Raw genomic sequence first — 72,089 nt, forward strand, 5'->3', positions numbered from 1 at the left:
TAGAGCTCCAGAAGGTTTAATCCTCAGCTCCTTATTCTCCTCCCTGGAAACTCATCATTGCATGGCCAGATTTTGCTCTAATGCTATCTACAAGTTTGCAGATAGAACCATAGAACCACAGAACACTACAGCACAGAAAACAGGCCATTCAGCCCTTCTAGTCTGTTCCGAAACTTTATTCCACTAGTGCCATTGACCTGTACCCAGTCCATAACTCTCCAGACCTCTCCCAACCATGTATCTATCCAAGTTATTCTTAAAACTTAAGCGTGAGCCCATATTTACCACGTCAGATGGCAGCTCGTTCCACACTCCCACCACTCTGAGTGAAGAAGTTTCCCCTAATGCTCCCCCTAAACCTTTCCCCTTTCACCATAAAGCCATGTCCTCTCGTATTTATCTCTGCTGATCTAAGTGGAAAGAGCCTACTTGCATTTACTCTGTCTATACCCCTCATAATTTTGTAAACCTCTATCAAATCTCCCCTCATTCTTCTACGCCCAAAGGAATAAAGTCCTAACCTGTTCAATCTTTCCCTCTAACTAACTCCTGAAGACCCGCCAACATCCTAGTAAATCTTCTCTGCACTCTTTCAATCTTACTGATATCCTTCCTATAGTTAGGTAACCAGAACTGTACACAATACTTTGGCCTCACCAATGTCTTATACAACCTCACCATAACATCCGAAATCCTATGCTCAATACTTTGATTTAAGAATATCAGGATGCCAAAAGCCTTCTTTACAACCCTGTCTACCTGAGACACCACTTTCAGAGAATTAGGTATCTGAACTCCCAGATTCCTTTGTTTCTCCGCACTCCTCAGTGCCCTACCATTTACTGTGCATGTCCTACTTTGATTTGTCCTTCCAAAATGCAAGATAATATTATTGTTTTGGCTGAATCTCTACTAACGATAAGTCAGTGTACAGTAATGAGATAGTCCAAAAGTTCAAAGGAAATTTATTATCAAAATATATATGTGTCTCAATATACTGCCCTGAGATTATTTTCTTGTGGGCATTCATAGTAAGTAAAAAGAAACAAAATAGAATCAATGTAAAACCACGCATGGGCAGAGATGGATAAATAACCAATGTACAAAAGACAGCAAACTGTGAAAATAGAAAAAAAAGGAAAAAAAAACAATAAATATTGAATAAGCAGGTTGTAGAGTTCTTAAGAGCGAGTCTATAGGTTATGGACTCAGTTCAGTGTTGGGGTGAGCGAAGTTATCCCCTCTAATTCAAGGGTCTGCTGGATGAGGGGTAATAGCTATTCCTGTTCTTAGTTGCGTTGAACTTGAGGCTCCTGTACCTCCTTCCTGATGGCAGCAGTGAGAAGAGAGCATGGACAGGATGGTGGGGGTCCTTGATGATGTTTGCTGCTGTCCTTCAGCAGCACTCCCTGTAACTGTGCTCAATGGTGGGGAGATCTTTATCTGTGATGGACTGGGTTGTATCCACTAGTTTTTCTATTTTTCTTCCATTTTAGGGCACTGATGACCCCACAGTAGGCTATGATGTCAATATACTCTCCACCATGCATCTATAGAACTCCGTCGAAGTTTCAGATAACGTGCTGAATCTTTGCAAACCTCTAAGAACACGGAGGCGCTGCTGTGCTTTGTGGCATGGAGGTTTGTGACAGGGAGCTTAGTGACATGATGTCATGACAATAACTTTCCCTCAATGTCATCAAAACAAAAAAGCTGGTCATTGACATCAAAAAAGGGAAGAATAGTGGACGTGTTTCAGTTTATGTCAGTGGGTTAGGGTTGAGAGGATTGGGAGCTTCAAATTCCTTGTTGTGAACATCACCAATAACCTGTCCTCGTACAGCCACATTAATGTCACAGGCAAGAAAGCTCACTGATGCCTCTATATCCTCAGGAATCTAAAGAAATTTGACACATCCCTGTAGACCTTTACCATCTTTTATCAGTGGACCATAGAAAGCATTCTGTCTGGATGCTTAATGGCTTTGTATGGCAGCTGCTCTGCACATGACTGCAAGAAATTGCAGAGTGTTCTGGACAAAGCTCGGCACATCATGGAAACTTGCTCCCCTTCCAAGGACTCTGTCTATACTTCTCACTGTATCTGTAGAAGAGCCAGCAAAATCAATGACCCCTTCCACTTCGGTGATATTCTCTTCTCTAATGCTCTCCACAGTACTTCTCCAAATGTACCATGGAGAGCATTCTGACTGGCTGCATCGTCATCTGGTATTGGGGGTGGGGGGTGCTGCTACACAAAATCAAAATAAATTGCAGAAAAGAGTAAAATTAGTCAGCACTATTATGGGTACCAGCCTCCGTGGGACCCGACATATTCAATGAACAGTGCCTTAGGAAGGTGTCGTCCATTATTAAGGATCCCCATCACCAGAACTTGCCCTCATCACACTGTTACCGTTGGGAAGGAGGTACAATCGCCTAAAGGCACACATTCAGTGATTCAGGAATAGCTCCTTCACCTCTGCCATTTATTTTCTAAATGGACATTGTACCCAAGATCACTACCTCACTACTTTCCTATTTCTATTATTTTGCACTACTTATTTTAACTTAACTATTCAATAGACAGATATATACTTAGCGCAACTCCGTTTTTCTCTATATTTATTTATAATGCATTTCATTTGTACTGCTGCTGTAAAGTTAACAAAGTTCATGACACATGCCAGTGATATTAAATCTGATTCTGAATCTGATTCTTTCTTCTCCCATTGGGTAAAAGTTAAAAATGCCTGGAAGCACATACCACCAGGCTCAAGGACAGCTTCTATCCCAATGTCTTCAGACCATTGAATGGACCTCTAGCATCATGAAATGGACTCTTGACCTCGCAGTCTACTTCATTATAAACTTGTACCAAATTAATGATTTAGCTAATGGAATAGATGACTTTGTTGTCAGGTTTGTAGATGATACCAAGATTCGTGGAGGGGCAGGTAGTGTTGAGGAATCAGGAAGGACAGATTAAGAGAATGGGCAAGAAAGTGGCAAATGAAATACAATGTTGGAAAATGCATGGTCATGCATTTTGAGAGTGGAAATAAATGTGAAGACTATTTTCAAAATGGGGAGAAAATCCAAAAATCTGAGATGCAAAGGGACTTGGGAACTCTTGTGCAGAATATCCGAATGGTTAGCTTGTAGGTTGAGTAAGTGGTGAGGAAGGCAAATGCAATGTTATCATTCATTTCAAGAGGTCTAGAATACAAGAGCAGGGATGTGATGCTGAGGTTTTATAAGGCACTGGTGAGGCCTCACCTTGAGTATCGTGAACAGTTTTAAGGCTCCTTATCTATGAAAAGATGAGTTGGCATTGAAGAGGATTCCGAGGAGGTTCATAAGGATGATTCCAGGAATGAGAGGGTTATCATACGAGGAACGTTTGATGGCTCTGGGTCTGTACTCACTGGGATTTAAAAGGATGAGGGGGGATCTCATTGAAATCTTTCAAACGTTGAAAGGCCTAGACAGATTAGATATGGAAAGGGCATTTCCCAAGATGGGGCAGTCTAGAGCAAGGGGCATAGCCTTAGGAGAGAGGGGCATCCATATGAAGCAGAGATGCAGAGAAATTTGTGGGATTTATTACCACAGGCAGCTGTAGGGACCAGGTCACTGGGTGTATTTAAGGCAGAGCTTGGTAGGTTCTTGATTGGACATGGCATCAAAGGTCACAGAGAGTGGGGCTGAGGAGGGGAAAAAAGGATCAACCATGATTGAATGGTGGAGCAAACTCAATGGGCCAAATGGGCTAATTCTGCTCCTATGTTTTATGACCTTATGGTCTTTTTTACCTGCACTACACTTTTCTCGGTTGCTTTTACATTTTATTTTGCATTTCTGATGTTTTACCTTATTTGAACTTAATGCACTGTATAATGATTTGATTTGCATGACCAGTGTGCACGGCAGGTTTTTCTCTGTATCTTGGTACATGTGACAATAACTAACCCATACAAATACCAAGTAAATCCCCACTGTTACAAAGAAAGCTAACAGTGAAACATAGAGCTGAAAGTCTTTAAAAGAAGTAGAAGACCTAATATACGTCCTCTTTAGACTTATCAAACACACATTTACAGTACTTTTTAAAAAATGGATAGATATATGGACAGGAAAGGAATGGAGGGTTATGGGCTGAGTGCAGGTCGGTGGGACTAGGTGAGAGTAAGTGTTCAGCATGGACTAGAAGGGCCAAGATGGCCTGTTTCCGTGCTGTAATTGTTATATGGTTATACTGTGCAAAAGTCTTAGGCACGTATAAATAGCTAGAGTGCCTAAGAATTTTGCACAGCCCTGTAGTAATTTTATATGTTGCACTGTAGTGCTACTGCAAAAAAAACTAATTTGATGACAAAGCTGAGTGATGATAAACCTGATTCTGATATAGGTCTCTTTTGTTGACTGAGAGTGGCAAGGCAGCAAAAAAGAGGGGGTATCATGGTTGGGATAGGGGAGGGAGTAGGAAGCACCAGAGAGATGTTTTGTAATGATCAATAAACCAACAGTTTGGAATCATATTACCTTGCCTGGTGTCTCAGGCTGGGTGATCTGCAACTCCACCACTCTGCATTCCCCATCGCCCCGGTACTCTTTCTCTGTCACTTGTCCCACAACCCCTCCCAAAGAGCTGCACCCTCTCCATTCCTAGCATCCTTTCCTCCTGATGGATTTAGAAACTTGCTCTCATTGACAGATACAGTACTGTGCACAAGTTTTAGTCACCCTAGCTATATATACGGGCATCGCCTAACACTTTTACACGGTACTGTACTGTCGTTTTCAAAGTTGGGAAGCTCTCACATTTCATGTTGTCAGTTTTGTTTCCAATTTACTTTGGCTCTTTAAGCAACTGAATACAATGGATTCCAGTTCACTGAGAAACATCAGCAGTATTACATTTTGGCCCAGTTAGCCAAAACTTCGACCGCTCCAATTAGTCGAAGTTTCATGGAAATTGTCAAAAAGCCGTAAAAATAACAAACTACCAGTTCACTAAGAAACAAATTATGTATTTAAATGAAATACAGAACAGATTAGAACACTAGCAATACTCCTACAGTACTATGTAGAAAACGGTGTACTTGTTTCCAATAGTTATCAACGGAGGAATTCATCTGGTATAAGCTGTGCATTGCTTTGATGACTGTAGATGAACCAAATCAGCACCAACACCTAGTGCAGATAATGCACTGCCTTCACACAATACTTTTGATTTATTGCATTCTTCATATCTTCACTTTCATTGAATCGTTCAAGATGATTGTCGATATCTTCAAATTCTTCATAGTTGCTAACTTGTTTCATTTCATTTCACTACTTAGGCTGTGTCCTAAGCATCCTCCTTTACACGCTGTATACCCATGACTGTGTCGCCACCCACAGCTTCAAACTGCTAATTATATTTGCAGATGATACTACATTGATTGGCCTTATCTCAAATAATAACGAGGAAGCCTACAGAGAAGAACTCATCACCCTGACACAGTGGTGTCAAGAAAACAACCTCTCCCTCAATGTCGCAAAAATAAAGGAGCTGGTTATGGAGACAGGCTAACCCCTATTGACATCAATGGATCTGGGGTTGAGAGGGTGAACAACTTTAATTTCCTTGGCATACACATCACCGAGGACGCCACGTGGTCTGGACATACCGGCTGTGTGGTGCAAAAAGCACAGCAGCACCTCTTTCACCTCAGACAATTGAAGAAGTTCGCGTGAGTCCCCAGATCCTAAGGTCTTTCTACAGGGGCACAATTGAGAGCATCCTGACTGTATCACTAGTATGGGAACTGTAATTCCCTCAATCGCAGGACTCTGCAGAGAGTGGTGTGGACAGCCCAGTACATCTGTGGATGTGAACTTCCCACTATTCAGATATTTACAGTGACAGGTGCATAAAAAGGGCCTGAAGGATCACTGGGGACCCAAGTTACCCCAACACCAAACTGTTCCAACTGCTACCCTCTGAGAAACAATATCGCGGCATTAAATCTAGGACCCACAGGCTCTGGGATAGCTATATCCACCAGGCTATCAGGCTAATTAATTCACGTCGACACAATTGTATTTCTAAGTTATAATGACTGTTCTGTTGTATATCCTCCTGTACATACTATTTATTACAAATTACTATAATTTGCACATTGCACATTCAGAGACATAACATAATGATTTTTACTCCTCATGTTCAAAGGTTCAAAGGTCAAATTTAATATCAGAGAAATGTATACAATATACATCCTGAAATGCTTTTTCGTTGCAAACATTCATGAAAACAGAGAAGTGCCCCAAAGAATGAACGACAGTTAAACGTGAGAACCCCAAAGTCCCCCACAGCACCCCCCTCCCGTGTGTAAGTGGCAGTGAACCACGATCCCACCCCCCCAACAACAAAAATAAACCGCATCCACGCCATCACCGAGCCCAAGCGTGAGCTAAGCAATAGCAAAGATACGGACGAGCGTTACCCCAAAAGCTTCGCATTTCATCCAAAGTTCAACAAACCACAGGTTCTCCCTGGCAGGGGAGAGGGAGGTGTCCCCCATTTTCACAGTGAGCGGGAGACATAACAACAACCCAGTGGTTTACGATATTAAAAGTCTGTTTTGTTGCTTTTTTCGATCACTGTGTCTGAAGATTGCAAAGACCTCGGGTCTTCGGGCCCACAGTGAAAGATTTTCTGGTCTCCCCGATGACACATGAGTCTCCCGCCGTGACACCAACCCTTGATCCGCCCGTCTCCAGAGCCTCGAGATCTTAGGCTTCTGAAAATGATCAAGGCTCTCAGGCCAAACTCTTGGCATGTCGAATAACGGCCAGTCGTGAAACCCTGAGAACGGCTCCCATTCCCGCAAAGAACCGAAGCCTGCGTGTAACTCCAGGTCAGGGTCTTCAAAAGAACCCTGAAAGGGAAAAATAAAGATATTAAAGGTAGAAATAAAGCTGTTTCCAAAGATGCAAGCAGAGGAGTCGCCATTAGGCACCATCGTTCCTCCTAAGCACTGCTTAGGATTTAAGAAATAAAGTCAATTCAATTCAATGTTCACTCCCAGCCATTTTTGGCCTCTAAACCACAATTATCTTACTGCTTATTCCTCTCCAACTATCAGTGACAAAAATTGCCGCTTTTCAATGCAAACACACGTAACCAATGCTATTTAAAGCTGTAAGCATGGTGTACTGTCTAATGACCACACCAGTGCACGCGGCTAATGCTTGTTAGCCATTTGGCAACCATCTCCTGTCCATATAAAGTGACAGAGTGTCCCAAGTAAATGAGCAGAAGCCCAGCTACTTTCTTGATTAATTTTAGTCCCAAATAAGCAGCCGTTCTAATTAACCAATGGTCCAGTTAACTGGAACCCACCGTATTTTGCTCTTTCTTTCTTTGTCAATCAGTTATCTAGATAAATGTCCAGGAGCCTCCAAGCTGCACAGAAGCAGAAGCAATAACCTCAAGAAATAGTTTTGAGGATAAAGTGGATTTTGGAAGAAAGAAAGGGCAGTACTTAAGGAAAGGGGATGACTACAACGTCTGTTGTCATGGGTATCAGAAATGAAAGTCATGGTCAGTTTAGTGGGAGAAGGGCTCAAGGGGCAGAAGGTGAAATTTCCAGCAGCTTGAAATTTCCTCATTCTGGCATGGGTTGAAAGATGCAGGCTACCTGCACTTTACAACGATATCATAATTAAAATTAGCATGCTGGAAAGTAGCAAAAGTGGCAGGCGACAAGTGTCCTAAGCATAAATCATAAAATTAGTCACAGGCTATTGTGTGAAATTATATCATGTGTTTCATGCATCGCTAATTATTATTTAAAAAGAACTGGAAAAATGTATTTACCCTGACGGAACAGAGCCTGTAAATATATATGCATGATCTTTCATTATTTCACAATTTAACTGTCGTATCTGATAATCTTGATCCTAAATTATAAATTGTCTTCTTTTGTTGATGGATCTGTTGCATATTTTCATCATTTCATTCTGCCATTCTTTGGAAATACCAAAGAACAATTTTCCACAAAATTGATAAATTATTTATTATTATAATATTGTAATATTGTATTTGTTATAATATTGATATTTATCCAGGCAATAACAAGATATGATACACATCAAAGATACCTCTCAAACTACACACAATTCACTGATTCTAGATTATGCACTGTAACACAGATGCTAATTGCAAATATGAAACTAAACTATTTTCTACGATAAAATATATGCTTTTTATTGTCTGAAAGTATTTTGTGATAAATAAAGTCTCAACTAATTCCTTGTGCCTGTAGTTGCTTGCTCTGCCTTATTTAGGTCTCAGAGGTTACACCTCTGAGCTCCTTCATCCCACGAGAGAACAAAAAAAAATGCCCGTACGTACAAATACATATTAAAAGACACAAAAGCCACTCAGCAAAATGTTGTAAGCTGTGACATCATTATGGGAGCTTAAGCCACAAAAACTCCTGGAAGACAAACTCAGACTCAGAGGAAACAGATTAGGATGTTGCATGTATCTCTTATTAAAACTGGTATCTTTTAAATTATGAGTAACATTGTTCAGATGCAGGCATCGCTTGTGAGTGAGGCCCTATCAGCCACCCTTGTTGATTGGATATATGGTTAAATGAAGAAGCTGTAAATCGCTAAATTATTCCATTATTTATACCACTAGCCTTTTTGAAATAACAGAAGCATACTACATAAAAGCGTAATTCTGTTTTCAGTCTGCTCTTTTATTGTTTAAATATGTCTATTGATTTCAAATGCTGCTGAAGAAAATCCCTCTTTGGTCCATGAAATAAATCATATAATCCTTTCAAAGAGAAGAGCACATTTTTAAAAATAAGAGCTTGCGTAATTGTTACAGCAATGAGGTCACGTACAATAACACCTCACTCCAATCTGTGAAAAGTCAATGTTTCCTTTCTGTTTTAAAAGGTTCAATTACAGTGCCAGTAAAAATGCACAGATTGCCAATGCCTCCTATTGGTCTTCTGCTACCAGGCATACCTAATGCTCTTCAGCCACTGTATAAATCAGATGCTACATCTTCTCTGACTGTCAACTACCTTCTTTACCAATATAACCACTGCCTTTCACCACTTTTTATTCCTCTGGTGAATTATACACAGAAAACAAACGGATTTGATTATGAAATACTTTAAAAAGCTGAAAATTGCCCATAAATAACAAAAGGTTTGTTTTGTTACCATCTGTGTAGAGCCTGCAAGTCAGCACAAAAATTTAGTGAGTATCAATCCTCAATACATCTTGTATTGTCTATTGGTTGATGGCTAAACAGTAAGGAGGTGGCAGGAAAGGTGAGACATGTTGAACTCAGCATTTAAATCATTTCTGCATTCCCATGTCTATGTTACAGATGCAACTTGCTGATATACCTTTGCTGGCAATATTCAAGAAATTATGAGATATATTTAACATCTTCACAAAGGAGGGAAAGATCAATTGGGGATATTAAAATGTAAAATGTTAAAACATTCATTGCTTGGTCTAATTTTGATTACAGTATTTTATATTCTATCTTTTAATAATTTTCTTGAATTCTAAAAGAACTGAAATGAAAGACTTTCTCAGATTAGAACATGCTAGCAAGGAGTTCCTGATTAATTAGTGCCCATTGGAAAACTGACCAAGACACTACCATGTGCAATTCACCTGGGTATGGATGAACTTTCCCTGGCATTGTCGCTCTGCAAGTGATATCATCCTGGGCACACCAGCCATATCCACTCATACCAAGGGTGCAATCTTTTGTCATTACAAGAAACAAGAACTAAATCCCGCAGCTGATCAACAAGGAGATGTGAATTAAAGGTCCTTGGTGTGACATCGATGTTTAACTCAGAGAGTCATTTTTCATTGTTTGGTATATATGCAGAGGCATCAGTGGATTATCCCTCAATAATTGCAGCATTTACATGTGATTCACCTCGGTGCAGGTATCTGTGATATCTGCTAGTCTATTCAGCCTGCACACCCTTGTGGCTTGGGGCCACTGACGGCACGGGGTTCCTTCAGGGCATTGGGTTGCATGTGGGGTGGGGGGGGGGGAATGGCCACACACGCTGAAGATTGTTTTTCCTGCTCCCCCTCCCCCTTGCTTTCCCTCAGCTCCATAGCAGCGTTTTCTGCAGCCTATCTTTGGCTGCCAGGAGAGAGGTTCTTTCAGATCTGACCGTCTTCCCCGCGGTCAGTACAGCACTGATGCAGCAACTGCAAACACTGCCTATGCTCCTGACCGGAACAGCAAGGTCCTGCTTTACCACATTATATAGGTACTTCTCACATAGATTGACCAATTTCACGAGCTTTGATTTGCAGCACGCATTTCGCACAGAAAATAAGGTGTAATCTAATATCCTTATTTTATGAATGGATTGTCAAAATAGTTTCCAATGTTGCTGAAACAAAGAATGTTTCTGGTCTATTTGGGGGGAAAAAACACATTTCAAATGCATCTTGTGCAAAAGCAATTTCTTTCATCTGGAGTATCTTATTCATCTTCTTGCAATAAGTATAATCAATATGGACACATTTCTAATTTCAAAACAGTGAAAGTAATGATCAGGCTACAAATTATAGTCATATTTTATTAACTTTGATCCTGCTTTAATTTTAGTTTTAATCATTGTAAGATATTTTTATTGCATGAATTGAGAACAAAAAGATCATCAATGTTTTTTGAGAAGTTCATTCATTCAGTTCAAGTAGTCCCTCCTTTGGAAAAAGAAAATCAGGCTTCCATATTTTGCAATGTTTTATTTTAAATTTTTGTTAAATTTTGCTTTAATCAAGCTTCGAAATTATAAACCCTGTGGATAAACTTAGGTGTCATTTTTGTTGGATTGTAGTTATAGTTCTTTAAAGAGAAGTGGTGATGATTAATTTTGGATTCACTGTGCATCAGTTGCTTTAACTTATTTCTATTATTTTTGATTACCATGTCAGGATATAAATTTGGAACAGTTTGAAGAGTTTTTCTATGAAGTGGCAGCTTTATAATATGGGACTCAGTGGGCATTCCATTTGCCTACTTTGTCTGGGAGAGTTGAAACTGATCAATTGTCATTATTTATCTAACCGGATACAGATAATCAGCTAAAAACCTCTGACATCAGGAACAATGTGCAATGGTGAAATGTCAAAGGTGGAATGAGGATTCCAATTGCACTTTGTCAGTAGAATGATCAGCCCATCTGATTGCTAATTGAATCACACTTACCAGTCAACTTATACTCTTAAAAAATTAACAGCAGACTCTGAAATACCTTCACGATGTTGACAAAACATAACATGGCATGGGGAATGTGTGAAACCAAAGCAGGTGAATAGAATAATTTCTATTGTCAAGGTTTCCAAAAACAAATTAAAGTGTTTTTGGAATAAAACTGAAGAAGCTGAAGCACCTAAATATGTTTTAACTGCACAGTGCACATACGACACAGTGAGACATCAGTATGTGCTTAGCAGGTTTCTATCTGCTTTGTTCAGATATGTATATATTCTCTGTAGGTCACTTTTACTTAGGTTCAAGCTCTGAAGGAAAGATTCACTCTGATGGTAAAATGTTTTCATTTTTAAAATGATCCCGCATAATTTGGAATAAATGCATGGAGTTGGTGAATTGATATATTATACATACATTTCCCATTAAGGGCTTCACGTGATTGTGTATGCTGCATTGAAATGATGGTAAAAGCAGAAAAAACCCCTGGTAATGAACGTAAGTCTTCATTTCCACCTCTTTTTTTTTGTTTTGCTCAATATTGCTTAATTTAAAGAGAAACATCAAAGATGCAGCTGAAAGCTTTGAAGCATGGGATAGAAAATAGACCTGAATGATCCTTTACAAAAGCCCGACTCGAGAATCCGGCCAAGCTCAAGCAGCAAATGACCCTACTATTGCTTCCTTTACAAAGAAGGGTCAGGCTCCATTTTAGATAAATAATGCATGTGGCTTGCAAATTGTTTCACAAGCAACAGAAAATGTATTCATAATGAGTCCAGTTTCCTTGCTATTTAATTAAGAATAATTTTCTCTTTTGCTCAGATTGTTTTATAAAAGGAAATTAAAGGGATGATAGATATACAAAAATTATTTATATTTCTAATACGCTTGGTAACAATAAATATGTATTTTCTTTTAAAAAGCCATCCTTTTTCATGGATTGCAAAGTTTGAGAAATTTATCTCTCACATTTGGAATAATTACAAGCTGCATTTTATATACGTCAGTATTGTTTTGAAATTTACTGATGCGCGATGTTGGCCTAGTATTACGCTGGCCTTGATCTCCCTCTCTCAGCAATGCAGCCCTAGACCACACAGCAATGGTGTTTTCTACAGCTAACTGTACTTAAACTTTGTGTCTGATCAACTTAAGTGTATTGGATTTGAAAACAGTTAGTCAATTGTTTCTAGTCCCTAGGTGGTGGTTTATGGTAATGTTTGCATCAATACTAACAAAAGCCATACAGCAGTACAAAGTACATCAAGGAAATGAAAGACAAGGCTGCCTGTTGTCAGCGCTGTCTACAATAAAAGCAGGATTTAGAGCTAGGGCAGAGATCGTTAGGAAGCTGCAAAATGAATGAACTGCAGAAATCATAGGGCTGATGGTTCATGCTAGTGGTTTAGCGACTGGCTAATGGTCTGGGTTGTACCCTGGCTACGAGATATATGAACCCAACTCAGTGGCGATACAAAAAGGTCACTTAGGGGCAATGAAGAAGCATAACGAAGCCTCATCGTTAAGAAATAGTACTAAGAAAAACAAGTCCTGAATCACACAAGTCATTAGTTACCATGTTCCTGATTAACTTGGCTGCTAAAAACAGAGGGTCAGAATATTTATTGATTAAATAGGACCTTTTAATGTCTTATCCTAATTAAACTATTTACAATAACAGTAAGTCAACTATACCAAGTCGACAAATGCAAATAATCTTATTATCTTTGCCCAAAACAAAAGGATGCAGTTACGTTATGTGTTTGATTTAGACCACAATGATGAAAAACATTGCTATGTTGAATTCAATGTGCAGTAAATAATGGATTAGAAACTAATACATTTCAATAAAATGATAATTACATCCACCTATTAAAATATATTAATAGACTGATCCATGTACTTATCATTTGAAAGCCATTAGAAAAAATTAGAGAGTCAAATCACAATCTTCAATATTCATAAATAATGTCAAAAGGAGATTTGTCCTACACCACAGATTTTAGTTAATCTAAGGATCTTGCAGAAGGCAAATGACTCATGAATGAATATTTGCAGTGTTTTATGGTAATGTCTGAACAAAAATGTATTTTGACTCATAATATCTGAAAATTAGCAATAATAAACAGCACAAAACTCATGAAGAGTGAATCTATTAAAAGGAAAACATTTATAGCTGTACCCTCCTACCCCCCCACCACCACATACACAACTGATGACAGAACAAAATGAGGATAAATTCACCTGAACTTATGTTAAAATTACTAGTTCAATTATGAAGCAATTTTAAGACTGAACTAAAAGAAATAAATGCCGCTATAAAATGACATTATTCATTCAATGAATCTATTAATATATGAGCATCGTTATCCTTTATTTGAAGTCTAACCTTAGGATGCCTGCTGTGTGGCTGGATGCTAGAACGTCGGGAAAAAAAAGTGAAAGCACATCTCATCATGGGGTAAATTGTCTGTCGAAAATAAATGTACTTAGTTTCTGATTTGAATGCTGCTTTCTGTGAAAATAGGCTGGATTGTTATCATTGTCTGTGAGGGCTAATCTATCCTGAGCGGAAAAAAAAAGACCATGTGCAGCTGAACAAAAGGCACAGTGCAGAATGCAGGTAGGCCGATATCTGTTCTATTGTACTTCTTGTCCCATTTTAATCTATTTCAGGTTTTTAATCTCATTGAACCAACTATGAGATGTGCTTCAATCATTACTAGGAAAAATTACCAGGAAAAAGTATAATTCCTAAATAGATTAGAAAAATATGTTTTTGAATAAACAAATGCATGCAAAATATGTTATAAAATTACCTAGTAAAGCAAACAAACCTTTAAAATACATATGGGACCTAACAGTACATTTGTTTCAGTTTCCTTTGACTATGTGCCATTAATAAACACACATCATGCCGTACAATTTTATGATACAATCAAAGTGTAATATTACGCGTTTATTTAGCTGATAAAGAAACAACAAAGCACATTCAAATTTCCAAGATATGAAACATGAACATTGTGGACTTATATCAAATGGGCACAGACTACAATAATGTACAGTATATGCTCTGTATTCACTAATATGGATGTGAGTCAATTTATCATGTAAAATATTACATTTTGAGAAAATATTTCAATTATCCTCAAAGAACTCTTTATATCTGAATTTAGGAAATTCCACTCATTTGTTTTTGTTAGCAAATGTAAGATTCTCATTGAAAATTTGCTAAAATTGTAGCTTTTATTCAAAATTTCACTATTTAGAATAGGTTCAAATATTAATTTGCTATGTAGGTGTAAAAGTAAACTGATTTCATAATTAAAAGGTCTGTTAATAGATCGTATGTAGCTCCTATTAAGTAATCATCATTGAAAGAAGTAAAAGATATTCTATTTTTAAACCAATCATGAAATGTTTTTTCAACTTTCTCCAATTTCCTCTCTTCCTTTTCCAATCCTTTTAAGTATGACATGAACTGTACTTTCTGTTAGTACTGTGGAAAACATTTGCTATCAATTTTCCATGCGATTCGGACCCTCTTTAAATTCCAGTAATAGGAAACTCCTACTAAAGGTCAGGGAACAGGGTGCTATCCCTAATAATGCAAAGGAGACCCGCAGATATGTGAATAGCCACAGAAGTTGCTCTTCTTTGTCTAGAGTTAAGACACATCAGAGAATTCAAAGGCATCCATAATTTCATTCTTGCTGTATTTTGATGCTTGATTGTTATCCCTCGGACCTCATTAACAGGTCAAATAAGAAATGTAAATGGCCAATAAAAGTAAAATAGTAAACATACAAATGTATTGCTGCACATACAAAGAGTCCTTAAAGCGTGAAGTAGCTCTATGCGAGACCTGGATACAGTAAATATGAATCAAAATATCCACATAATCCATAATTTAAAGGAAGAAATGCAGAACAAAATGAAAACAATTCTCAAATTAGTGCTTTTATGCTTGAAGTTTAGAGGTAACTGTACTGGTATACAAAGGATAAGATTAGAGCCACTATGTGTTTCTAAATACCTATTTGATCTATGGTATGAAAATTTGTTAAACTTTTCAAGTGAAAAGCCAGCAATTGCATTTACTTCACTTACCTTATCTGTGGCATTATAATAAATCCCCCAAATGAGAGCTGTAGTTAATACATATGAAAGATGATTTATTTAACTGGCCACAGGTTTCAAAAGCAAAAGGTTGCTGTAACAAATCACTTAAATACTAATGATGTCAAAGCATTTTTTAAACTTACGCAAGTTACATTAAACCGCCTCATTTGACTAAAGAGACTTTATACTTCAAAGAAAGGAAAGCTTACAATTCATTCAGATTTCTACCTGCATCTTTTCTGTGCATATGTACATTAGACATGATTAAGTCATCTTTAATGCAATTATATTTGGATACTTAACTTTCATTCAATCTCCAGATACTTTATAGTTACCACTTATAATCATGTGGGGAGTTTAATATTTTTGCTTTTATAAAAATAATTGTAATAAAACATATTATATTTCACCATTTGTTAAATTACATTTAAATACATTGTTGAACAGTTACAGTGACTAAGGAATCATTTTGCAAAAATGGTCATCATTTCATATAAATAATAGAATCTTTTCAAGTTGCCAGAATACCTCTGTATAAGAAAAAGATTGAAAATTCAAGGACATTTGAACATTAACTGCCATGATGCTGTGTTTTGTTGTTTATTTTGTTTGATATGCATCTTGTGACCTGTATATAAAATTCATAGTTTCAGAAGTGACATGTGTGAGACCTGGACAACCAGGGGAAAAGGCACATTTCCTGACCTTGTAACCATGGCAACCTTTCACTGATTGGTAGCAGGCATGCTCTGCATCCTTTTGACACTGGAGGCAACTATGTGAGGTTACAGATTTTGATGGAAAATGAGCATTTTTTTCCTCTAACATATTAAGTGCATTCCAGAAGATGTGAAATTGTCCAACAAATGTTGAGGTTAAAATTATCGATGCAAATAGCCAGATTTGTGATAATTATTGACTGATTTAGCTCAAGCCTGGTAGAAGTGAGTCTTACATTTTCAATAACTTGGAAACTTCTAAATATCCACTCTCTATTTCTGCAAAACATTCCACTGAAGTGTAGCATATTTCATTACAGAAGCAGATCTGTCATGTTCTTCTCCCTGCAAAACATACATCATTTGGAGAATTATGTTTAATTAAGAGACTTTATTTATTTATATTAGAGACTTTGGAGCAATAACAAGGCAAAAACTACTCAGAAGGGCTGGAATTACAATTGATGGTGAATAGTTCATCTAAAGCTAAAATGATATTTACATCTTGCACTTTTTTTCTCATCAAAAATTAAAATAATTACTGGAAGCACCCATAACTATAAAAGTAGTTCAATTGTGCATGTATTATTTTATATTTATGTATAAAAAATAGAATCACTTTTTTAATAAAGTTCAAAGAGAAAATGAACTTCTGTATGCCACCAGCTAGAATGTTAAATGTATCAGATTCAAATGGATGCTAACATTCAAATTCATGTCAATCAAAAAGCTGAACAGAATGAAATTCCAACTCTCTGTATGGTCACATTGAAATTATTCTTCGGTTATTCCCAGTAAGCAGTTAGGTATTACTGTTCAATTGACTATTCACCAGATTTATTCCCAGCAATGGTCAATCCAATAACTTGGGAGTGGAAAAGTCACGATTCAATTACTGTAATCAGTCACATCTAGCATAAACCCAGATATTTTCTGTGTATGACTGCTAACTCCACTGCCCTCAGGATCAATAATTTAATTGTATGAAAAGCTAAAAGGAAAATTCTTAGATAATAACTTATTTGGAATTTAACACTGCTGATGGAAAGAATCGTCGTCACTCTTAATTCAAAACAAAACAAGCTAGGATTAATTTCTTTCTAACGAATACTTAAAGTAAAATGTCGATTGATGTGAGTAGAAGACTGGGAATTCCATTTTACAACTATGCTGACATTGTTACTAAATTATTAGGGAAGAATTCTACAATTAATTGCAACATAATACTCCAGCTATGTTATCTGGGCACCATTTCACTTCTAAATGGCCACATGCAGGCAAAAACAGTCATCCTTGAACTACTTGAACCAGAATCGTTTTCCCCAGGTGAGACTGTTGCAAGAACACCAGATTGCATCTACTGTATCATTCCAGTACATTTACAGATATGTGGGCAGAGGCGTGTATTTATTATTTAATTAGATTGATTTAATTTTAAGAACTGCATTCATTTAAGGAATTTGAGTTGAATTAACTTGCCTTTTACAATCACAGAAGCACATAATGGTTATTAGTATGTTCCAATGTTCATTTTAAGACAGAAATCTCCACTAAAGGTTGAATAATCCAACACTATCTTGTTCTTGTGAAATCATGCCACGACTCAGTTAGTTCAACAGTACATGCACAAGGACCTTCTCCAATTTACTGCGATTTCTTCACCTTCTTTCCTTAAAACTGTTTGAAAAAATATGCTCAAATGAACTAATCAGAAAGTGATCAGTTGCTTGACAGAATCATAGATACTATCAATAGTTTCATCAGAGCTGTTTGAGTCACAAAACTGACCAACTGAGACACCAAATAACTTGTAATCCAATTGGCCATTGAAAACCAAAGAACCCTCCCGCTTGTATGGAAGAATGCTAATGTAAGTATTCTTTATTGTGAGTGACTCTGGGCAAAGCAGTATTTTCCTGCAAAGGGGTTTTCCGAAATAACTCGGTCATACTATAATGTTAATATATTAATATAGTCTAGCTTTCAAAACAAAGATATAAAATTCATTTTTTAATTCCAGAAAATATGCTGCGCATGGATTCAAAGACAAATCTTAAAATACTTCCAAAATAGAGAAAAACTATCATATTACCAATGACAAATAATATGTACTTTTAGATTCTGCAGTACCTGACATCCTTGTGAAAAAAAATACACTTCCGGAAAACCCAGAGATTCTATTACCGTACTTTGCATACAAAATTATAAGGGGTAAAAATAGGTTAAATGCAAGCAGGATTTTTCCACTGAGGTTGGATGAGACAAGAACTAGAGCTCATGGTTTAAGGGTAAAAGGTGAAATGATTAAGGGGAACTCCTTCACTCAGAGGATGGTGCCAGCAGTAGTGAATGTGGGTTCGATTGAATAAATACATGGATGGGCTATGGCTGGGTGCCGGTCAATGGGAATAAGCAGAATAATAGTTCAGCATGGACTAGATGGGCTGAAGGGCCTGGTTTGTGTTCAATAATGTTCCATAACTCTATGACTCTATACTGACACTCTTTATCACTGTGTAAACACAAAGAATATCACTTAAGTATTCATGAGGCACTGAAATATAGATTTTTTTGTTAAAAGAGTTGAATACTTCAGAAGTCTCTGCGGGGCCAGTGAATAGAATAGTCTTTCCATTTATGAAATTAAAGTTATATTTCTACTCATGGCCCTATCCTGTACTCTGCTCTCTTTTAAGCTTTTACGCAGTCTATTATTACGTTTCTATCACCAGAAAAGTGAATTTAAGTGGTTACCTTTTTTTAAAAAAACTAACCACTCAATTCAATTTACAAGGCAAGGCCATGAAAATAATGAATCTGACCATAATTTAAATTTAACTAGTTTAAAGTGTAAATTTTAAGCTGAATTTTGGACAGGAATATTTGTGAAGATGTTTGTGTGTTAGGGGTAAAAAAAATGTCGCAGTATTGAAATGTAGGACATAGCTTTAGAAATCACATTCCTAAATTCCAGTCCAGTCTGATCATCAAAGATTTTTTTACCTATGGTGTAATTTGATCAGTGTGTGGCATTCCCTACTTTTAACTGTACTAATTTCTGCCTTTACTTTTTATTCCTATGTCAGAAATTATATCCAATCCATATTTAATGTACAATTATCTAGGCACCAATTTCTGTCACAGTTATCTAGGCACCAATTTTCACAATAAAATAAGCCATCTTCAGGTGAAAGATTTCTGACTGTAGAGGTATATCAATTGATTATACCTAAGAGTACACAGTAAACAGCTATTTGATAAAAAGTATTTTAATGATAGCAGTAGCTTTCACCACAGCATAGTTGTAATTTTTGCTTTTGAAATAACTACTCAAACTATAGGAGTCTCAGTTTGCACTGATAGATGCATTTCCTCAGGTAAACTGAACTTAGAGAGAAAATATCCTGCCATTGCATAACAGTTGCATAAAGAAAGTAGTCATTTTGGTAAGAATTTAATTCACTTAGTTTTTATGGTTTGAAAACAAAATACTGAATTGCTGCTGAAAGTGAAATGGATTTAAATAATTACCCAAAGAAATTGATTCAAATATATGTGGTAGATGTGAGATACTACTGAATGTCATTATTAAAAAGATCAAAACACTACATTCATTCATTACTCTTTAAGCTTCAGAATCTTCGCTCACCCTCTGCTTGTTATGACCAGATTTTAACAATTAATTTTGCATGGGAGGTCTCTTAGGGACCCATTTGGAAGACCTCAGTTTGGATTATCACCTCCAGCATGTTATTCTTTTATATTTAAAGGACTGATCCTTAACGTCAGCATAACTTCTCCAAGAATTTCTAAACAAAGGTAAGACCGAGCATTAAGACAACCAAAGGGAAAATTGTCCAGTGTATTCCTTCACTTCACAGATCATAGTTCTTCATTTTTCAGAAGGTTAACTTTGTTTTCTGGTTTGCTTAATTGCTTCATTATTAAAACATAGCACAAATAGGGTGGAATTGGTGTGGCTAGCTTCCTAGCTTCACATGAGTGTAATGTACGTCAGTTACTGGACCTGACAGTCTATGGCAGCATGGCCACTGCTAGATTGCTTCTTGTTGATTTTACACACCCAGCTGCTGCCTGTAATCGGTATTAGGTCAACTTAATATCCAAAGGAAGGCCTTTCTATGTCAATACCTTTCTGCAAAATTGGTGGAGATCCAGACAGGTTGTGTGCTGCATATACTCTGACTAATTTTTTCCATTTATTGAGCAGACCTTAATAGGATTATTGGAGTTAGTAGGTGCTCAGTGATTTCTTAACCTCTAACAAAGTTCTTTGTAGGGTGTAACAGAATGATGCAAGTAACGCAAGATCAAAAGGCTTGCATGTGGTCTATTCAAGGTCCTTTCCCAGAAAACTTCTGGGACTTTCAGTTTCCATTGTTTTAGTCAAGGAATCAGCCTGTTGCATGACACAGTCCTTAAAGAAATGACAACATTAAAACAACAGCTATCATTCACAACTAATATTATGCACATTGAATTGCTTCCCTTTCAGCAAAAAGCAGATATAGAGAGAATGGCAAGGGTAGAGCGCCGCGGGAGGGGAGTGGGACAGGTGGCAGAGAAGGAGTGCCAGGGGTAAGAGTTGGGCAGACACATGCAGCCCTGAGTCACTAGGCAAGGTCATTTGATTCCAAACAATTGATTTATTAATCATTACAGAATGTCTCTCTGGTGCTTCCTGCTCACTCCCCTCTCCGTACCCTCCTCCCACTCTCAGTCCACAATGGAGACCCATATCAGAATCAGGGTTATCATCACTCACATATGTCATAAAATTTGCTTTTTTTTGCGGTAGCAGTACAGTGCAATACATAAAATCACTACAGTACTGTGCAAAAGTCTTAGGCACCCCAACTATGTCCCTAAAACGTTTGCACAGTATTTGTCTATTTGTCTATATAGTATGTATATTTATTATATTTGTAAGATGTGAGAACTACCTATGATCTTTATTACCTTTGTAGAACTCAGAGATGCTGAATTATTATCCATCACTTAATCTGGTGACTTTGACACACCAGAAATATCACAGGTTGCCTCTGCTTGTACAGTTATGGGGTGCCCTCTAGAAGAATCATCAACTAATTGTCTTCTTCACTCTTTGCCGGAGCACCTTGCACCAGGAGCGACCGATCCACCTACATTGACTTCACTGATTTTCTCAACCTCCTAAAATAAAATTCTAATAAATGTGCTGGGATAAACCTGATGATTCCTCAGCAAGTGTCCTCATTTCAATGAATGGGAGCAAATACTTCCTGTTAGAAGGGTAAGTAGCTAAGTTTTTATCATTTATTCAAATTAGCTTTAATAATTTTAATTTGTCTGGACATGCCGTTCAGGTTTTAAAATCTAAAGAAAAAAGTAGTTTTAATTTTACTAGCAATATGTTTATATTTTTATGTTCCCCAATGTTATTAAACATGAGTATCAAAGCTTGGGGAGTTTCTGAGCCTGAGGGCAGAGCATCGCAGCTATCAAAGCCATTCTGTGAATGCAGTCGGCTGTCTACAGTGAGGCAGCCCTCACATGGTGCTGGGCCACACCACAGCACTGAGAGACAGCCTCCTGACAAAAGGCTGTGCCCTGGGGCCACACTGGAATAAACGATGTGGCCTCTGCCAGGTGATGTTTAATAGATGCTGTTGACCTGTTTCTTCAATGCCCCTTTCGCCTTGTTTTCTGATATTTTTATTCTGATTCCACTCACCTTCCCCCTCACCTAGTTTCGCTCATCACCGACCAGCTGGTACTCCTTCCCCTCCTTCCGCTCTCCCTGGCTTCCTCCCTGGCTTCTGCCCCAGCTCCTTTCCAGAGCCGACGAAGAGTTTCAGCCCGAAAAGTCGGCTGTTTATTCCCCTCCATAGATGCTGCCTGACTTGCTGAGTTCCTCCAGCATTTTGTGTTTGTGTGCGAAATTTGCATTTTCACAGACTGAAGCTGAGTGGTTTGACGTGAAAAGTTGCTTTATTCCGGTGCTCTTCATAAACTGTTTCAGCTGACATGAGCTAAACTGTGAACCCTCTGATCTTCCCAAAAGACCATGCATGGCAAAATTAGGTCTTTAATTCCATAAACATGAAGTCTGTGGTAGTGCATTTGTTTACGTGCTATACTTCTATCCATTAAATACTCCACGTGTCCTTCACAATAACCTGTGCTGAACTGCTGTAGGCCATTTCCACTCCTAGAGAGGTGTGTTGTGTTCTGCAAAACCTGGCCTACTGAACCTCTACTGCTACGTCATCTATATTTTTGTCAATGCCAGCCAATATGTAAATTCTCTAGAAATGTTTTCATATTAGCTACATCTAAGTATTATTGTTTGTTCCAAGTGCATGGAGTCCTTTGAACATGCAGTTGTCTCAAAATCTGGGAAGCAATTGTGTCCACTGCCCTTTTTCACTAGTCAAAGGGAGATCATCAGCTATCTTATAATTTTTCCAACGTTAATAATCTTAATGGTTCCTTAAGGTTGTTATAGCCAAGGGTGGTAATGGGGACAAGCTCCCACTACCTATTAAATGCCTGCAATGGCGTGCACCTCTAATAGCTTCTGGCAACCAAGTCCAGCTCCTGGCCTTCAGGTGTGGCTTCGAGACTAAGCTTGGCAGAACCATTTCTACTGACAGAGAAGGGGCTAAGGTGGGTTATTGCCACCTTAAAACTAGTCACTTCAGGAAGAAGGGGCTTGTCAGCTCATCTAGGAGAAGGAAAACTCTGATCTCAAATCTCCGCTGCCTTGCAGCTGTCCCCGCCTATGGGGAAGGATTTGGGAGTAAACCCAGCAGGAGAAATCTGGAGATGGAGTCCCTAAGGCAGTCCTACACTGAGTTCAATGCAGACTGGCAACTCCTGCGACGCTGCTAGTACTAAACTGTATCAGTCTCTGCCGTACCTTTGGGTTCATCAGATGCACGGAGAGGGGGAACGTGCTGCATGGACAGCAGCTTGCTCTCCATATCGGACTGCCCTGGCTTGCATAGCTAGAGAGCTAGGACACAAGATCCATGGTTGGCCCTGACCTACGGAGGCCTCACAGAATAGTCTTAATGTTAAGTCTGAAATTGTTTGTTTGTGTGCCTTGTTATGACCCCAGCCCCCTCCTTTGTGAGAATCGCAAGAGCCCTAGTCAAGGGGGGGTCAAATGACCCAAGAGGGGGAGAGACGTGCTGAATAGACACAGGAAAATGGGAGAGAGAGGGAGACGTGCGGAAGACCACGTTCCCCCGGGAAGCAGAATAAAGTGACTCTGACTATTGTCTCATGAAGACCACGTGTAAAGCCCTCGGGCAACGTGAGCTGGTTGAGAGAGAGATTGACACCGGCGATCCCGTGAGGAAGATAAAAGGTGGGCTGCCGAGGCGGGGCCTCAGACGCACCAGAAGACACGCTAGAGATCCTGTGACAGCGTTTTGATAGCGACAGCCGGTGGTGGGGTTCGTGTGCGTCTTTTCCTTGCCTGGGATTGGTGACCCCACAACGGAAGAACGGCTTAGCTACAGGGGAGGCCACCGATGAGCGTTCATTCCCCCAACGAGGCTCCGACAAACCGAACTCCTACAGGTTGGAAAACCTGTCGGGTAACTATTTCATTCAATTCTCTCTCTCTCTTCCTAACAAAAGTGCACCAACGCGACACCACAACGACGGCAGCTGGTGGAACTGCAGTGACCGCAAAAGACTTTTAGATATCCAGTAAACAATATATATCTACATTACCCCTAGACAACGATAGAGCTTATTTCTGATTGATTGTTACTATACCTGTGCTTTAGATTGAGTTGTGACGACGTATATGATCTGAATGTTTTGTATTAACCATACGTTTGTGCCCCTTTATAAATAAAAATGTTTGAAAATAGTAGCATCAGGCTTCAGCGGACCTATCTATCTTTGCTGGTAAGTCACCCGGTTACTGGGGAACGTAACAGCCTCAACCATGAATTTAAAAACTCTCTTCGCATTGCTCATCCTCTTCATTGCTGTGTAATCATCCCTTCTGTGAATCCCGCTTGAAATTTTTTCCCTTCTCTTGAAACATCACATTACAGCCACTCCTTTCTTCAGCTGCAGTCTGCTTTTCCCTACATAGAGACTATATGCCCAGGTCTTCATACAATTAAAACATCTTACTGTTTTGAACTTTTGCTGAACTGCTCCAATTGAAAGGTAGCAGACTTTCAAGCCAGACCCAAATATTGTGCTGCTCACACTCTTGTGACCTAGGCTCAGAATCAGAATTCACTCCATTATTCCTGTTCCTACTGCATTTACACCAACTTTCAACAACTGCAAAGTTCCATCAATTTTCCAAAGCTATAGCTATCTTCAAAGTCTTTTCAAGCATTAGATGTGGAGAGATTTATGACTTTTACAGGATGCACTCATTGGTTAGTCAACACACAGACTTAGCACGTAGTACAAGATCTAAGAATGCACAGCAGCCGTAATGCAAGAGTAGTTTCTTTCAGAACAACCATGCATTTGGCAATCAAATGACATGACCTCTGATTTTGGATTCCCTGCACTCCGGAGTCTCTCACAATACTCGGATGCGATAGCTTTCCAGACGTTTTATGCCACGACCCAGGTCTCATCACGTATGAAGCTCCACTTTTAAACTTGTGTCGTAAGTGAACTTTATGCTAAACATTCTGGAATATATTTTTATTATTTGTTAATTTATTTGTGGTAGTATTACTTTATGTGTGTGTGTATAATTCACACACAACACATAAAGTAATATCACAAGAAAAAAATTTAACAAATAATAAAATTATATTCCAGAATGTGTGTGCACCGTGGTCTGTAGGACAGTTGTTTCATTTGGGGGTATCCATGTATATGGTTGAATGACAATAAGCGAACTTGAATGGCACATAAATCAATCAAGGTTTGTCTAAGGCTTAAGTAGCTAAGTACCAACAAGATTGCTTTCTCTCATTAGCACGTGATCTCATTACAAATATTTTTATCACTCACTCTGATGATATCGTTCCTGTGAAACAGTATCTCCACCTTTTCAAGTTGACAGGACTCTTGTACTTCATCTTATATAAAGTACTAAACTACCAGCTTGTGTTATCTTCCACTTCAATAGTTGTTACACTTGACTTTTTTTCCCATTTGAATGGGTATAACAGATAGAGGGGTACAAGAAGATAAGAGGCATAAATTGAGTGGAAAGCTAGATACTTTTTTTTTACCAGGGTGGAAGTAGCTAATACCAGGGGACATAATTTTAAGGTGATTGACAGAGGGATGGATGGGGAGGGATGCCAGAGGTAAGATTTTTACACAGAGTTGTAGGTGCATGGAGCCCACTGCCAGGGGTGGTTTCCAAGGCAGACACATTAGGGTCATACAAGGAACTTCTAGATAGGCACATACATGATATAAAAGTGGAGGGTGATGGAGGAGGGAAAGGTTAGATTGATCTTTGAGTAAGTTAGAAGTTTGGTACAACATCATGGGCTGAATGGCATGTACTGTGCTGTAATGTTCCATGTTTGATGTTCTATAACCTTCTTTAATTCTGAAATTTTGCAGGTTCACACTATCTCATGTTCATGTGTTCAATCAATATCCATTTCGATGGATGTAGATCTTCATCATCCTATCCTCAGTGCCAGTGCAAAGTATGTGTTTTGTGCATTCCTGACCTCTAACTGAGCCATCCCAGAATCTGTAAATTAATGCACGTGTCATGTCAAAACCTTAAACAGATGATGTCTTAGGCAGTCTCTGGGACTTCCCACACATACTGTAGCAGCCCAGACAGCAATTGGTGACAACACAATTCTTAAAGGTGTAACTGTCGTACAGCAACAACTAATACTAAATGTACTGGTGTAGAGAACATTTCCCCTTCTATGGACCCAGAAAAAACATCCTTCACCTCACAGCTCCTCTGCACAGCATTACTACCAATCCCTACCACTATCCCCTCTCTCCCCTCACAGCTCCACTGCACAGCATTACTACCAATCCCTACCACTATCCCCTCTCTCCCCTCACAGCTCCGCTGCACAGCATTACTACCAATCCCTACCACTATCCCTTCTCTCCCCTCACAGCTCCACTGCACAGCATTACTACCAATCCCTACCACTATCTCTTCTCTCCCCTCACAGCTCCGCTGCACAGCATTACTACCAATCCCTAACACTATCCCCTCTCTCCCCTCACAGCTCCACTGCACAGCATTACTACCAATCCCTACCACTATCCCTTCTCTCCCCTCACAGCTCCACTGCACAGCATTACTACCAATCCCTACCACTATCCCCTCTCTCCCCTCACAGCTCCACTGCACAGCATTACTACCAATCCCTACCACTATCCCCTCTCTCCCCTCACAGCTCCACTGCACAGCATTACTACCAATCCCTAACACTATCCCTTCTCTCCCCTCACAGCTCCACTGCACAGCATTACTACCAATCCCTAACACTATCCCTTCTCTCCCCTCACAGCTCCACTGCACAGCATTACTACCAATCCCTAACACTATCCCCTCTCTCCCCTCACTCCCCTCACAGCTCCGCTGCACAGCATTACTACCAATCCCTACCACTATCCCCTCTCTCCCCTCACAGCTCCGCTGCACAGCATTACTACCAATCCCTACCACTATCCCCTCTCTCCCCTCACAGCTCCGCTGCACAGCATTACTACCAATCCCTACCACTATTCCTTCTCTCCCCTCACAGCTCCACTGCACAGCATTACTACCAATCCCTACCACTATCCCCTCTCTCCCCTCACAGCTCCGCTGCACAGCATTACTACCAATCCCTACCACTATCCCTTCTCTCCCCTTACAGCACGACTGTACGCACTACCACCCAACACCACCACTGCCATTTCTCTCCTTTCCTTACAGCCCCACTGTACACACGACCACCAAACCCCACCTCCATCCCTTCTCTCCCCTCACAGCACCACTGTACACACTACTACCCAACCCCACCTCCATCCCTTCTCTCCCCTCACAGCACCACTGTACACACTACTACCCAACCACACCTCCATCCCTTCTCTCCCCTCACAGCACCACTGTACACACTACTACCCAACCCCACCTCCATCCCTTCTCTCCCCTCACAGCACCACTGTACACACTACTACCCAACCCCACCTCCATCCCTTCTCTCCCCTCACAGCACCACTGTACACACTACTACCCAACCCCACCTCCATCCCTTCTCTCCCCTCACAGCCCCACTGTACACACGACCACCCAACCCCACCTCCATCCCTTCTCTCCCCTCACAGCATCACCGTACACACTACTACTCAACCCCTCCTCCATCCCTTCTCTCCCCTCACAGCACCACTGTACACACTACTACCCAACCCCTCCTCCATCCCTTCTCTCCCCTCACAGCACCACTGTACACACTACTACCCAACCCCACCTCCATCCCTTCTCTCCCCTCACAGCCCCACTGTACACACTACTACCCAACCCCACCTCCATCCCTTCTCTCCCCTCACAGCACCACTGTACACACTACTACCCAACCCCACCTCCATCCCTTCTCTCCCCTCACAGCACCACTGTACACACTACTACCCAACCCCACCTCCATCCCTTCTCTCCCCTCACAGCATCACTGTACACACTACTACCCAACCCCACCTCCATCACCACTATACACATTACCACCAAACTTAGTAAGCACTAAGTTAGGCTTACATTTCAGACTGCTGTGTCCTTCCTTGAATTATTTTAATGTTTTGAAGTTGCAAAATATAACACTTTCTTACTGTTCTGAATGTGAGCCTATAACTTCCAGCAAACAAATACGCCAACTAATATACACCCAAAAATAGCCAAAAAATATTAGTTATAACTTTCTAAAAGAATTAAATTTAAACTGCAAACAAATCAATATCAATCAATTTCATAATTATTTACAAGATAAAAGATAAAAATAAACAGCTAATAATAATGACTCAATTCTGCACTCAGTGGCTAAAGTGAGATGCTTAGCAAATCCCTTAAATAGGTTTTACTAAATTTTATTTCAAATTATGAATGTCTGAACAACTGTGCTGTATTTTATTAATATCATAATTCAAACAGAAATTCATTTAACCCCCCTTGGTGCTCCCATCACTACTGAAAGTTGCAAATTCTAGGTGGCAGTGCCTAGACAGCAAGATCAAATTTTAATAACAAATTCTCTCCTCCAGACACCTTTATTTTGAATGCAAGCATAAATTGGAACGGCTGACCACTATTACTTTTGGAAGCAATCTGACTTCTGTGCACCCTCGCCTCAGCATCTCTGCTGTATTCTTCCACAGCATTATTGATAGCAAGGAAGGTCGTATGATAAACGAGCACCAAAAATATCAGAACATATTAGGCCAGGGATTTGTTATCAGTGAATGAGACGATAACAGAATTTTTTTCTCTCTGTATAACGTTGGACTGTATTTTAATGGTTGCACAGGCCAGAAAATGAAGGAAAATTGTTAGGCTTTGATTTCTTCTCTCCTCTTGTGACATGCCAGAAGTAATAATACACACTAATAATAGAAATAACGCAGGCATATGAGTTAAAAAGACACTAATATGCATTCTGACCCCTACTCACGAGGTGTGGTATTGACAAAATATCTTACCTTAATTTGCAGGAGTAAGATTTTGTGCAAAATATAACGGTAGAAATATTATTAATGATACTCTATTCAAGCCAGTGAGATCTGTATTAATCAACTTGAGAGAGAGTGTTAGCAGATTCTGATGAATTCAAGAGTACAAAATATTCTGCTGACTTTTTACAACTTGAGATAGAAGAGAAGGAAATATTGTTATATGTGAAAAGGCCCTTTGGGCAGATGCAAGCAATAATGAAATTAAAAACAGACTATATAAAACTGATGCTAAGAAGGGATAATATAAAAGTAATGATGTCTTTATTTCCACTCTCTCTATTCCCCCATACGTCTCCATTGCAGGTTAAACTAGAAGCATTTTGTACATTCAGGGTTCTGGCTGAGATTGGTGTCAGGATATTCTCTTGTCCTTTAAGATTTCAAAGCTTTAATGTTGAATGTCCATTACTCTGTGTCAGAAAGTCAAGAGAGTCAAGTCTAGGAGGGGTAGGCTAAGTTCAAGAGCCCCTTAAAATGGATCCAAAGTAACGACATCAATGGATCCATACATAGGCAGAGAGGGAGCACATCTGTTTTGTGCTACTTGCTATTTATTTGTCTTGTACTGCACATCCTTCAGCTCATCACCTTCTTATTGGCTGGATGCTTCAGTCGGGATTGAAGTCGGGAGAGGCCAATACCATTTAAAGCTAGCCCGTGGTGCTTAAAGTTAGCCTGGACCTCTTAAAGGGCAAGTATACAGTGGCTAGATCTGTGACTGTAAGGCATTCTGCCTTGGGAAATAGTGCATTTTGGTATGACCAGGAATAAACCAGGCTCCAATATTTTTGACTGCTATGCAGGGGAGGTGGGATAGCCTGACAGAAAACAGGGAGTCTTCCAGAAACATACTCCAAAAACAAAGGGGGCCAATAGTTTTGGAAGCCACTGCTGAGAATGTAGGCCTGCGACCTGACACCCTCATAAATATGAAAATACGATGCTCTCATAAATACAATACCTTTCAACTTAATACCTCCATAAGGCAATATTGGTACCCAGTAGATCATAAGACCTAGGAGCAGAATTAGGCCATTTGGCCCATGAGTCTGCTTGGCAAACTCCCAAAGAGGCCAAAAATCTAGAGTCAACAAACTGATCTTTATTCTGTCGATGTTTGAATTTCAGTGACATTGAATAGAAAACTCAAACTTCATTTGCTCTTGTCAAAAAATATTTTTTCCAATTATTCCATAATTTCACTATGAATTCACTTTTAAAATAAAAACTGTCATAAATGAATAACTACTAAAATTTGCTTTATTTTTTCTTGCTAATTATTAAGAACTTTTTCAGTGATGCCAGAAATATCATGTTTAGTTCTTACACTATATTCTGGCTCTAATTAAACTTATCAGATTACTAAGTTGTAAATAGCCGAAGCTGAAGCCACATGAATCCTAATTAAAAATCATCTTGCCATGTTATTAGCTGCTGAAAAGTGAAAACACTCTGCCTGATATTACCTTGAACAACTAGAAAGTCAAAAACTGAGAACAGATAGAAATATTGCAAACTATTTTGGCCCCACTGTCAACTTTGGAGGTTTATGAAATAGCTTATGCTGTCAACTTGATTTGGTAGTAGGATGAAAAATGTCAAAAGTGCAGATGACAAATCAGTCTTGTGAAGAAAAGTGACTCCAAGACAAGAGATGTCATTTGTCACAATTGCCATTTAGCTGCTGGTTTCTGGATTTTGTTTTTGTATGTGAGACAAATGTTGTCTTGGTGAATTGTAAACTAACATTATCATTTTAACATTTTATTCTACAAACAGAAAGAATGCTTCATCAATTATTGAAGGAAAAATTTAAGCAAATAAAAATGTCTTATAAATTTCTGAAGCAAATTGTCTGTAAAAGTTTTAACCACTGTCAGTCATTCATTCTGCCTTTTTTCTGTATTCATCCTTTAGGAGTGAAGTGCTTAAATCTTTTAAAAGTGCCGGAAGCTGGGATCGTTCCTTGTACGATATAACCAACGGCACAGCAATTGTCACAGTCAGGCACAGCTGTGCTTGTCTCTCACAGCCACTGCATAACATGGGTGGTAATTAAGCCACAGCTTCAAGGTTGCATGGGCACAAGACAATTCACCCTAATGAAGTATCGATTGGTTGTGGCCGAGGTAAAAGAAGTTGACATTCATTTAGAGGAAGTCTGGGCAAATACAACATTGTCCAGCTGTATACAACAAAGGCAGTGTCACCAAATTTTAACTTTGGAAAGACAATTTAGAATTTTATTTGTAGTGATATTTTGCTTTTTTAAAAAATTAGAACTAATTATATTGTTACTACTCTTGACATCACAATCTTAAATCAGTGGAATTAATGTTTATTGGCAGATGCTACAAAAGCAAATGAAGTTCAGCATGTCAATTACTGTAATAATCTCCTGACCGCATGCTACTGAATTGTAGTAGGACTGAGTGCAGCAAATTAAGTGGCATCTTGGAATAATTTTATGGTTGTTGACATTGAGCTGTTAATCTTAATGTAATGTATAAAACTGCTGGGGTAATGCGGGAGACAAAATTATGATTTTAAGTGGAAAGGTTAGAATATGGAACCTAAGCAGCTGTCATTAAGCTGTAAAGATATCACTGTAAATGTTCTTTTATATGCTGGAAATTCTATATCCCTCAGAGAAACAAACTTACCAGACCATTAGTCCTCATCATACTTATTTTACTGATCATATTGGTTCTGGGGCATTCAAAGTGGAATTTCTAATATAAACAGAAAATGGTCTATGAATCATCAGTCATGATGTGAAATTGTTAATTCTGAAACCCTTTACAACAGTTCTTTTTCTGCTGTGGATGATTATTTTCCTGCAAAGAAAACTATTAAATCAAGGATGCATTTGAAAGTTTTGTGCAATCACATCATTTTTCATTACCAATGTCACCCCTTAGAATAATAGTTCTGAAGTATATTGGTTCTGTTAATGCAGCAAACCAAGAAACAGTTTGCCTTTCCACTTCATTCTTTCAATAAAATTTTCTTGTCAAATCCATTATAATTAATGCTTCATTATTACAGAGTGAAAATGTTGTGATAGTGTTTTGACTACTTTGATCAGTAAGTCTAGGAAAGGCCATTTCTTAATCATTGCACCTACTCAGAAAACATCCACAGAAATTAATATAAGCCCAAATTTTGCTGTGGTAATGACGACAAACTTCTAGCTACTACCTTCAATGAAGGATGCATCCTGAACCTTGGAGATTTACCTTAAAATAAAAGTCACCGTCAGTGGTTCAAAGCAACTTTCAAAAGCTTCCTCTTCTGCAGCAGTTGCCACTACAATCAAAGGAAATCTCTTGGACTAATGTGAAATTTCAGAGTTTATGGACACGTCTCAGTGTAACACACCCTGAAATTCTTATGCATTGTTAAATGAGCTCCGTAAATTTTTAATAGTGTACTAAGCCGCAATTATTACTGAGCAAACTACCTGCTTCTAAAAGACTAATTTAGTGCATGTGTACTTTAAATTCTCATGTGAGTATGTCAAAATACAAGTGGATAGAAATTCATCTCAGGTCAGTTGCACTAAGTGCTCTATATACTAGCAACAACACATTGAGTTGAATCTGGAATTTTGAAGAGCAGAGTGTCAACGATAAGTGCAAATAACAGTGCGTTTCACATAACTAACTAGATACAAATTTATAAGCAAAATAATTCTCCTTATTTTTAATTTTAGTGTATTTATTTATAATATTTAGTTTCTATTTTGGTTATAGATGTTCCAGTTTTTATTCAGCATTTAGTGTTATGCTTAAATTGTTAATTGATGGCTTTGTGCTTAAAAATTCATCCGTCTAGTGATCAAGTACAGGGTAGATATAATGGTAATGCTAATTTGGATCTCCTGCAGAAAGTTCTAATATTTACCAACAAGGTATTAGAGGCAGTTTCCAGGTGATTTATACCCAGAATTGAGCCTGAAAACAGGATTTGGAAAGCTCTTGACAAGACTACTTTTAACTCAGCAGATCTGCCAATGCTTTTGTACATGGGAAACAGACAATGGCATCGGCTATTAAAGACATCCTCAGGAACACACAGCACAGAAAATGCAGTTCTAAGAGTCACTCAAAAGGGCATTGAAGTCCTGGTCCAGGACATAATGGGCAGGAATGAAACCCTGTGTACCAGAGGAGGGACCAGACCAGCAGACCTTGCAGGAGTCTGCAAGAGCCAATAGGGTTAGCTACAACAGTCTTCCTGTCAGATAGAAAACCTTCACACAGTGGAGCAATGTGGAAAGAAAATGCATGGTCTGATATGAAGACGAGTTTTGTGTTGTAACTTGCACATAATCCCATAAACATACATGCATATGCACGTGCGCGCGTGAACACACACACACACACACACACACACACACACACACACACACACACACACACACACACACACACACACACACACACACACACACACACACACACACACACACACACACACACACACACACACACACTTTAACCCCTCCTATTACTGCTTCTCTGCCTCAGAGCTCAAGGATTCTAATGGATGACAATGAAAAGGTTACCCTCATCTCCATTGCATAAGAAGACTCAGGGAGCTGAGCAGAGCATCTTCTCAAGGGGACTATAAAGCACCTCATGGGCAAAGTGGTTATCGAGCCCCACATCGCTGGAGAAGCATATGGCACAGTAATCTGCCAGTGTGCTTGTTAATTCTTTTTATTGAAGGCATTCTCATTACCATTTGAGCTGCTGCACCGCTATACCAGCATCTTGGCCGCAGTGCAAATGCCACTTCTTTTTGTTGTGTCTTTGTAGGGCATCAGGATAGACCACAGGCTTTCTCTCACAGATAAGCAGGGCTCACAGGTCAAGAATCATGATCACACAAGAAATTCTGCTGCACGCCCTTCAATTTGACACCAGTTTGAGTATCTTCACAAAGTTCGAAGTTAATTGATAATTAAAGTACATATATGTCACCATATACAACCCGGAGAATCATTTTCTTGCAGGCATACTCAATAAATCTATAATAGAGCAGTAAGCATAGTGGAATCAATGAAAGATCTCACCTGCTGGGGCAGTCAACCAGAGTGCAAAAGACAACTGTGCAAATAGAAAAAGAAAGAAATAATAATTAAAAATAGCAATAAATATGAGAGCATGAGATGAAGAGTCCTTGAACGTGAGTCCATAGGTTGTGGGAACATTTCAGTGATAGGTCAAGTGAAGCTGAGTGAAGTTAACCCTTTTCCCGTCCCTGTGGCATCTGAACAAGTATGGTTGCTGGTGCAGTGGCACCAGTGGCGTCACCACTGGGTCAGCCATGGAATAACTAGCTCAGTTACTAAATGCTGGAGAGCATGCTGCTGTGTACCTTGAAAAGTTTTGAGCAGTATGGCTGATGTCAGTGATGCATGCTTGTAGATAGACGTAAATCCCATATGGTGGCACGTGTTTCTCTGTGTCGTGTACAGGTAAGATTGGAGGCTACACCTGAGATCTGACACGAGGAAATCTGCAGATGCTGGAAATTCAAACAACACACACAAAATGCTGGTGGAACACAGCAGGCTAGGCAGCATCTATAGGGAGAAGCACTGTCAACGTTTCGAGCCGAGACCCTTCATCAGGACTAACTGAAAGGAAAGATAGTAAGAGATCTGAAAGTAGTGGGGGGAGGGGTGATGCACCATCAATAACTCACGCTGAGACTTAGGAAGTGAGATATCGGCTTTTATTGACTGAAGAACAACACTACATCCTGGGAAAATGAGGGAGAGCAGCAGACCACAGTCGCCTTTATACAGGGGTCTGTGGGAGGAGCCACAGGAGCAGTCAGCAGGGTCTGTGGGAGGAGCCACAGGAGCAGTCAGACAGGTATATCTAGTTCACCACAAGGGGGAAATGCGAAATGATAGGAGAAGACCGGAGGGGGTGGGGTGAAGCTAAGAGCTGGAAAGCTGATTGACGAAAGTGATACAGAGCATTAGCAGCAGAGATTGTCGGGGCAGCAGAAAAGGATGACCTGCGAGATGCTGGGAGTGGGACGGAGGCGGTCTGAAGCTGCTGAATTGAGCTGTTGAGAACTTTAATGGCTGTCAGCTGATGCTGGCTGTTCACAGTAAGTTCAAGGGCGGCAGCCGTGAGTGCGGAGATCGCAGACACCTGAGTCCGATTGTCTGCGGTGAACTGTTGAACAGTTGCGGCAAGGAATGATACCTGTTCTTCCAAGAGAGACTGGGCTTGTCGGCACGAGATTATCTGCTTCATTGCCTCCGTAACTTTATTAAGAACAGATTCCATTGCCTGTAGCTTGTCTCCTACCTGACCAATGAATCTCATGGCCAAGGTCAGCTGCCCTCTCTCTGCTGGGTCCATCTTTGTGTGGTCGAGACTTGCTGTTACCAGGTTCAGACATGGCCCAAGTGCGGAGTGAGAGACACTGAAATAGGTCGATAGTTCACAGACTTTAATAAAAACAGTGTTAAAGGGAAAATAAAACAATAAATGCTAGGCCAAACAGGGCCATTAGCTAAAACTCTCAAAAGGAAAACAAAGCCTACACTGCGGCTGCAAAAAACATCTAAACATTAAACGAATATCGCTAGTCTTCAGAGTCAGTTGACTTGAAAGTCCAATTTCTCAGGGAAGGCCAAATGCAAAACAGCAGCAAAGCATTGCTATGCTGTGTCCAAGTCTCGACAAGCACCATGATGACAAGTATGGAGTTAAATACTATCACGATTAATTAATAATTAGCTGACACGTACAAGTTCACAAGCCCAATTGCTGTGTGTGTGTGTGTCTTGCTCTAGATTTCCAGTATAGGCAAAATCTTTTGTGTTTATAATGTTGATGCTCTGTTTAAGGAGGGAAATAGTGATAAACCAGGAAATTGTATACCTGCGCTCCTTACATCAGTGGTAGGTCAATTATTGGGGAAAGTTCTTACAGATTGGATATACTTGTATCTAGAAATTAATATGCTTATGACGGATAGTCAGCATAGCTTTGTGCTAAAGAAGTCATGTCTTACAAACCTGACTGAATTTTAGAGGGGATGATGAAGATGATTGACCAGTACAGAACAGAGGATGCTCTGTAGATAGAGTTTAGTAAGGCTTTTCATAAGGTACGTCATCTGCTAAAGGCTAGATCTGTGGCATTCAAGTCTGGTGACCCAGGCCTGGACCAGAAAACCAGATATGATTTGCAGAGGACTACTCCAAGGTCAAAGGGACAATTTCAAATGAGGTTAGAGGTGACATCAGATGTACAACAACACTGGCAAGGATTGCAAGGCATTACCTCCTACAAAGCGAAACCCTATAGCATGAATGGCAGCGATGCTTCACTACCAGATGAACTCAATGCCTTCTATGCTGCTTTGAAAGGGAGAACACAACTACAGCTGTGAAGATCCCTGCTGCACCTGATGACCCTGTGATCTCTGTCTCAGAGGCCGATGTTAGGCTGTCTTTAAAGAGAGTGAACCCTCGCAAGGCAGAAGGTCCCGATGGAGTACCTGGTAAGGCTCTGAAAACCTGTGCCAACCAGCTAGTGGAAGTATTCAAGGACATTTTCAACATCTCGCTGCTAAATGCAGAAGTTCCCACTTGCTTCAAAAAGGCAACAATTATACCAGTGCCTAAGAAGAATAATGTGGGCTGACTTAATGACTATCACCCGGTAGCACTCACATCTACAGTGATGAATGCTTTGAGAGGTTGGTCATGACTAGACTGAACTCCTGCCTCAGCAAGGACCTGGACCTGTTGCAATTTGCCTATTGCCACAATAGGTCAATGGCAGACACAATCTCAATGGCTCTCCACACGTCTTTAGACCACATGGACAATGCAAACACCCACGTCAGGATGGTGTTCATTGACTATAGCTCAGCATTTAATACCATCATACAACCCTGAGATTCTTCTTCCCACAGACAGCCACAAAATCAGAAAAAAACAGTATGGAATCCATTCAAAGAAAGCATCAAACACACAACACACAAAAACAAGAACAAATTATTTGTTATTATTTGTTTTTAGGCAAAAACGAGTGGAAAACGCACAGTACATAAAATATCAACCCACAGAGTCATTAGAACAGTCTGGAAATGTTCAGTTTAGCTCAGTTTAGCGCTGTGGTGCTCATTGACTACAGACTGCAGAGGCAGCTTGCTCCAAACAAAATCACACAAGTTGCTAATTAAAGACAGGAGTAATCAGAAACAAATATACCATGAGCTACAGAGTCCAAATCACAAGCCATGTCGATTAAACCTTGCCCGAGACCCAGGACTCCAGCACCATCCCCCAGCAGCAGTGAGCGAGAGGGAGAGAGTGGTTGGTCAAATACAGACACCTTCCTCCGGCAGCTGCGAGTGAGAGGGAGAGAGACTGGTCACAGGCAAACAGACGGCACTGAACACCTGCTCACTTTCTGCTCATCCTCATTGACTTTAATCTTGGTCGACGCTTTAATCGGCGGGATCGATAAAAAATGAAGTTTATCATGGGTTCGTACCCCGTCGTCAGTTACTTGGCCTCCAAGGTCGCACACACTGCTCCAAATCTCACCGAACTCCCTTGGAGACAGCAAAGCGGCAAATCCATCAGTTCCACCATCAAAACGCAAATCACAGGTTGCAATCACACCTAGCATAGTCGTAGAATCATATTTGAAAGAAAAAGAAATAAAAGAAGTAGCTTCGTGAATTGCCTCTGGCTCCATTGTCTTCAAATGCTAGATGCTGTAGGTTTAAGATGAGAGCGGGAATTATAAATTTTTATAAGTTCGAGTTTCATTTTTTTTTACAGAGTTTTTGCTGCCTGGAATGTGCTACCAGGGGAAGTGTTAGGAGTAGACAGGATAGCAACACTTAAGACAGACACCTGAACAGGCAAGAAAGAGCTGGATTTAGCCTATTTCCAGATGGATCTGCAACTTGAATTGGCATCACAGTCGGCACAAATATAGGTTAAAGGGCCTATTCCTGTCCTGTAGAATTCTACGTTCTAGGGTGTTGAGAAGAGGAATGGCACACTTCAGATAATTCACCCAAAAATGTCACTGGTGTGATCCATCAGTCTGGCCATTCTCCCTGATCTCTCTCATGAACAAGATGTTTTCGCCCACAGAAATGCTGCTCACTGGATTTTCCCTTTTTTTTTCCCTACGCACCATTCTCTGCAAACTCTAGAGACTGTTATGTGTGAAAATCCCAGGAGATCAGCAGCTTTTGAGATGCTCAGACCACCCCGTCTGGCACCAACAATTATGCCACAGTCAAAGTCACTTAGATCAGATTTCTTCCCCATTATGTTGTTTGAACAACAACTGAACCTCTTCACCATGCCTGCATGCTGTTCTGCATTGAGTTGCTGCCACATGATTGGCTGATTAGATATTTGCATTAACAAACAGGTGTACCTAATAAAGGGGGCCACCGAGAATATGGTTTAGGCATAATCAGAAAGATTCAGTGAATACATTTTTGAGGCTGCCCTTTCTTGCTAGCTAGTTTGCTGTCTGAGTGAAATTTTCAATGCAATTGCCTATTCAACATCTTGATGATCCTGCAGTTCTTAGGCCCCAGGGACCATGATACACCACAGAAATCACTGATTCTTTGTGGAAAGCTTACTTGAAGATTAGCAGCAAGCAGTGTTTCTTCATCACTGATTTTAACATCAGTAATGGTTGGAATGAAATGGGCCTTTAACAGGTGAGTAGTTTTTGATGTAAAATAACTTTGTCACATGCATTGCACAAATACTCCTTTCTAAACATATTTTAAAGTCTCAAGTGCATTATTAATTTAATATTTATAGTGTTGAAATGTTTAGAAGTGTTTTAAAATTGTTCATGTTTATTTACAGGATTAGGCTATTGGTAGAATGCCCATTTATTCACCATCTCCTTTTGTCTTTAAAGATTTTTTTAGAAAGTTATCATTCAAGCAAATATCTATCAGTCCTTCTACCAAGAAGACAGTACTGCACAGGACTGGAAACAGGTTCTTTGGCTCACAATGCCTGTGCAATCATGATGCCTGTTTAATCTGCATATCTGCCTGCACAAATACTAGACTGAAAGTGTTATATAGGCCAAAGCCAGCATGGTTTCCTGAAAGGAAAATCCCGTCTGACAAACCTACTGCAATTCTTTGAGAATCCTGCTTGACAAACTTACAGCAATTCTTAGAGGAAATTACAAGGAGGGTAGACAAAGGAGATGCAGTAGACGTGGTGTACTTGGATTTTTAGAAGGCCTTTGACAAGGTGCTGCACATGAGACTGCTTAGCAAGATAAGAGCCCATGGAATTACAGGGAAGTTACTAGTGTGGGTGGAGCATTGGCTGGTCAGCAGAAAACAGAGAGTGGGAATAAAGGGATCCTATCCTGGCTGGCTGCTGGTTGCCAGTGGAGTTCCACAGGGGTTGGTGTTGGGACCATAAGATATAGGAGCAGAAATAGGTCATTCGACCCATCGAGTCTGCTCCACCATTCAATCATGGGCTGATCCAATTCTTCCAGTCATCCCTATTCTCCTGCCTTCACCCCATACCCTTTGATGCCCTGGCTAATCAAGAACCTATCAATCTCTTCCTTAAATACACCCAATGACTTGGCCTCCACAGCCACTCGTGGCAACAAATTCCACAGATTTACCACCTCTGACTAAAGTAATTTCTCTGCATCTCAGTTCTAAATGGATGTCCTTCAATCCTGAAGTCGTGCCCTCTTGTCCTAGAATCCCCTACCATGGGAAATAACTTTGCCATATCTAATTTGTTCAGGCCTTTTAACATTTGGAATGTTTCTATGAGATCCCCCTTCATTCTCCTGAACTCCAGGGAATACAACCCAAGAGCTGCCAGACGTTCCTCATACGGTAACCTTTTATTCTTGGAATCATTCTCATGAATCTTCTCTGAACCCTCTCCAATGTCAGTATCTCCTTTCTAAAAATGAGGAGCTCAAAACTGCACACAATACTCCAAGTGTGGTCTCACGAGGGCCTTATAGAGCCTCACCATCACATCCCTGCTCTTATATTCTATACCTCTAGAAATGAATGTCAACATTGCATTCGCCTTCTTCATCACCGACTCAACCTGGAGGTTAACCTTCAGGGTATCTTGCACAACACTCCCAAGTCCCTTTGCACCTCTGCACTTTTAAACTCCAAAGACATAGTGATGCATTTGTGAGTCCACATGGTTCGAAGGAAGCTCCATACGTGATGGTGTCCCCGTTACCTTTCTGGATGATTATGGGCTTTGGAGAGAACCTTGAATGGTGCAGTATGCTGATGGTAGAGTAGTTGAATATTTAAACTAATGGATGCCATGTTCTGGGTGTATTGAGCTTCATGAATGTGGTTTAACTTTACTCAATGATGTAAGTGGAGTGTATTCCATCTTGGTCCTGACTTGATGCTGGAAAAACTTTGTCTGGTGTTGAGTCACTCATGACAGGATATATTAAGAACTGTTCAAGCAGTATTTATGAAGCTGGTGAAATTAACTTTTTAAGAATTATAATGTTATGGTCATTGGCTTGGTGATCTTAATACCATTGAATATCAAATAGAGGTACTTAAAATCTGTTATTGGAGAAAGAAATTTACTGGAAGTTCTACAGAACAAATGCTACTTCATATCAGCACACAGTTTCAGTGTTGTCTTCGTGATATGGACTGTTTCATTTCATTAAGATGTTAGATATGGTATCGAACAATCATAGTGAACATTTGACCTCATTTTGACCAATGGAGCATTTTTCATTTGATGGCCGTGGAATTCAGCTTTAAAGATTCAAAGTAGATTTGTTATCAATAGATAACAATTCAGGAATATAGATTCAGGAACAGTTCCTGCTGATTGGAGGGTGGCTAATGTTGTCCCACTTTTCAAGAAAGGAGGGAGAGAGAAAACAGGGAATTATAGACCGGTTAGCCTGACGTCAGTGGTGGGAAAGATGCTGGAGTCAATTATAAAAGAGGAAATTACGACACATTTGGATAGCAGTAGAAGGATCAGTCCGAGTCAGCATGGATTTATGAAGGGAAAATCATGCTTAACTAATCTTCTGGAGTTTTTGAGGATGTAACTATGAAAATGGACAAGGGAGAGTCAGTGGATGTAGTGTACCTGGACTTCCAGAAGGCTTTTGATTAAGTCCCACATAGGAAATTAGTGGGCAAAATTAGGGCACATGCTATTGGGGGCAGAGTACTGACATGGATTGAAAATTGGCTGGCTGACAGGAAACAAAACGGGTCCCTTTCAGAATGGCAGGCTGTGACCAGTAGGGTACCGCAAGGTTCGGTTCTGGGACCACAGCTGTTTACAATATACATTAATAATTTAGATGAAGGGATTAAAAGTAACATTAGCAAATTTGCTGATGACACAAAGCTGGGTGGCAGTGTGAAATGTCAGGAGGATGTTATGAGAATGCAGGGTGACTTGGACAGGTTGGGTGAGTGGGCAAATGTATGGCAGATGCAGTTTAATGTGGATAAATGTGAGGTTATCCACTTTGGTGGCAAGAACAGGAAGGCAGATTACTATCTAAATGGAGTCAAGTTAGGAAAAGGGGAAGTACAACGAGATCCAGGTGTTCTTGTACATCAGTCAATGAAAGCAAGCATGCAGGTACAGCAGGCAGTGAAGAAAGCTAATGGCATGCTGGCTTTTATAACAAGAGGAATTGAGTATAGGAGTAAAGAGGTCCTTCTGCAGCTGTACAGGGCCCTGGTGAGACCCCACCTGGAGTATAGTGTGCAGTTTTGGTCTCCAAATTTGAGGAAGGGCATTCTTGCTATTGAGGGAGTGCAGCGTAGGTTCACAAGGTTAATTCCCGGAATGGCGGGACTGTCATATGTTGAAAGATTGGAGCGACTGGGCTTGTATACACTCGAATTTAGAAGGATGAGAGGGGATCTGATTGAAACATATAAGATTATTAAGGGATTGGACACACTAGAGGCAGGAAGCATGTTCCCGCTGATGGGTGAGTCCAGAACTAAAGGCCACAGTTTAAGAATAAGGGGTAGGCCATTTAGAACAGAGATGCAGAAAAACTTTTTCACCCAGAGAGTGGTGGATATGTGGAATGCTCTGCCCCAGAAGGCAGTGGAGGCCAAGCCTCCGGATGCATTCAAGATAGAGTTAGATAGAGCCCTTATAGATAGCGGGGTCAAGGAATATGGGAGAGGGCAGGAACGGGGTACTGATTGTGTATGATCAACCATGATCACAGTGAATGGTGGTGCTGGCTAGAAGGGCCGAATGGCCTACTCCTGCACCTACTGTCTATTGTCTATTGTCTAAAATATGTATAAATAATACAACAACCTTGAGATTAGTCTGCTTACAGGCAACCACAAAGCAAGAAACTCAAAAGAACTGAATTTAAAAAGAAAGACACCTAATGTGCAGCAAAAGAGGGGGAAAAAACACAAATCATGCAAACTATAGAAGCAGGCAACAGCATTCCAGGCCAAACTGAGTGCATAGACCCCGAATTCCTGGAGTCCCTTAATGCAATACTTGGTCAAGTTCAGCCACTCTTCCCTCATCCCTGGAAGTCAATTCTTCAGACCATCTTTTAACATTTGGCATTAATTGGACTGGATTTGTCCTGGATTTTGAAACAGGACATAGCTTTAGTGTAGAGGTTAGCGTGACGCTATTACAGCACAGGGCATCAGAGTGTGGAGTGCAATTTCATCTGTAAGAAGTCAGTACGTCGCTCCTGTGAAGTGTGTGGGTTTCCTCTGGGTATTCTGGTTTCCTCCCACATTCTGAATTCATACTGTTTAGTAGGTTAATTGATCATCATGTGTTATGATTTGAGAAGGCCTTCCATTGGTTGGGTCGACCATGGGTGTCACGTTCTAGCTGTCTATGTTTCAGTATGTATGCTAATACACAAAGCCAGGGCAGTACAATATGGACAGCAAGCACTTGCCCATACGGTAGACTCCCTCTCTCCACACAGCTGATGAATCGAAAGGAACGACAGAGACTGAGAGTTTGGCACCAGCAGCACCACAGGAGTTGCCAGTCCATGTTGAACTCAACATAGGACTGCCTTAGGGACTCCACCTCTGGATCTTTCCTTGGGGTTCCCTCCCAAAGCCATCCCTATGAGTAGGTGTTGCTGCAAGGCAGTGGAGGTTTAATATCAATGTTTTCCTTCTCCTAGATGAGCGGCCAACCACAGTTGATAAGTCCCATCTGCCCAAAGTGACTGGTTTTAAGGTGCAGCTCACTGGGCTGGAAGGGCCTGTGTCTCTTAAAAAAATGTGTTTGGAAACATAGGAAAACCTACAGCACAGTTTAGGCTTTTCGACCCACAAAGCTGTGCCGAACAGGTCCTTACCTTACCTAGGCTTACCCATAGCCCTCTATTTTTCTAAGCTCCATGTACCTATCCAGGAGTCTTTTAAAAGACCCAATCACATCTGCCTCTACCACCGTTGCCGGCAGCCCATTCCATGCACTCACCACTCGGTGTTTAAAAATATTTTTACCCCTGACATCTCCTCTGTACCTACTACCATGCACCTTAAAACTGTGCCTTCTCTAGTTAGCCATTACAGCCCTAGGAAAAAGCCTCTGACTATCCACACGATCAATGCCTATCATCTTATACACCTCCGTTAGGTCACCTCTCATCTTCCGTCACTCCAAGGAAAAAAAGGCCAAATTCACTCAACTATTCTCATAAGGCATGCTCCTCAATCCAGGCAACATCCTTGTAAATCTCCTCTGCGCCCTCTCTATGGCTTCCACATCCTTCCTGTAGTGAAGTGACCAGAAGTGGGGTCTGACCAGGGTCCTATATAGCTGCAACATTACTTCTCGGCTCCTAAACTCAATCCCATGATTGATGAAGGCCAATGCATTGTATGCTCTCTTAACCACAGAGTCAACTTGCGCAGCAGCTTTGAGTGTCCTATGGATTCAAACCCCAAGATCCCTCTGATCCTTCACACTGCCAATAGTCTTACCATTAATACTACTTTGTATATTCTTCCATCATATTTGACCTACCAGAATGAACCACTTCACACTTAACTGGGTTAAACTCCATCTGCCACTTCTCAGCCCAGTTTTGCATCCTATCAATGTCCCGCTGTAACCACTGACAGCCCTCCACACTATCCACAACATCCCCATCCTTTGTGTCATCAGCAAATTTCTTAACCCATCCCTCCACTTTCTCATCCAGGTCATTTATAAAAATCACAAAGAGCAGGAGTCTCAGAACAGATCCCTGAGGCACAGCACTGGTAACTGACCTGCATGCAGAATATGACTCATTTACAATCACTCTTTGCCTTCTGTGGGCAAGCCAGTTCTGGATCCACAAAACAAATGTCCCCTTGGATCCCATGCTTCCTTACTTTCTCAATAAGCCTTGCATGGGGTACCTTATCAAATGCCTTGCTGAAACCCATATACACTACATCTACTGCTCTTCCTTCATCAATGTGTTTAGTCACATACTCAAAAAATTCAATCAGGCTCATAAGACACGACCTGCCTTTGACAATTCCTAATTTTATTGTACCTCTCTGAATGTTGCCTCTCAGGATCTTCTCTATCAACTTACCAACCACTTAAAAGTGTATCAATGTATCTTTTTTTATAACATCATAGATGATCTATTTTCCATGTTGTTGGATAGATGCCAGTTTTGTAACAGAATTCAAACAGTTTGGTCAGGTTTGCAGGTAGTTTTGCAGTGTATATCTTCAGGTAGAGTCAGTATATTGTCTGATCCCATAGTCCTTTTGTATCTGTTGTTCTCAGCAGGGTCTTGTAGAATCCAAAATGGACATGCTGTTCAGCACAGCTGACCGAAGATGGTTCGGAATGATTCATCCTTGCCCTTTGGTCTCACAAATTGGGTCTGGCCATTATCGAGCAAACTGATGTACTTGAGGCCTTCTCCTGTAGATCCTGCCACAGTGCATGACTGGATATAGCAAGAATTCAAATTTTGATCCAACCTGCCCACTTTGGGTTTGTTACATAGTGCCTTGGCAGATTATCATATATCACCAGTTGTTGAAATATCACCAGACTGGCAGCTTATTTTTTTTAGGAATTCCTAGTGATGTTCCTGGAATGCCATCCTGCAGGATCCACTGAACCAGGTCTGGTCTCCTAGAGTGATCAACCATCAACTATCAGGCTTCTGAACCAGTGTGGATAACTTCACTCACCTCAATACTGAACTGACCCCACAATCCATGAACTTGCTTTAAACCTATGGATTTTCTACAACTCATGTCCTTGGAATTATTAATTTATTTTTAATTATTTGGGGTTGTTTGGGGATTTGCACAGTTTGACTTCTTTTGCACATGGCTTTTTGTTAGCCAGCACTACTTTTTGTGTGTGGGTTTTCATTGATTTTATTATATTTCGTTGTTCTACTGTGAATGTTTGCAAGGAAAAGAATCTCAGGGTGGTATATAGTGACATACAGCAGCTCAAATTTACATTATTTAATCTCATGGATAGCACATTTCAGCAGCTAGATGTGTTGAGTTTATATTAAATAGACAGCAGTTCCATATGAAACAATAGTTGGTGTCTTTGTTATGGAGCTAGGACATTGTCTCCACGAGCTCTGTGTGGTGATCACTAAGTGTCGTCTTTGAGAAGCATACCTCAGCCAGATTAGTGAGAACAAGGCTGGATGAATGAGTTTATGCATCGTGCTAGTTTTCTCACCACCTGCAGCTAATTGAACCTTAAAATTTTGTTCTCCACCAACTAAATGCCAGCACAGCCATTGGAGCCAAGATAGGTGTCAATTCTGGGTATTGAAATTCCCACATTCTATGGCGATGTTCTACTCAATGCTTCTTCCAGGTATTAGAACAAGCACTTCAGCTTAGAAAGTTGTGACAAACCAATTAAATAATTAATTAAATGGCTAACTAAACTAATCTCTTCTGCCCACACAATGTCCATATCCTTCCATTTCCCTCACATTCTTGTGTCTCCCTCAAAGTAACTTAAAAGTCTCTAATATTTCTGCCTCTGATACCACCCAGTCAGTGTATTCCAGGCACCCACCTCTCTGTATTAAATAAAAAAATGTGCCCCTCGTCTCTGAAATTGCCCCTTCTCACCTTAAATACATGCCCTCTGGCATTAGACATTTCAAACCTTGAAAAAGATACTGTCTGTCTACTATTGGCCTCTCATAACCTTATAAACCTCTATCAGATATCCCCTCAGCCTCCACTGCACCAGAGAAAACAACTCATGTTTGTTCAAGCTCTTGTTATAGCACATGCCCTGTAATCCAGGCAACATCCTAGTAATCTTCTTTGGCACCTTCTCCAAGGACTTAACATCGTTCTTAAAATTGGGCAACCGAAACATATGCAATACTTCAGACACATCCTAAACCTGTGACGTAACTTCCTGACTTTCCAACTCGATGCCTCGACTAATAAAGTCAAGCATACCATATGCCTTCTTAACCACCCTATCAACCTGCTGAGCTACTTTCAGAAAACAATGAACTTTGACCCCAAGATCTTTCTGCTCATCAACAATGTTAAGGATCTTGTCCTCAACAGCGCATTGTCTCTAGCGAGGTGCAACACTTCATATTTATCTGGGTTAAACTCCATCTGCCATTTCTCTGTTCATATTTGCAACTGACCTATATCCCATTGTATTCTTTGTCAGTCTTCTACACTATCCACAAAACCACCAATCTTTATAACATCTGCACACTTACTAACCCACCCATCTACCTTTTGACCCAACTCATTTATTTATATGCCAAGTAGCATAGGTCTAAGTACAGATCTATGTGGAACACCACTAATGACAAACCTCCAGCTAAAATAAGCCCCTTTGACTACCACCACCAGTTCTGAATCCAAACAGCCAATTCACTATGGATCACATGCGCCTTACTCTTCTGGAACAGCTTCCTTTGAGGGACCTTGTCAAGCACCACACTAAAATCCATGTAAACAACATCCACAGCTCTACCTTCATCAATCATCATCGTTGGCTCATCAAAAACTCAATCAAGTTAGTAAGATATGAAGAACCTGCACAAAGCCATGATGGTTCTCCCTAATTAGGCTATGGTTTTCAAAATGCTTTGAAATCCTATCCTTAAGAATTCTCTCAAGTAACTTCTCTAATACTGATGCATGAGTCACCGGTCTGTAGTTTCCAACTTTATCCCTGGTTCCCTTCTTGAATAATGGAACATCTTAGCTACTCGCCAGTACTCTGGGACATTGCTTGTGGCTAAAGAGGACACAGATACTGGTCAAGACCCTAACAATCTCTTCTCTTGCCTCTCTCAACCTAGCTTAGGGCATATACGATCAGGACCTTGGAATTTTTTCCACCTTAATGCTCTTAGTGACCCAATACTACCTCCTATTTTACTTCAGAATGCCCTAGATATCAATACGCTCAGCACTGATCTGCCTATCTTCTATGTTCTTCTCCTTGGTAAATACTGATGTACTCATTAAGGACCTCATTCACATTCTTTACATCCTAACAAAAGCTCCCCCCGTTCATATCTGAGTAGTTCTACCCTCTCGTAAGTTATCCTCTTGCTCTTGATGGATGGAAAGAAAGTCTTGGGACTGTGTTTAATTCTACTTTCTAAGGACTTTTCCTAGCCTTTCCTGGCTTTCCTGATTTCCTTCCTGAGTCCTTTTCTGGCTTCCTTATAATCCTCCAGGGCTCTTTTTGATTCCAGCGTCCTAAACTCTGCATATTTTTCCTTTTTCTTGACTAAATTCATCACCTCTGTCAACATCTTGCTGGCAAATGTGCAGTCCCTGAATAAAATCAATGATCTCAGAGCTAGGGTGCTGAATCAGAGGGACATTAAGACCGCATCTGTCCTTTTTTTCACGGAATCCTGGTTAATCCCTTTCATACCAGATGTAGCGATTCAGATCGACAGGTTTACTATACACCGTCAGGATAGATCTACAGAGTTTCTCAAAAGCAGGGGTGGAGGAGTATGCCTCATGATCAACTCTTCTTGGTGCACAAATATATCAGTGCTGTCCAATTCTGCTCTCCAGACCTGCAATATCTAGCAGTTAAGTGCCGTCCTTTTTACCTACCACGGGAGTTCTCCTGGGTCATTTTGGTAGCAGTATAAATTCCACCTCAGGCCAACGTCAATCAGGCTTTAGATGATCTGAGCAATGGGATCAACATGCACGAAACAGTGCATCCTAACACCTTCACTATTGTTTTGGGAGATTTTAACCAGGCCAGTCTGAAAAAATCACTAAGTAATTACCATGAACAAATCACTGGCAATATCAGAGGAAACACACAGGACCATTGCTACACCACCATCAAGAATGCCTATCATGCTATTCTACGCTGTCACTTTAGGAAGTCTGATCATCTGGCTGTACTTCTACTCCCTGAGTATAGGCAGAGACTGAAGACTGCAGAACCAGTAGTGAGGACCAGGAAGGTATGGACAAGGGAAGCACAGGAGCGCCTACAGGACTGCTTTGAATCGGTGGACTGGACTGTATTCAGGGATTCATCTTCGAACCTGGATGAGTATGCTGCAGTTGTTACTGACTTCATTAAAACCCGTGTGGATGAGTGTGTGCCTACAAAGACTTACTGTGCATTCCCAAACCAAAAGCTGTGGATGAACCAGGAGGTACGTCGTCTGCTGAAGGCTAGATCTGTGGCATTCAAGTCTGGCGATCCAGACCTGTATCAGAAAAGCAGGTATGATCTGCAGAGGGTTATTTCAAGGGTGAAGAGACAATTTCGAATGAGGTTGGAAGTGACATTGGATGCACGGCAACTCTGGCAGGGTCTGCAAGACATTACTTCCTACAAAGTGAAATCCAACAGCTTGAATAGCAGTGATGCTTCACTACCAAATGAACTCCGTGCCTTCCATGCCTGCTTTGAAAGGGAGAACACAACTACAGCTGTGAAGATCCCTGCTGCACCTGATGACCCTGTGATCTCTGTCTCAGAGGCCGATATTAGATTGTCTTCAAAGAGAGCTAAGCCTTGCAAGGCAGAAGGTCCCGATGGAGTACCTGGTAAGGCTCTGAAAACTTGTGCCAACCAACTAGCGGGTGTATTCAAGGACATTTTCAACCTCTCACTGTTAAGGGTGGAAGTTCCCACTTGCTTCAAAAAAGCAACAATTATACCAGTGCCTAAGAAGAATAATGTGATCTGCCTTAATGACCATTGCCTGGTAACATTCGTATCTGCAGTGATGAATGCTTTGAGAGTTTGGTCATGACTAGACTGAACTCCTGCCTCAGCAAGGACCTGGACCCATTGCAATTTGCCTGTCGCCAAAATAGGTCAACAGCAGATGCAATCTCAATGGCTCTCCATGTGGCTTTAGACCACCTGGACAACACAAACACCTATGTCAGGATGCTGTTCATTGACTAGCTCAGCATTTAATTACCATCATTTCCACAATCCTGATTGAGAAGTTGCAGAACCTGGGCCTCTGTTCCTCCCTCTGCAATTGGATCCTTGAAGACCACAATCTGTGCAGATTGGTGATAACATCTCCTCCTCGCTATCAATACTCGTGCACCTCAGGGTGTGTGCTTAGCCCACTGGTCTACTCTTTATACCCATGACTGTGCAGCTAGGCATAGCTCAAATACCATCTATAAATTTGCTGATGATACAACCGTTGTTGGTAGAATCTCAGGTGGTGATGAGAGGGTGTACAGGAGTGAGATATGCCAACTAGTGGAATGGTGCTACAGCAACAACCTGGAACTCAACGTCAGTAAGATGAAAGAGCTGATTTCTGGACTTCAGAAAGGGTAAGACGAAGGAACACATACCAATCCTCATAGAGAGATCAGAAGTGAAGAGAGTGAGCAGCTTCAAGTTCCTCGGTGTCAAGATATCTGAGCATCTAACCTGATCCCAACATATTGATGCAATTATAATGAAATATAGTCACTGTCTTGCCTTCTTTAGGAGTTTGAAGATATTTGGTATGTCAACAAATACACTCAAATGCTTCTATAGATGTACCGTGGAGAGCATTCTGACAGGCTGCATCATTGTCTAGTATGTGGGGGCGGAACTACTGCACAGAACTGAAAGAAGCTGCAGAGGGTTGTAAATTTAGTCAGCTCCATCTTGGGTACTAGTCTACAAAGTACCCAGGATATCTTCATCGAGTGGTATCTCAGAAAGGCTGTATCCATTATTAATGACCCCCAGCACCCAGGTCATGCCTTTTTCTCACTGTTACCATCAGGTAGAAGGTACAGAAGCCTGAGGCACACACTCAGCGATTCAGAAACAGCTTCTTACCCTCTGTCATCTGATTCCTAAATGGACATATAAACCTTGGACTCTACCTCACTTTTTAAAAATACATAGTATTTAATTTTTTGCATTATTTTTAATCTATCCAATATTCATACTGTATAACATAAGATTTACTTATTTTTTTCTTCTATATTATGTATTGTATTGAACTGCTGCTGCTAAGTTAATGAATTTCATGTCACATGCCAGTGATAATAAACATGATTCTCGTTCTGACATACAAGGTTCTCTCACCTTGCCGTCCTTTTCCTTCTGACTAGAACATACCTGTCCTGTACCCTGTGCAGATGGTCTTTAACACCATCCACATGCCGGGTGTGGACTTGCCCAAAACAGCTGTTCCCAATCAGCTCCCCCTGTATTATCTTGACTAATAATTTGCTGTGCTCCAATTTAATACTTTGTCACAAGGTCCATACTTATCCTTATTGATAGCTATCTTATAACTTAACAAATTGTGGTCACTTCTAAATGTTCCCCCACTGAAAGGTCAATCACCTGGCCAGCCTCATTACCCAGCACCAGGTCCAGTACAGTCCCTACAGTTGTTGGACTACCTACATATTGATTATCTTCATGGATGCACCAAGCAAACACTATTCCATCTAAAACTTTTGTACTCAGAAGGTCCCAGTTTATATTAGGGAAGTTAAAGTTCCCCATGACAACCACATTATTGCTTATACCTATGCTTAATCTGTCTGCTTATCTATTCCTCAATGTCCCAGTAGCTATATGGGGTCAAAGTGATTGCAGCCTTCCTGTTTTTGATTTCTACCCATGTAGGCTCAGTGAACACACCTTCCACCACAGCCCCTCTGAGTATAGCTGTAATATTGTCCCTGATTAGTAGTACAACTCCCCCCCCCACCCCCAACTCTTTCATCTCCCTTTCTATCTTTTCTAAAATATCAAACCCCTGAGACATTAAGCACTCATTTCTGGCCCTCTCTCAGCCAAGTCTCTATAGTGGTCACAACATCATAGTTCCATGTAATGATCCATGCTGTAAGTTTATCACCTTTACCAATAGTAATCTTAGCATTAAAATACACACACTTCAAACTATCCCTCCCATCATATCTGTTACTTTTTTCCTGCTTGTTTTTACTGGCGCTGACCATCCCTCCTCTTTCTCACCTCTAGCTCTGGTTCCCATTCCTCTGCCAAACTAGTTTAAACTTCTCGGGTAGCACCCTTATGCGACGTGGGGGAGTATTGATCCCTCTGATGAAGGAAAATGGTGGGTGGGAAATAAAATGATGACACCAAGTGCTATTCCTTCTCCCTCTCATGTTCCACTGTTATGCAACATTGGATGGATGGGCCTGAGAGAACAGGAAGTATTAAAGATTGTGCTATACGAGTGCAAAATACTCCGTGTTAGATATGATCCTGCAAGTATGTTTACATCAGTCTGGCACTCGAGCTGTCTGTGGCATAGCTCTCCTACTTTATGTTCTACTCCTCATTTGTTTATGAGGGGTTTTGGCAACGTCACCTGGGTGGTAATTGGCTTTACCAGTTTTGAATGCTGCATATCTTTCATCTTTTTCAACGCAAGGCCTTGATGCAATGGTATGACTTGCTGGTCCACCTCAGAGGGCTGATAAGAGTTCGCCACATAGAGTTGTGGGGTGAGAAACAGTAATTGGCCAGATTGAGCAAGGTGAAAGATTCACCATCCCTCAAAGGAATTAGTGAACCATTTTATTGGATGGCATTGAAAGCATTCTGAAGAATCCAAAGCATTCAAAGCATTTGATACATCTGACAGATTTGACTAAAGAAGTTGACCAACAATTTTTGTAAATGAGCATTGTGTTGCCTATATCCGTGACCGTTATGTAGCAGAATGCCCTTGAGGTACCAAGGGGGTTGACACTAAAGTTTCCTTCTAGAACTTCTGGAAGCACCACTTCCAGATAATTTTCTAGTTCAATTGAAGGTCAACAATAGCAAGCAAAACCATTGATGTTCCACAAACCTTCCCCTCCTAAACACGTACCCCTCTCCTTCCCTCAACTCCTTTCAGTAAAAAATACAGATTTAATTCTTGAATATTTGGGGATTCCCAAAATTGAAACTATTTTGTGTTAATTCAAACCTAGCATTGAATTAAATGGAGTAAAAGAAAACTTGAATTTCTAAAAAAAAATAAGGCCCTTCAGAATAAAAATTAGAAGTCCTAGACCAAGAATGCTGATATAGTAACAGCTGGTGCAATTTAACTTTGTTGAAAAAGTGGGCAATAGAAGCAAATTAGAAAATATATCTTGTTTGTCCTGACATTTAGTAATTTTTAATTTCAAAGCCATCTTCTTTGGGGAATTATTTCAACTAAATTGTTGAATTCAGCACACCAGATAAAAGTTAGACTTTATAGGATCTTGCATTCATGCTGTAGACAAACCAATTACAAATAGCTTCAACACCTAAGACATCCCTCTGTGCATTAATCACAAGTGAGAAGCTAACTAATCAGCCAATGTTATTCAAAAACAATTAATTGAGTTTAGTTTATTGTATTCTAGAGGATGTGCATTAAAGAGACTGAATAGTAAACTATTATTTACTTCTCCTTATGCTGCTGGTGTTTAGGGCAGCAATGAAGGTCCTCTTTCTCTGCCAGTGTTCAGGGCTTCCTTCATCATGTCAGTAGCTTCCCCTCAGTTTGCACTACTGTCAGTCATCCATGTCCTGGGTGGAGATTCAGGAATATTGTCGCACTCAAATATAGAAGGATACTTCATTGCTGTTTCCGTAGCAAATTTGTTTTACCAGTCAGGGTTGTTATCCCTGAGCTGAACTCCTAAACTTGGATGATGGGAGCACCGCTCTTAGTCTGCCCTCTATCCTTTGACCTGTTTGGCATAGATGACCCCACCAAGAGCCAAAGCGTAAAGCCCTGACTCCAGCCAATACAGCTCATTGAGGCACACAAGCCTCCAAACCACAACAAGGTTGTGGTCCTTTTGGAGGACCCTAAGCTATAGGAGTAGAAATTTAATCTCTGTAACATACGGCGGACACACAATGTGGAAATGTATATACACACGAATTTGCTTCTGGACTCAAATCCCATTGAATTCAGTTGCACTCGATTTTTTTTTTTTTTTTGCATCTCTGTTCTGAATCAGCGCCCTGCAATCCTTCTGCAACATCATAAAAAAATTCAAGTGAGTCACTGATTGTGTGGATGATATCAACTCAAGTTAAAGTGAAAAGTTTTAAGATACTTTTTATAGAGGGAACAAGTAGAAAGTTTGAAGGATTCCAGATCTTTGTGTCTTGAGAACTAATAAGTTTTCCACTAATGGTTAACCTACTAAATATGGAATGGATCAAGAGGTTAGAACCAAAGAGAGAGTTGTGGCTTGTGGTGATTTCTTAGATGGGGGCGATATTTTCCATATTCACTCAGTGGCTGCCTCATTAGGTACAGGACTGGAAAGATCATCTGCTGCTGTGGCCCATCCAATTCTAGAATCAAGGCGTTGTGAATTCAGAGATTCTCTTCTGCATGCTACTGTTGTAATGCATTATTATTTGGCTACCGTCACCTTCCTGTCAGCTTGAACCAGTCTAGACATACTCCTCTGTCCTCTCTCATTAACAAGGCATTTTTGCTCCCAGAGTTGGCACTCACTGGACAGTTTTTGTTTTTCACCCCATTCTCTGTAAACTCCAGAGAATATTGCGCATGAAAATCCTAGGAGCTCAGCAGCTTCTGAGATGCTCAAATCACCCTGCCTGGCTCCAACAAATCAGCCCATGGTCAAAGTCATTTAGATCATATTTTTTCCCATTCTGCTACTATATTTGGTCTGAACAACAACTGAACAACTTGACCATGTCTGCAGGCTTTGATGCAGTGAGTCACATGATTGGCCGATTAGGTATTTGGCTAATAAATTGACCACTGAGTGTAATGATGCCATTTGGAGATCAGACTGAAGGAAATTTTTTGAACTTAAAATTGAGTCTACATGGTCATTGGATAAAGGAATTTGAAAGGGAAGAATAAATTCAAACAAAATTATAATTGACAAATTCCGGCAGCCCAATCAGCAGTGTGATTAGTGCACAGCAAGGAGCTTTCTCGCAGGTTGGCGGCACCCATTTAAAAGGAGAGAATCGCAGCCGCTCGGTGTCATTCCAGTGTCCCAAGAGGAATAAATAAAAGTAAGGAGGGGACAAGTGGAGCAGCCATTGCTGTGAGTGAGCCAGTGGTGAAAGTGGGAATGTCAGGCTTTGCCTCAAAGGAGAATTCAGCTAGGAAGAGGCATTAGCTCTGGGTAAGTTTCTGATAAGTTTCCCTTCTTTCTTACTGTGTCAGGGGTGCTTAGTGTAGTTTAAATGTGTGTTCTTTGTGCCAGAAGTTGGAGTCCTGGGAAACCCATTGTCTCCCAGGGAACTACATCTGCATGAAGTGCATCCGGCTACAGCTCCTTGAAGACCGTGTTAGGGATCTGGACCAGCAGTTGGATGACCTTCGGCTCGTACGGGAGAGTGAGGAAATCGAGGGTTGGAGTTACAGGGAAGTAGACACCAAGAAGTTGCAGAATGCAGGTAGCTTGCTGACTCAGGAGAAGGAATGGGACGATGAGTAGGCGGTTAGCGCAGAGCACCCCTGTGTAGACTCCCTTCAGTAATAAGAAGACCATTTTAGATAGAGTTGTGGGGGATGATCTCCCAGGGGATTGCCACAGAGTCGAGATTACTGGCACTCAGCATGGGTCCATGTTGCAGAAGATAAAGAGGGTGAAAAGGAGAGTGGTAGTGATTGGGGACTCAATAGGAACAGACGGGAGGTTCTGAGGATGTTTACAGGACACTCGGTGGTACGTGCCTCCCAGGAGCCAGAGTCAGTGATCTCTTGGATCATGTCCACAGCATTCTGGAAGGTGAAAGGAAGCAGACAGATGCCTTGCTGCATACTGTATTAGTACCAAAGAAGGAACATAGAAAGGAAATGCAAGGAGGACCTGAAGAGAGAATTTGGAGAGCTAGGCAGAAAGCTGAGAAACTGAACCTCCAGGGCAGTAATTTCTGGATTGCTACCTGTGCCATACACCAGTGAGGGTAGAAACAGGATGACTTGGCACATAAATGCGTGGCTGAGAAGCTGGTGCAGGGGGCAGGACGTCAGGTTCTTGGATCATTGGGATCTCTTCTGGGGGAGTTATGATCTGTTTAAAAGTAACAGGTTGCACCTGAACCCAAGGAGGACCAATATTCTCATGGGCAGGTTTGTTAGAGCTGTTGGGGAGGGCTTAAACTAATTTGACAGTGGGATGGGAACTGGAGTGAAGGGACTCAAAATAGGATGGATGGTAAAAAATCAAAGATAGCATGCAGTCAAACTGTCAGGAAGGGCAAGCAGATGATAAGACATAATTGCAGTGAGCGGAATGAGTATCAGTACATTAGGGATACAGAATCAAAAAGGGTAGTAAATGCAGTACTCAAAGTATTATATCTCAAATGCACAGAGTATAAGAAATAAGGTGGATGAACTTGATGCACTTTTACAGATTACCAGGTATGATGTTGTGGCCATCTCTGAATCATAGTTGAAGGTTGGTTGCAGTTGGGAGCTGAATGTCCAAGGTTACATGTTGTATCAGAGAGGTAGGAAGGTAGGCAGAGGGAGTGGCATGGCTCTGCTGGTAAAGAATGGCATCAAATCACTAGAAAGGTTTTGACATAGGATTGGAAGATGTTGAATCCTTGTGAGTTGAGCTCTGAAACTGCATGGGTAAAAGGACTCTGAAGGCAGTTATATAGTGTACAGGCCTCCAAACAGTAGCTGGAATGTGGACTAAAGATTACAATGGGAATAAGAAAAGGTTTGTCAAAAGCGCAATGCTATAATAGTCATGGGAGATTTTAACATGCAGGTAGATTAGGAAAATCAGTTTGGTAATGGATCTCCAGAGTGAATTTGTTAAATGCCTATGAGATGGCTTTTTAAAGCAGTTTTTCACTGAGCCTATTAGAGGATCAGTTATATTGGATTGGGTGTCTTACAATGAACTGTAAGCGATTCGGGAGATTAAGGTAAAGGAAACATTAGGAGAGAGTGGTCACAATATGATTGAGTTCATCTTGAAATTTGATAGGGGAAAGTAAAGTCTGATGTTGCAGTATCTCAGTGGAGGAAAGGAAATTACAGTGGTATGAGACAGGATGTGACCGGATGTGGTGCAAAGCGGGGGGCAAACATAAGTGGAGATGTGGAGAAAGCGAACCAGCTGAACAACTTCTTCAATAGGTTCGACAGCACAATCTCACCCTCACTGCAGAACTCCACACCAGGCTTACTCCCCTCACAGGAAAATATCCACTCACAGGAGACCTGGCCCACGCCCAGGTTTACGGCTGCACAGGTGGAAGGTCAACTGAGGAAGATCTGTACCAGCAAGGCGGCTGGACCGGATGGAGTTTCCCCACGATTACTGAGGGCCTGTGCGACTGAACTGGGAGAACCACTACAGCGCATCTTCAACATGAGTCTAGATCAGAGAAGAGTACCCAGACAGTGGAAAACATCTTGTATTGTCCCGGTACCGAAGAAACCACAACCAAAGGAGTTGAATGACTTCAGACCTGTTGCCTTGACGTCGCACGTGATGAAGACCATGGAGCGGCTGATAATACAGAATCTGAGGCCACAAACCAGGCACGCCCGGGATCCGCTTCAGTTTGCGTATAAGGAGAAGGTGGGAGTGGAGGATGCTATCACGTATTTGCTGCACAAATCACTCTCTCACCTAGATGGGGTCAGTTATGCTGTGAGGATTTCATTCCTTGACTTCTCTAGTGCCTTTAACACCATCCAGCCCAAGATCTTAAAGCACAAACTAACGGAGATGGGAGTAGACTCTCACATGGTGGATTGGATAGTGGACTACTTGACAGATAGACCTCAGTATGTGCGGTTGGGAGACTGTAGGTCTGACACAGTGGTCAGCAGCACAGGAGCGCCACAGGGAACCGTACTCTCTCCGGTCCTGTTCACCCTGTACACATCTGACTTCCAATATAACTCGGAGTCCTGCCATGTGCAGAAGTTCGCTGATGACACGGCCATAGTGGGGTGTGTCAGGAATGGACAGGAGGAGGAGTATAGGAAACTGATACAGGACTTTGTGATATGGTGCAACTCAAACTACCTGCGTCTCAATGTCACCAAGACCAAGGAGATGGTGGTGGACTTTAGGAGATCTAGGCCTCATATGGAGCCAGTGATCATTAATGGAGAATGTGTGGAGCAGGTTAAGACCTACAAGTATCTGGGAGTACAGTTGGACGAGAAGCTAGACTGGACTGCCAACACAGATGCCTTGTGCAGGAAGGCACAGAGTCGACTGTACTTCCTTAGAAGGTTGGCGTCATTCAATGTCTGCAGTGAGATGCTGAAGATGTTCTATAGGTCAGTTGTTGAGAGCGCCCTCTTCTTTGTGGTGGCGTGTTGGGGAGGAAGCATTAAGAAGAAGGACGCCTCACGTCTTAATAAGCTGATAAGGAAGGCGGGCTCTGTCGTGGGCAAAGTACTGGAGAGTTTAACATCGGTAGCTGAGCGAAGGGCGCTGAGTAGGCTACGGTCAATTATGGAAAACCCTGAACATCCTCTACATAGCACCATCCAGAGACAGAGAAGCAGTTTCAGCGACAGGTTACTGTCGATGCAATGCTCCTCAGACAGGATGAAGAGGTCAATACTCCCCAATGCCATTAGGCTTTACAATTCAACTGCCAGGACTTAAGAACTTTTTTTTTAAAGCTATTATTAATGCTTTTTGAGTTAGTGATTTAGATGCATATCATATTATTACTGAGTTAAGTATTGTATGTAATGAGTTTTTGCTACAACAAGTGTATGGGACATTGGAAAAAATGTTGAATTTCCCCATGGGGATGAATAAAGTATCTATCTATCTATCTATCTATCTATCTATCTATCTATCTATCTATCTATCTAGGAGTTAGCCAAAGTTAATTAGAAGGAGCTGCTGGCAGGGCTGATAGCAAAGCCGCAAAGCCTTGAGTTTCTGGGGGGAGAATGAGGAAGGTGCAAGACAGATGTATTCCAAAAACAAAGAAACACTCAAATGGCAAAATAGTACAACCATGGCTGACAAAGGAAGTCAAAGCTAATGTAAAAGCAAAACAGAGAGCATACAACAAAGCAAAAATTATCAGGAAGATAGAGGATTGGGAAGCTTGTAAAAACCTACAGACAGCAACTAAAAGAATCATAAGGAGGGAAAAGAAACATGAAAGCAAGCCAGCAAACACTATCAAAGTGTTTTTTTTTAAAAAAGTATGTAAAGTTTCAAAAAAATAAGAGAGATAAGAATGGATATGGCCCCACTAGAAAATGAGGCTAGAGAAATGATACAGGGGACAAGGAGATGGCATTAAATGAGTATTTTGCATTAGTCTTCACTGTAGAAGACACTAACAGTGTACCAGATAAAAACACAAAATGCTGGCAGAACTCAGCAGGGCAGACAGCATCTATGGGAGGAGATAGTGACGACGTTTCGGGCCGAAATGTCGTCACTACCTCCTCCCATAGATGCTGTCTGGCCTGCTGAGTTCTGCCAGCATTTTGTGTTTTTATTTATTTCCAGCATCTGCAGATTCACTAGTGCAACAGTGTACCAGATGTTAAAGAGTGTGAGGAAAGAAAAGTGAGTGCAGTTATTATTACAAGGGAGAAGGTGCTCAAAAAGCTGAAAGATCTAAAGGTGCATTATTCACCCAGACCAGATGAAATGCACTAAGGTTCTGAAAGAGGTAATGTTAGAGACTGTGGAGGCTTTAGCAATGAGCTTTCAAGAATCATTGGATTCTTGCATAGTTCTGGAAGACTGGAAAATTGCAAATGTTACTTCACTCTTTAAGAAAGGAAATTATAGACTAGTTAGCCTGGTTGAGAAGATGTTGGAGTCAATTGTTATGGAGTACTTGCTGACACAATTCAAGATAGGACAAAATCAGCATGATTTCCTTAAGAGAAAATCTTGCCTGATGAACCTGTTGGAATTCATTGAAGAGATTACAATTAGGATGCAGTGGATGTTGTATAATTGGATTTTCAGAAAGCCTTTGACAATGTGCCACACATGAGGCTACTAACCAAGTTAAGAGCCCATGGTATTACAGGAAAGTTACTAACATGGTTAGAACATTGGCTGACTGGTAGGAGGCAGCGAGTGGGAATAAAAAGATCCTTGTCTGGTTGGTTGCCAGTGACTAGTGGTGTTCCGCAGGGGTCTGTTTTGGGACCACTTCTTTTTATGCTCTATATCAATGATTAAGGTGATGCTTTGTTATCAAATTTACAGTTGATACAAAGATTGGTGGAGGAGCAGGTGGTGTTTGAGGAAATAGAATAGCTACAGAAGGACTTAGATGAATGAGCAAGAAAGTGACAAATGAAATACAATGTTGGAAAATGCATGGTCATGCACTTTGCTGGAAGAAATAATTTTTTTAACGGGGAGAAAATCCAAAAATCTGAGATGCAAAGGGACTTGGGAGTCCTTGTGTAGAACCCCTAAAGGTTAAATTGCAGCTTGAGTAGGTGGTGAGGAAGGTGAATGCAATGTTAGCATTCCATTCAAGAGGTCTAGAATACAAGAGCAGAGGTGTGATGCTGAGGCTTTTTAAGGCACTGGTGAGGCCTCACGTTGAGTATTCTGAACAGTTTTGCGCTCCTCGTCTGGCATTGGAGATGTTTCAGAGGAGAATCATAAGAATGATTCTGGGAATAAAAGGGTTATCATAAGAAGAATATTTGATGGCTCTGGGCCTGTACTTGCTGGAATTTAGAAGGACAAGGTAAAATCTCATTGAAACCTTTCAAATGTTGAAAGGCCTAGACAGAGTAGATGTGGAAAGGATGTTTCCCATAGTGGGGAAGTCTAGAACAAGAGGGCACAGTCTCGAGATAGAGGGGTGTCCATTTAAAACAGAAGCGGAGAGATTTCTTTAGCCAGAGGGTGATCAATTTGTTACCACAGGCAACTGTGGAGGCCAGGTCATTGGGTGTATTTAAGGCAGAGGTTGATAGGTTCCTGATTGGCCATGGCATCAAAGGTTATGGGGAGAAGGCTGGTGAGTGGGTCTGAGGAGGGGGAGAAAGTATCAGCTGTGATTGAATGGCCTAATTCTGCTCCTATGTCTAATGGTCTAAAAAAATGAATGATTTAATGCAAAATTGATAATGCCCTGCTATTTTAGTATTACTGTTTCACTACTATTAATAATGAGGCATAATATTCAACATAAATTACAATTTAATTTGTAAAAGTAACACAAATCAAATAGTGGATTTTCTTGAACAAAAGATTGGTTAGTGATTGATAACACTTCTAATTTGTGCAAATGACTTTTAACCTATGGAGTCCTTTCTTTTAAGTTGAACTCATCAGTGTGATTTGATGGACAGCATTTCAGATGCACATCAGCTGCACACTCTGACAGGAGGAGGTGACAGGATTGAATTGTGAGAATAAGTGTGCCTGCTACCAACAATGATGAACTCATTAACAGCAAGTGTAATGAAGCACAATTAGAAGCTCTAACAAATTAGCATTGGCTCTAAATACTGAAGTCTAAGTATTCCTGTCTGCTAAATATTCTAGACTTCCCTGAATTGCAGACCACCCGTATCCCACAGTTTATGTTCATGCATTGTTCTGGTCTTTATTATTCTGAGAAAATACCTTGATCTTGTCATTGACAATGCTATTACATAAATGCTGTATTTACATCAATGTTTGTCATCACAACAGTCTAAGCAGTTGTCATTAATAGTACCCAAATCTCAAATTCTGAATTCCACTGGCATACTTTGATTCAGTGCGAGCTGCTGTGCAAGTATTATTTCCTGATGTAGTAGTTCAAGTTTGTTGTCATTCAAGCACATAGATGTACAGTGGCATGCAAAAGTTTGGGCACCCCTGGTCAAAATTTCTGTTACTGTGAATAGCTATGTGAGTAAAAGTTGACCTGAATTCCAAAAGGCATAAAGTTAAAGATGACACATTTCTTTAATATTTTAAGCAAGACTACTTTTTTTATTTCCATCTTTTACAGTTTCAAAATAACAAAAAAGGAAAAGGACCCAAAGCACAAGTTTGGGCACCCTGCATGGTCAGTACTTAGTAATACCTCCTTTGGTAAGTATCACAGCTTGTAAATGCTTTCTGTAGCCAGCTAAGAGTCTTTCAGTTCTTGTTTGGGGGATTCTCACCCATTCTTCCTTGCAAAAGGCTTCTAGTTCTGTGAGATTCTTGGGCTGTCTTACATGCACTGCTTTTTGAGGTCTATCCACAGATTTTCGATGATGTTTAGGTCGGGGACTGTGAAGGCCATGGCAAAACCTTCAGCTTGCGCCTCTTGAGGTAGCCCATTGTGGATTTTGAGATGTGTTTAGGATCATTATCCTGTTGTAGAAGCCACCCTCTTTTCCTCTTCAGCTTTTTTACAGACGGTGTGATGTTCGCTTCCAGAGTTTGCTGGTATTTAATTGAATTCATTCTTCTCTCTACCAGTGAAATGTTCCCCGTTCCACTGGCTGCAACTCAAGCCCAAAGAATGATCGATCCACCCCCGTGCTTAACAGTTGGAGAGGTGTTCTTTTCATGAAATTCTGCACCTTTTTTCTCCAAACATACCTTTGCTCATTGTGGCCAAAAGGTTCTATTTTAATTTCATCAGTCCACAGGACTTGTTTCCAAGCCATCAGGCTTGTTCAGATGTTCCTTTGCAAACTTCTGATGCTGAATTTTGTGGTGAGGAAGCAGGGCAGGTTTTCTTCTAATGACTCTTCCATGAAGGTCATATTTGTGCAGCTGTCACTGCACAGTAAAACAGTGCACCACCACTCCAAAGTCTGCTAAATCTTCCTAAAGGTCTTTTGTAGTCAAACAGAGGATTGATTTGCCTTTCTAGCAATCCTACAAGCAGTTCTCTCGGAAAGTTTTCTTGGTCTTCCAGACCCTCAACTTGACCTCCACCGTCCCTGTTAACTGCCATTTCTTAATTAAATTATGAACTGAGGAAACAGCTACCTGAAAACGCTTTGCTATCTTCTTATAGCCTTCTGCTTTGTGAGTATAATTTATTTTAATTTCCAGAGTGCAAGGCAGCTGCTTAGAGGAGCCCATGACTGCTGATTGTTGGGACAAGGTTTGAGGAGTCGGGGGATTTATAAAGCTTTGAAATTTGCATCATCTGGCCTTTCCTAACAATGATTATGAACAAACCATAGCCCTAACAAGCTAATTAAGGTCTGAGACCTTGGTAAAAGTTATCTGAGAGCTCAAATCTCTTGGGGTGCCCAAACTTTTGCATGGTGCTCCTTTCGTTTTTTTCACTCTAAAATTATGCAAAACAAAAATAATAAAGTAATCTTGCTTAAAATGTTGAAAAGAATGTTTCATCATTAACTTCATGACTTTTGGAGATCAGTTCATCTTCTTCTTACTAAACTATTCTCAGTAACAGAAATTTTGACCGGGGTGTCCAAACTTTTGCATGTCACTGTATACTGCCAAACTAAGCAACATTCTTCTGGACTAAGGTGTACAATGCAGTACATGAGTATAACACACGAAGTTATATTAACTCAATTAAATTAACAAATTATAAAATATATTCCAGAAGATTGACTTTTAACATAAGGGGCATTAATGATGCAAGTTTAAAAAGTAAACACCATAACTATATTGGTGCTTAAGTGATGAGACCTGGGTGATAGCAATAGTCTCATGGCCTGGGGGGGGAGGGCCGCAGGGGCAAGAAATTGCTTCCCATCTTAACAGTTCTTTCTTAATGCTATGGTACTTCCTGCATGGGTTGGTGGGGGCGAGGTCAAATGGATTATAGGATGGATGGGAGTGATCTTTGACAATTTTAATTGGCACATCAGGCAAATATCTCGAATGGGTGAATGAGAGACCCCAACAATTGCCTCAGCGATTCTTTGTAAAGTCTTGCGGTCAGATGCCTTGCAATTCCCATAGCAGATGGTGATGCAGCTGGTGAGGACAATACTTCCCAACTATGGCATTCTGAATTCAAAACACAAGAGTAATTATATTTTAAGTCACATCCATAATTTTAGTGTATATCTTAAAGAATTAAACATACTGAAATATTTCCTAATGTATACAGGGCTCTTTTGAGTACACAATAACATAATTCATAAAAATATCACTTTAAAACCTAGAAGCCTTTTATTTTCTTTGAATTAAACATTGAATGCATTGTTTGCATTGACTACAACAGACTGAAATGAAAGTCACAGTAATGCACATTTTGCTGCCTTAATTATGTTCATTTCTTACAACAAAAATTTGGCCAGTCATGACATAACTATGACAGTATTTGCTTTATGATAGTCAAGTACACATATTTTCACCAAACTGACAAAGATTTCACTGTAGAAAATCTCTCAAAAAGGCTAATATTGCAAACACAGCAGATTCTCTTTAAGCCCACTGGGCGAATTAAGATTTTGATTATAATTAATAGGCCAAAACATCCCTTCACTTGATTCAGCTACAAACCATGGTGCTTCCTTAATTTCTAGCTGAACTAAAAACTAATCACTTCAAATACCCAAGGTGTACAAAGTAGAAATATCATAACCTGAAAAGGAAAAACAAAATAATTAATAATTTTAGATTGAACCTACAGTGGAAATCTGAAACTGAACAATGTACCACCAAGAATTTTGCTCACCTAAGCACTCCCGAATATGTCCTTGCAACCACCCTCCCTCTGCTGCCACATCACATTCTCCACTATACATCTCTTCTGGTTCCTTCTCCTAATTTCTTCAACTTTTTGCTCTTCAATTTTCAAACCTTTTGGTCCACTCCCCAATCTCTCAGCTTTACCAGAACCCTACAGCCAATCTATAGTCCAGCAGTCATGATCCACAATCTCTACCTTTCACAATGGCAGAAATGACAGAGGAGGGGCATTTTTTGCATATTTTCATATCTACAGATTTTGGGCCTTTTACAGCATCTTGAAATCAGAATCCAGTTTAATATCACTGGTTGTGAGATGTCATGCTTTGTGGCAGCAATACATTGCAATATACAATTAGTGTAGCTTCGCAGGTGTTCAGAAATTCCCGAGGCCCAGTCAGCAGCAGGAGCAGAACACAGGGAATAAAATAAAAGTACAGAAGGGATAAGTGGGGCGACCATTCTTGGGAGAAGATTGGTGGTGAGAGTAGGATTGTCAGGCTTTGGCTGAAAAGAGGCGTTGGCTCTGGGTCAGTTTTTGTTCAGGTTCCCTTTTTTTCCCTCTATTTTGCCGTACTTAGTGTTGTAAATGGCTGTTGTGTGTTCTTCATGCCAGATGTTGGATGATGAAGTGCATCCAGCTGCAGCTCCTTGAAGGGATCTGTGTTGGGGATCTGGAGCAGCAGCTGGATGAACTTCAGCTGTATAAGAGAGTAAGGAGATAATCGATCAAAGTTACAGGGAAGTAGTCATGCTGAAGTAGCAGGAGGCATGTAGCTGGGTGACTGTCAGAGGAAATGGAAATGTGAATAGGAAGTTAGTGCAGAGTACTCCTGTGGCCAATCCCCTCAATAATTGTGGTGAACTACATATACCTGGCTGGACACCCCCCCCCCCCCCCCCCCCGCTGACTGCTCCTGTGGCTACTCCCACAGACCCCTGTATAAAGGCGATTGGAGGCACTGCTCCTCCCTCAGTCTCCAGGATGTTGTGTGATGGTCTCTTGCTGCTGATAGTGCTCTCTTCCAGCTAATAAAAGCCTATCTCTCACCTCACGTCTCCGAGAGTTATTGATGGTGCATCAATAATAAGCAAACCATTTTGGATACTGTTACGGGGATGACCTCCCGGGGTTTGCCATGGTGACCAGGTTACTGGCACTGATCTTGCATCTGTGGTGCAGAAGGTAAAGAGGGAGAAGAGGGGAGCAGTAGTGATCGGGGATTCAATAGTCAGAGGAACAGACAGGAGATGCTGTGGATGTGAATGGGACATCCAGATGGTATGTTGCCAAGGTCTGGGACATCTCGAATCACGTCCGCAGCATTTCAGAGAGGGATAGTGAGAAGCCAGACATCTTGGTACGCATTGGTACCAATGACATAGGAAAGAAAGGCATTGAGATCCTGAAGAGAGAATTTGAAGAGCTAGGCGGAAAGCTGAGAAGCAGGACCTCTAGGTTAGTAATTTCTGGATTGCTACCTGTGCAACGTGCTAGTGAGGGTAGAAACAGGATGATTTGGCAGATAAATGCGTGGCTGCGAAGCCGGTGCACAGTATAGGGCTTCAGGTTCTTGAATCATTAGGATTTCTTCTAGGGTGGTATGATCTGTACAAAAGGGATGGGTTACATCTGAACTAGAGGGGGACAAATATTCTCATGGGCAAGTTTGTTAGAGCTGTTGGGGAGGGTTTAAAGTAATTTGGCAGTGTGGGGAGAACCAAAATGAAGGGACTCAGGATAGGACAGATGGTTAAAAAAAGTAAAAACAGTGTGCAGGCAGACTGTCAGGAAGGGCAGGCAGATGATAGGACAAAATTGCAGCCAGCAGAGTGAATATCAGTGCATTAGGGATGCAGAATCTAAAGGGTAGCAAATACAGCACTCAAAATGTTATATTTCAATGCACAGAGTATAAGAAATAAGGTGGAAGATCTTGTTGCACTGTTACAGATTTTCAGCTATGATGTTGTAGCCATCACTGAAACGTGGCTGAGGGATGGTTGTAGTCAGGAGCTGAATGTCCAAGGTTACATGTTGTATTGGAGGGATAGGAAGGTAGGCAGAGGAGGTGGCATGGGTCATCTGGAAAAAATGACATCCAGTCAGTAGAAAGATGTGACGTAGGATCAGAAGATGTTGAATCTGTGTGGATTCAGTTAAGAAACTGCAAGGGTAAAAAGATCCTGATGGCAGTTTTATACAGGCCTCCCAACAGTAGCTGGGATGTGGGCCACAGATTACAACAGGAAATAGAAAGGGTGTGTCAAAATGACAATGTTATGATAGTCACAGGAGAGTTCAACATGCAAGTCGATTGGGGAAAATCAGGTTGGTAATGGATCTCAAGAGAGAGAGTTTTCTGAACACGCACGAGATGGCTTCTTGGAGCAGTTTTTCATTGAGCCTACTGGGGGATCAGCTATACTGGATAGGGTATTATGTAATGAACCAGAGGAAATTAGGGAGTTTAAGGGAAAAGAGCCCTTGGAGTTAGTGATTACAATATGATTGAGTTCAACTTGAAATTCGATATGGAGAAAGTGAAGCCTGACAAAGCAGTATTTCAGTAGAGTAAAGGAAATTACAGTGGTATAAAAGAAGAGTTGGCCAAAGTAAATTGGAAGGAGCTGCTGGCAGGGATGACAGCAGAGCAGCAGTGGCACGAGGTTCTGGGGAAATGAGAAAGGTGCAGGACAGATGTATTCCAAAAATGAAGAAATACTCAAATGGTAAAATAGTACAACTGTGGCTGGCAAGGGAAGTCAAAGCTAATGTAAAAACAACAGAGGACATACAACAAAACGAAAATTAGCAGGAAGATAAAGGATTGGGAAGCTTTTCAAAACCTACAGAGAGCAACTAAAAATCATTGGAAGGGAAAAGATGAAATATGAAAGCGAGCTTGCAAACGGTATCAAAGTGGATAGTAAAAGCTTTTACAAGTATGTTTTAAAAAAATAAGAGATGAGTGGATATAGGACTGCTAGAAAATGAGGCCAGAGAAATAATGGGAAATAATGAGATGGTAGGTGAACTAAATGGATACGTTCCATCAGTCTTCACTGTGGGAGACAGGAACAGTGTACCAGCTGTTTTCATCTGTGAAGGAAGAGAAGTGTGTACAGTTACTATTACAAGAGAGAAGGTGCTCAAAAAGCTGAAAGACCTGAGGGTACGTAAGCCACCCAGACAAAATGAACTGCACCCTAGGGTTCTGAAGACATGGCATTAGAGATTGTGGAAGAGTCAGCAATGAACTTTCAAAAATCACTGGTCTCTGGCATAATGCCGGAGGGTAAGAAAATTGCAAATGTCACTCGACTCTTTAAGAAACAAAGGCAGCAGAAAGGAAATTACAGACCAGTTAGTCTGACCTTGGTGGTTGGGAAGATGTTGGAGTTAATTGTTAAGGATGAGGTTATGAAGTACTTAGTGACACAGGAAAAGATGGGACAAATTAAGCATGGTTTCCTTAAGGGAAAATCTTGATGAACCTGTTGGAATTCTTTAAGGAGATTACACATAGGATAGATCAATTGGATGTTGTATATTTGGACCTACAGAGGCCTTTGACAAGTTGCCATATGTGAGGCTGCTTACCAAGTTAAGAGCCCATGGTATTATAGGTATTATAAGTTACTAATGTGGTTAGAACATTGGCTGATTGGTCAAGTGGGAATAAAAGGATCCTTGTCTGGCTGGCTGTCTGTCAGTGTTGGGACTCCTTTTTGTGCTATATATCAATGGTTTTGATGACAGAATAGGTGGCCTTGTTACCACATTTGCAGATGATACGAAGATTAGTGGAGGGGTAGGTTGCGTTGAGGAAATGGATAGGCTGCAGAAGGACTTGGAGATTAGAAGAATGGGCAAGAAAGTGGCAAATGAAATACAATGTAGCACGGATGGCCATGCACTTCGGTAGTGAGGAGGTTCACAGGGATGATTTCAGGCTTATCAAGTCTGCTCCACCATTCAATTGTGACTGATCCTTTTTTCTCTTCCTCAACCCTATTCCACGGCTTTCTCCCCAAAACCTTTGATACCATGTCAAATCAAGAACCTGTCAATCTCTGCCTTAAATACATCCAATGACCTAGCCCGCCCAGCTGCCTCTGGTAACCAATTCCACAAATTCGCCACCCTCTGGCTAAAGAAATTTCTCCATCTCTGTGTTAAATGGATGCCTCTCAATCCTCAGGCTGTGCCCTCTTGTCTTAGACTTCCCCACTATGGGAAATATCTTTTCCACATCTACTCTGTCTAGGCCTTTCAACGTTCGAAAGATTTCAATGAGGTCCCCACTCATCCTTCTAAATTCCAATGAGTACAGACCAAGGACCATCAAATGTTCCTCGTTATTGTACAATGTCCTGTGTATGTTACTCAAAAGGGCTTCTTTGGTTTGTTATGAGTAGGAATGCTTCTTTGTCTGTTAAATGTTTCTCTCGCCGTTGTTTCGCTTTAGAATGGCTGATATGGTAATTGTATTCATTTGTTAATCAATGGGGAATGTTATTGTGTTTTGTGAGGCTGGGAACTTGGGGGAGGGGTTGCACGGGCTTGGGGTGTGAAGGCAGTCGGGAGGGAGAGCCGAGGAAGGTGGACGTGCGCTCGGAAGACCACCGGGGAGTCCGAGGTGGAAGACATTGAAGTCGGAGGCAAGCGACGAGGGGTCGAATGGTTCGCTGGTTAAGCTCCAACGAGTGCACTACCCTGACTGAACTTTGATAAGTTGGCGCCTTTTGTTTTTTTCCTTGTATATATATATTGTATTGCCTAATACTCTTTTAATTTTAGTAAACTCTTTAAATTGTATTTCATAACGGTATTTGTTGTGGGTTTGATACTGTCGGCGGGAGCGAGGCATAAACTCGATTCTCACAGCACCTGCGTGTATGGGAGGCGGGGTTGGTGTGTGACTGGATCTCCTTTTCCCCTAGACATATACCAGCCTTTTTGGGTAAGTGTTACATTATGATAACCCTTTCACTCCCAGAATCATCCTTTTGAACTCCCTCTGGATCCTCTCCAATCCTCTCCTTCTTAGACAGGAACCCAAAACTGTGCACAATACTCAAGAAGAGGCCTCACCAGTGCCTTAGAAACCTTCAGCAACACATCACTGTTCTTGTATTCTAGACCTCTTGAAATGAATACTAACATTGTATTTGCCTTCCTCACCACCAACTCAACCTGTAAACTTGGCAACTTCATCATCTAAGTCATTGATATACAGCATAAAAAGAAGCAGTTGCCTGTGGAACACCACTAGTCGCTGGCAGCCAAACAGACCAGGATCCTTTTATCCACACTCACTGCCTCCTACCAATCAGCCAATGCTCTAACCATATTAGCAACTTCCCTGTAATACCATGGGCTCTTAACTTGGTAAGCAGCCTCATGAGTGGCACCTTGTCAAAGGCCTTCTGAAAGTGCAAATATACAACATCCACTATATCCCCTTTATCCATCCTCTGTGTAATCTCCTCAAAGAATTCCAATCGGCTTGTCAGGCAGGATTTTCCAGTTATGATCATAAATTGGGAGCGAGAACTATGTACATTCTTCATTGAGTCAAACAAATACATGCCAACCATGGATTGTGATCCTGGTGTGCATTTCCATGATTCCAAATTAAACTAAGCCCTTCTTGCTGCGCAAGATACATTTACTTTTGTCCTATCTATTAGCCTGCTGAACGCCATGGTTGTATCTTCTTTCACCACACCCTGACAGTGCATTCCAGGCACCTACTACACTCTGTGGTGGGGGGGGGGGGGGAACCTGCCAACACATCTGCATTAAACTTTCTCCCCTCACCTTAAACCGATGCCCTCTAACAGTCAACACTTATAGCCTGGGTAAAAATTCTAGCTGTCTACCCTATCAATGCCTCTCATGACTCTTTTTTAAACTTCTGTTGGGTTTATTCTGTGACTATGCTCAGCTCTCAAAAAGATTGTTTATGAATATCAAAAAATGGATATGTCAAAAAATAATTGTGAAATACAGAACAGATTTTAAACAATGAGACTGGTTGTTGCAGCAGCTGGAGTGAGATGGAATGAGGATTTGGCCATGATATTATGTACAATTCATTTATGAGAAAGGCCAGTGACCAATATAAAACTCAGTTCAAGGGCAGAGTAAGATGAAAGAGGGTAACTATAGGCTTATTTAGCTTCATGACAACTACAGGCAAAGAGAGAGATCCTGTGTCTTAAAATAAAATTTATGGGAATTTAGAAATATATAGTATTCCTATACATGTTTGTTAAAAGCACTTCAAATGAAATAAACTTAATGGAGAATTTCAAAAATAAACTTGTGACTGATTGGATTTTTTTCCTATCATTTTGCACTACTTATTTAATTTATATAATGAATTCCAGTTAATTGGGCTGTTGGCTGATTGGAGCAGCCACTTATTTCAGACAGCTCATAAAGAACAATATTTTTTCTTGTAATTTATTTTTTTATTGAAGTTCATCATCAAACATTTCCATAAGATGTATTTCAGACATTGTACATATATATCAGATAATCATACATATCACAAATCTCCACAAAGTATTTATCTGAGGTAATTTAATCGAGAAAAGAGCCAGGATTGCCTCCATTTATTTAGGACACTGTTCCAGTGAGTACTTGAACTTTAACAGTTGTCAAGCAGTTTTTAACTAGCCTCAGTCACGTGCATTTGTGTGACCATTAGCCATTACCCCGTACTAGGAGTGAACAGATTTTAAACAGCATCAGTTGTGTGTGTTTTGGTTCAAAAGTAGAGATTTTTGTCACTGGTAGTTGATGAAAAGTAAGCCCTAAGAACTGTTTTGCTCACTGTGGTTTCATGCATTCAGGCATGGAGGTGCCAGAAACGACCAGGAGAGAACATGAAATGATTTCACTTCTTCAACAAGTTAGCAATGATGAAGAATTTGCAGGTATCGGCAATCACCTGGAATGTTGCAATGTAAAGATTTGAATAATGCAGTTGTCAAAAGCATTGTATGAAAGCAGTCCATTATTTGCACTAGGTGTCTGCACTGATCTTGTTCGTTTACAGTCAATCAAAAGAACACAGCAGTGTACACATTGAATTCCTCTAACTATTAGGAACTAATACAGTTTGACAGTATTGTAGTAATATTGGTTGTCTATGGCGGTCTGTATTTCATTTAAATATATAATTTATTATACCATTTTAACTATTTCGATGAAACCTCGGCTAATTGGAGAAGTCGCTTAATTAGGTGAAAGTGTACAAGTCCTGATGTGTCCCAATTAATCAAAATCCGATGTATATAGAACACAAATTTCATGATATTTGCCAGTGTTACTAAATCTGATTATGGTGTGGGAAAACCAGGGGATGAGTGAGGGATTGAATTTCTTAGGAGGTTGTTTACATGAAGAAAAACAAACAATATCATTCATAATATGTTTATTTTCTTCCAAACTGACTGTCAGAGATTTGTAGTGAAACAATGAAACACAGGAAGAGATTTGTTACAGAAAGCCAGAGTGACTGGATGTTGCTCTGTTTGCATGTAGTATACTCCAGGGCTGAGTGACCATTTTATTTTTATTTTTTGCTCATGTACTTCACTGTGAACAGCGGATGCATCATTAATCTTTTATGGCCGTGTAAAATTAGATAGTTGGAGGCAAGCAGTGTGAGTCCATGGGCAGAGATAAAAGTAAGCTGTTGCAGTGTACAAGTAGGAAAGTGGCAGGCGTAATCTGTCCATCTGGGTTAAACCTGCAGTGCTAAATTTGAGAAATTTAAGCCACTTTTGCTCCTGACAATGCGCCTCGCTCACCTCTACGTTATAGCCTGTCATAGGATTTAGCTATGGTCACTTATGCAGGTCAAAGCTTATGAAGCCAAGGTCATAGGTTGTGTCGGGGTAGCCAACTGGTGTACATACCTTTGGTTATGAATTTGTGTGCTTTAAAGCACACCTCCAGGACAGTGCAGATCTAACCACCCCCCCCCCCCCCCACAAGTCTCAATGAGATTGTGTTCACTGTGCAGAAGAAAGACTCCACTCTGAGAAACGGTCATCAGCAAATGGCCTTG

The 72,089-nt window shown here is 40.7% G+C and overlaps 1 long non-coding RNA gene across 1 annotated transcript; it reads left to right on the top strand.

Moving 5' to 3' along the window:
* The first annotated feature begins 13,598 nt into the window (after nt 1-13,598).
* LOC140730252 (uncharacterized) lies at nt 13,599-31,778 on the top strand. Its single transcript, XR_012099555.1, has 3 exons — nt 13,599-13,898; nt 21,105-21,409; nt 30,730-31,778. It is a non-coding gene; the product is annotated as an uncharacterized lncRNA (long non-coding RNA).
* The last annotated feature ends 40,311 nt before the right edge of the window (nt 31,779-72,089 follow it).

This window comes from Hemitrygon akajei, chromosome 1 (assembly GCF_048418815.1).
Source record: "Hemitrygon akajei chromosome 1, sHemAka1.3, whole genome shotgun sequence".
NCBI classification, from domain to species: Eukaryota; Metazoa; Chordata; class Chondrichthyes; order Myliobatiformes; family Dasyatidae; genus Hemitrygon; species Hemitrygon akajei.